General features: G+C 47.1%; 1 long non-coding RNA gene and 1 pseudogene across 1 annotated transcript; both read left to right on the top strand.

Moving 5' to 3' along the window:
* The first annotated feature begins 27,921 nt into the window (after positions 1-27,921).
* On the top strand, positions 27,922-52,242 carry LOC144167298 (uncharacterized). Its single transcript, XR_013321931.1, has 4 exons — positions 27,922-28,047; positions 37,856-37,917; positions 46,873-46,965; positions 51,858-52,242. It is a non-coding gene; the product is annotated as an uncharacterized LOC144167298 (long non-coding RNA).
* On the top strand, positions 42,229-42,827 carry LOC144170915 (uncharacterized; annotated as a pseudogene).
* Positions 52,243-72,089: the final 19,847 nt, after the last annotated feature.

The following is a 72,089-nucleotide window of genomic DNA, read 5'->3' as shown; positions in this document are numbered from 1 at the left end:
TCTTCATCGAATGATTTTCCACCCTGCTTTTTCAGGCATAGATGTACGGCCCGGGTCCAAATGTGCGGCTTTTGGCCATACACGGCCGTACTCCCATGGCTATCCAACGCCAATGGACGGGCTTACCTTCATACGGCCAAATTACCGCCGTAGGGCTCCAGTTATTTGAAAGCCACAGGTGCGCGGCCGAAGTACGGCCACCTGAGATCAGCCGAGATGCCGTCGTAGGACTCCAGCAGGAGTAAAGCTGCCGGAAGTTCGGCCATGCTACGGGCATTGGAGTTCAGCCACAGTGCGTTAACGGTACTGAGGCCCGTGGACGACCGCTGCATGCAGCGCAAGCGCATGACTCAGTCACAGTGTGCAGCAGCACAAACACGCCATTTTGGGTCCAGTGCACCCACATCAAATCGAGCCCGCCTGCGACCACGAGGCCGTGCAGCCTTCAGCGCAGCCTTGCTTATTGGTCAGCGTCAGTCGACAGCAAAATCTATTAATTAAACACCGCTCCCAACATGTCATTGCTATAATTGCTGTGCCTCTTTTACTGTCAGATGCAAAACTATTCGTTTCTTTCCTATAGCTGGTATAGTTCTATCATACAGGTCCTGATACCTGCTGTGGGGTGGCCCAGCTGTAATAAACAATTGAGGGGGTGGATGGTGCACACTTTATTTGCTTGAATTTCACAAAGATGAAAGTGCCACTCTAAACCAATTTCTTGTAGCGGAATTTTCCGGAACACTCCGATGCTCTGACTAAATGTATTATTTTTATAACGGTTTGTTAACGAGTTTAGTTGTATATATACCAGCACGAGCGCCTTCACGAAGCATATCTATACTCCACTACACACTAGGGAACATTCCATATAATTTTTTCTCATAGAAAGTATGTCCAGTTTTTGACCATTTTTCTTAAAAAGTTTATACTAGATCAACTTTCCTGATGAGCTTTCCCAGGGCTGAAAATAGGAGAATTCGAACGAGTACCTTCATTTTCAATCTATTTTTAATGTTGTTTTCACGAGGTACGTGCATACTAATACTACCAAATATTTCAAAAGAACTCAATTTTTTTTAGCATCTTACTTCGTTAAAAAATTGCCCCCACCTCCCCGAAGGGAATCGTGAGGAAGTGCGAATGCATTTCTTTGCCCCGAGAGCACACGGCGTAGTAATTCTGCCATCGCCTTGAGAGGCGCAGTACCGGCGAGGGGGAGCTGTCAGGCGAGGGGAGAGGCGCGCGCCGAGGGTGAGTGCAAACCTAACGGGGGGGAGAGGTGCGCCAGCTGCAGAGCATGTGACGTCACGGCGCGAGGAGAGGGGGAGCAGACGCAAAGGCGCCAGCGCGCGGTCACGTGGGAGTGTGACGTCACGGCGCGAGGAGCGGTGCGGGAGCCGGCGCGGGCGCGCGCAGCCACGGCGGGGGAGGCGGAGCGCGCGCGGGTCACGTGGGGTGTGACGTCGCTGCGCCGTTGCTACAGACGCTCCTCTCCGCTCCTCGCGCCGTTGCTAGGGGAGAGAAGGAGGAGCAATGCGGACGGCGGATTCAGGGTCGCTTATAAAGTGCATCGCACTTAAAAAATGGTACAACTGCTGCGATTGGCGCCCTGCTTCGCATGGCGGCGGATCTATCCAACTTCGATTTCACGCACGGACAGACGTAAAACTAGAGCTTTATAATTGGTTTGAAGCCAATAACATAGCAATGGTAGTACGCCTACAGCAAACCTTGAACACTGCAACAAATACAACCTAAATATTTCATTGGTCAAGTTAGAATCGGTAAGTCTCGGCGGCGAACTTGTGTCTCGGCCCTATGTACACACACCTCCCTCAAGCCATGGAGTCTGACATGGTATTTCTCGCACACCACTCGAAAATAGCGTCCGCCGTGCCATGCGCTCTAGCCGTTCCAATGGTCACGTTTTCGCACTTTCAGCAGTGTCTGGTACTGGTACTGGTACTATTACTGATGAGATTCGTACTGAGGGAAAACAATTTTGTACCCTCCTATTCCCATTTATTAGAAGACGCCCACAAATAGGAACTTTTCACTGGGTCTCTATAGATTTATTTAATTGATACCTGCTTCGCCTTTGCATGCATTACAGGAGGGGGATACACAAAAGTGAGCATAAAATTTGAGAACAAATACCAAAATGATTCTACAAAGCGCGGTAAAACTCGTCATTATAAACAATAGATAAAATCACAGGTGGAAGATAATTTCCTTCTGGAATTGATCTAAAAAAAAAGAATTGCGCAAGGCATCACCTTTTAAGGAAACATGACAATTTACTTTACGATTGAAGTTTCACTTTAGGACATGTAAAATAGCGCTTGAGTATAGTTCTCCTCGTCGATTCCACTTTTCGAATGATGGATATTATGAAAAAAAGGCCGCGTATCTGCTCCATTCGTTGCAAATGTCGACGAAAGATGATCTTCTTTGTGAATGCCTCCTTTTGCTTTCCCCCTCCCCTCTCCAGCTTCTCCTCTTCCGTCGCGCTAATCCCAAGGTAAATAACGTAAACATTGCTCAAGTCAATTTAAATCTACCGCGTTCCACTGCTACCGGCCAGGTTCCTGGATGCCAGCTCTGCAGTACGGCGGAGACGCAGTGAATCGAGTCGCCCCACTTCAACGTTTATTTTATCGCTTTGCCCCAGTCCGGGTGCCTTCCAAACAGAACGGGGAACCTATCTAGTGGAATGTTTCGTAACTGTTGCCGCTTAATTTTTTAAAAGCATCCAGATGCTACACTGGCACGGGCGAGAGCAGGCGACAGTGTGAATTTTTTTTCTGCAGTGGATGTTGATGTTCATCTCGGAAAAATCAAGCAACTATGAATTCGCTTCATTAAGGAACAGTTTAAATATCCCTTGTGTATTTCTTTGTGTGCTTTATTTGCGTAATGTCTTGTTCTTGTTCAACAATCTTGACAAGCATAAACATATAAACCGGACTCAGACGGTTAGTGTTCGCTGTATGTACGGCTATTGAGCAGACTTCGTTTCACTTGGCCGGGCGGCTGAATGGAGTCACAGACAGACCGACTGACAAACACACATACAGACAGACAAAAATTTTTGGGTTTGAGTAGCCCCAGAGAGACTATCGTCTTTAAAAACACGGGCCATCTCATCTAACCTGAAACCAGTTGAGGGGCGAATCAGGCAGCGTTTAAGTGTATTCTTGGCGCCTTGACGTTTTTAGCCAACGGAGGTTAAAGACCATTGGGGGTTGCAGGTATACAGCTTTGCTGTAAACTTCTCTAGACTTTGAAGCACGAAGCTCCCTAGCGCGAGGCGTAAATAAGTGTCTCGGTGTTTTCCTAGTACTGGTTATGAAGCGCTTTAGCGCGAGCTGTAAACGAGTGTCCCGGTGTGTTTTAAAACGCGTTACGTTCTAGCGCGAGGCGTAAACAAGTTTCCCTGTGTTTTAGTGCCGTGAATACATGAGACGAACGACGATTACGAGTATGTCGACAGGAGACGCCAAAAGCCCTAGCGTAAAGGGACGTGGCCCCAGCAATTGCATACTGAGCTTTCGTCTGCGATCTTTCATGCCTGACCATTTAGGCTTACTTCTACTTTGCTTTATGCTATGTTGATAATCCAGTTACCTAAAACGAATCGCAAGGCATCAACAGAGAACTTTCAAAAATAGAGGAAATAGTACAAAGACATAGGTCGGTAGAGGTATTAATACGTGGAGACTTTAACACGCGAAATTAAATCTGGGGCAGGCAGACAACTGATGAAAGAGGGGAAAGAGTTTTTGAGCTTATCGTCACTAATGCTTTAACATTATAAATAAGAAAGATTCGCCCCCCACATTTAGGACATGTAGGGCAAGAGGGTGGATAGATCTATCAATAGCTAACGCAGTTTTAGCGAGAGATATTAAGAAGTGGAAGGTATTAAAGACTTTCAATAATAGTGAACACAGATATATAAGAACTATAATAAAAATGTCAAAGTAGCAGAAGTCTATGGGTTAACGTTAAAAGGTGCAGCTAGAATGATAGCTGAAATAGCAAACCACGTATGGTTCGAAGAAGTACAAAATAGGATTGGAGTGGCAGATGAAATAGAAAATGTAAATAATACATTTTATAACAAGCTTGAGATACTGCGAGCGAAGTACAGTAAAAAAAACACCCAAAGAAAAACCCAACCCGTGGTGGAACACGGAGTTAGAGGTTGAACGTAAAAGAGTAAGTGCATATCGGAGAAGATACCAAAAAGCTAGAGGAGACATGAGAGAGAAGTATAAGAAGGAATACTACAAAGAGCACAAATGCTATAACAACATAATACAGCTAGCAAAAAAGAGTAGTTGGAAAGCACTAACGTCAAAATTAACAAAATATCCTTTTAACTTGGCACACAAAATCGCACGAAATCAGTTAAAGACTAAAGTAACCTTTAAGAGCAGAGTAAAAGAAGATGGAGAGATAACAAAAACTCTCCAAGATACAATAGAATACTTACTAGGGAAACTGTACCCAGAACAAACACCACAAGTCCAGGAGCACCAGACGGTGTAACGAACAGGGGATAAGAGTACTAGTAGTAGTCAAATGGAATATCCAGGGGACGGAGATCATCCTGGAAGTAGCGACACCCCATTTACCGAATTAGAAGTAACATTAGCTGTGGATAACCTCAGGAAAGATATAACACCAGGACCGGACAAGCTTAAAACCACTGTTATCCAAGCAATCTTAAGAAAACACAAACAGTTCTTTTTGAATTTCTTTACAGCTTGCTTTATGAACGGTTATTTTCCAGAAAGATGGAAGAAATCAAAGGTAATACTTATCCCCAAAAAAAGACCAGACGAGACATGTGAGGAAAGTAAATTTCGCCCAATAGCTATTAATTCATCTTAGGTAAAGTTCTGGAGAAGTTAGTTATGGAGAGGCTATATCACCAGCTTTATCAAGATAACCTTTTTAATAAATATCAGTAGGGCTTTACTCATAATACATCATCAATAGAGGCTTTACAAGAAATAAAAAAGAGGGCTATAAGAGCGAAACTACACAAAACCAACGCCCTAATCGTGCCTTTGGACATTAAGAACGCATTCAACTCTGATACCCAGTTATAGTAACAAAAAAACTAGAATACAAATGTTACAGTAATTTAATTAAACTAACACATAGTCTACTTACAGAGAGGAAGATTGTCTACGAATGTGACAATATTAAGGTTATTAAGCCATTAGACGTGGGCTTGCCATAAGGCTCACCACTTAGCCCACTTTACTGGAATATCAGCATAGCTGACTTACTAGGTAGAGAACTCTCATATGAAACCTACATCAAAGCTTTCGCAGATGATATAGTAATCATCGTTCAGTTTAAATCAAGAAAAGATGCAGAAGAAAAAACAGAGTAATAAAAATAACTAATGACTTGGCTGTAAGCGAAGGAATAATAATAAATAATGACAAATCACAAGCAATTGTAATAGTAAAACAGTATGGAACCCATCCACCTGTACTCCAAATTGGTTTAAGCAGAATAAGAACAGTCAACGAAATGAAGTTACTCGGTGTAATTATAGATAAGTTAACATTTTTACCTCATCTAAAACATCTAAAAGAAAAAATAGCTAAGATAACATACAACCTGAACAGGACGCTAAACGACGACAAGGGTTCAAAAAGAGAATTAGTGCGAGTTATGTATAAAAGAGGCAATGAAAAAATCGTTACCTACGCAGCACCGGTGTTGTACACTCGGAAGTTAACTATTTTAATGAAACTACAGGGGATTCAAAGGTTACCGGTACTAATGATAACGAAACCTTTTAAAACAACATCAAACCTGTCCTTAAACATTATGGCAAAAATCCCGCCAACGTATCTAACAATTGAAAAAGAAATTGAACAATATGAAGTACTAAAAAAAGGGCAAAACATTTTTATGTGACGACAAGCTATACACAAGTAATTAAATCATTAAAAATTAGATCTCTGGACAGATCACCCAGCAAATAAAAGCGGCATTGTAATCACTCACACAGAAGAAATAGTAGACTACCCTATGTACAGGGATGGTTCAAAGACAGAAAACAAAGTAGGAGCAGCGTTTGTAATATTTAACAATAACAACCAAATAGTAGGAACGGAAAAATTTATGCTTCCAGAATACAGTTCCAACTACGACGCTGAACTAATAGCCATTAAAAGGCAATAGATTTATAATAACAAAGCAAACAATAGCCATCACTATTTACCGATAGTTGATCGGTACTCCAAGCACTAAAAACCCACTTAACACAAATCCAATAATTAACGAAATAAAACTAGTCCTTAGAGAGAATGCAGCAGTAAGTATAAAACTCAATTAGGTAAAAGCACACAGCTCCCCAATAGGCAGAAACTTTGCAGATGAATTGGCGAAAGAAGCCGCAAGAAACGGAGAACCAACTTTTGTTCCAATAACAAAATCATTCATTTCGAAACATTTATATACCAAGTTAAACCAGGAGTGGAATAAGGTGTGCAATAAAGATGGCGAAACAACATATTCCGGACCACTTTCGTACATCTTATTCCGAACCACTTTCCTACAAACTTCTACTCTTCCCAAGCCCTGACAATGGTAGATTCCCGTTTTATTTTTCAAGAGTCAGAATAAGACAGGTATCTACATGCAAGTGTAGCCAAAATATAGAGAACTTTGATCATTATCTAGCAGAATGCCCACTCTTAATAAATGAAAGGAAAAGAATCGTTAAAAAACTAGGGGAGCACTTAGAGAACAGAAAACTGGAAATAATTAAGAAAGAGGAAACAATATTATTTTAGAAGAGATGGTTTTAAAAATTAACGAATTCATTCTAGAAGCATAAGCATAAGAATAGACCAAACATAACAAAACACCAACACGATCAATCACGACAATATAAAAGATGGGATATGATACGGGGATGGAGCCGAAACGCCATGTTGGTGAGGCTTCCTCCGCCCACATCTGCAGTCATTCCCTTCTTACACCATAAGAACAGTAGGAAACCAAGCAGAACACCAACAACACATAATCACAAACCATCAGGCGTAACAGATCTATATACCCGGTCAAGTCAGGTCACGAATAAATCATGAAAAACAAGATCAACAAACTATGATCGAAGAATCAAGAATCAAGTAAAGTTTAAGAGCAAGAACAAACAACACAAGACGTCTACCAAGGATCCAAGTCGACAGTGAAGATCAATTTTTAGAATGAAGTGTTCTTTAGGTTTAGTGTTTGTTATTTTTCTTTTAATACTTGTAGAGTTTTCTGATTTTTCGTTTCAAACAAGGAAATGTTCTTTTCATGTTAGAAAAACAGCCCGCTGATAGTTTTCCCGTTCCCGGGCGGTGGTCGCTGATCTATCTTCTCTTCCTCATTACCCCTTCCTTTTCCTGCCCCATCTACCTTTGTACCACTATCTCAACCCATATTTCTACCCCCTTCCCTTCCCTTTCTCTCCCTGCGAAACATATGTGGTGCAGGCTGGGAACCTTTTTCCCTCTCATAGTCACCTCACCTCACCCTATTGTGTATGTTTTCGAGTGTATCGACCAGCTTGGGGTAGGGATCCCAGCAACCAAATGCGCACTCTAATATCGAGCGCACATGAGTGAAATACGGTTGTTTTAGGTTAAATGGAGGTTCGCTGAAATTTCGTCTCAGAAATCCCAACACACATGCAGCCCTAACTTATATGTTATGAACGTACCTAGTTCAGCTCTAACGACTCGTTTAGCTCCTAGTTATTTATTTGCCCTCGCCGTTCCTAATTAAAGAAGCGTCATTTACGCTATACGTGTTCAGTTGGTATGAACGTTTCTTTGTAAAGGTGACGTAACGCACTTTTTAACATTCAATGACATTTCAGAATTGGCACACCAGGATGCTATCAGATTCAAATAACGCTGGAGGTATTCGGAATCACGTGCATTCTCTATAGTACTGTAAACTACGCAGTCATTTGCGAACAATTTGAACGAAGATTTGAGGCCAACAGTAATTCCTTATGTAACTACAACAAAAGAGGGCCCACAACTGAGCCCTGGGGAATTCCTGAGGTCACGGTAACATATACGGAAAAAAACCGTTGAGAAAAGCCTGATGAAATCCGTGTTGGGTAGCAAGCTGAACATTATGCTTAAAAAATGTGTCATGTCCTAAGCGAAGCTGAGTTCAGCTTCAAAGAGCGCCACTACTTTAGAAACCACGCTTTGTCATTGACAAGGCTGTGTTGTAATCGCGAATATACGATAACACTTCTTTTTAAATGGGGCGCCACAAAATCAGTTGGACAAATAGTGCAAGGCACGAAGTTCAGCCTACAAATGCACGTGCTTAGCCCCGGCTAGACTTATTACGAACAACATAATACAACATTGTTTTTGCAACATTATTGAAACAAGAATTTCCGGAAACTTGCGCTTTTGCGTGCCTTTGCCTTTCTTTGGTTGGGAGTCCTCTACAAGGCAGCCATTGAGTTGCTGCGTGGTGACCGCTTGCTCGACGCCTTTGTAGGCCGGTTATTTGGTGAATAAGGGCCATCTCGGGTCGGCAATCTCTACCGGGTCGATGCCTCTAATGCTCCTCATTTCTCGAGGCGGTGAATAGCCTCGAGCTGATGCGTCGACAGGGCCGGCGGGGAGCCACGGTAGCGCTATGACTGGCGAGGCTTGTGGCACAGTATCTTGTGGCAATAAATGGCATTCCGATAGCATAAAAGATTAACTGGTAATGTCCAGTGGGTCTTTGTACCTTCCGTAGAATGGACATTAGGGCTAGTGCCGTGTCGTGCCGTCTCTTTCTTTTCTATTTGCGTCCCAGGGGTTTGAGCGCTTCCACCTTGAATATGTATTTGGACCTTCCCGGTTCACCTATTACCTCTCATTACTACTTGACAAAGAAAGTTCGTTGATTCAAAGCGTATAAACACCGAGTGGATGAAAAACGAGTCTGCCTCATTTTGATCCCTATGTTTCCTCGGCGACAAAAAACCCGGCGTGCGATGGCCGGTCTGCTTCTAAACAGCAGTTGTGTATGGGTTCTCGGTGCCCAGAGGAGTGCCGTTGTTCGGGTGTACACCGCTTACCGAAAATGGACTCATAACCTGATACCTTACGTCGGTTGGTCTCCTCCAGGACACCGGTTGCCAAATATTCTGCGGCCGCTCGATCGCTTTAATTCGGCTAAAGACAACTAATCGAAAGGAAAACGTACATTCTGGGGCCGTACATCGTCCAGTCAGATGACACCGGTTGCCCGAAGAAAACGAATATTCTGCCGCCGGACGCACTGTTCACCATAGAAAGAGCAAATTCACGGCAGCCGCACTCCGGCCGGTCTTCTTCTAAACACCAACTGCCACAATAATACTTATATTCTGTGGCCGGTCGCTTGCCGTCCTTCGGCTGAACACCATTTCCGGAAAGAAATAACACATGCCCTAAGCCCGTACGCCGGCCATTCTTTTTCTGAACATCGGCCGCCGAAAGTAAACTGTATATCGGGCAGCCGGGGACCTAACGTTGTGTGTCTGAAAATGGGCGGTCGGAGAAATACCGAATGGCTGGTGGCCGAATGCTGGCTGTTCAACGTACGATTAGTGGATTCCAGAAACCGAATGCTGGCCGGACATGCCAGAAAGCCGCCATAGGTGGGCTGGCCATGGGAAACACTTTCCGTGCTGCCTGGGCTGCTGCTGCGATGAGCCGAGGTGTACACAGGGGCTGGCTTCTTGGGGATTGATGATGCGAAGCAGGAGGAGTCGTGAGCATAGGGTTGATGACACCCAGCACCTTGTGCAGCGAGGTACAAACTTCTGAAGACGGTGTTGGCGGTAAAATGACCAACAGATTTATTAAAAGGCGAACTTGTGCTTCACAAAAAACGGGCGCCCTCGCGCTGTTGCCACATAGTTCTGTCTCTCTCGCCGCTTCTCTCCCTTCTTCTTCAGCACGTGGCGTGGTTGGGTGGGCGCTGAGTTGGTTGCTTGGTTGCTCCGTGAGGCATCCTTTCATCCTTTTCTTCTTTGTGGCCGGGCGCGTGCAACAGCCTATTCCGTGAGAATATATTTTGGTCTCGAGCACGCCCTTGCGCAACCACTTTCAATTTATCCCAATCTACGCCTACCCATGATATTATCAGGATGACAAGCAGGGCGCATTTCTTTATTTCATGCTATTCCTTCATCTAGGCCTTTTATTGTATACCCTAAGCGCAATACTGACATCCGTTTTAAGTTTATCCCAATCCTTTACTCAGCGTGACTATCTTATAACTAAAACCAGGAAGCATTTTCGTGTTTGTCCGCGTGATTTCCTTCAATGAGACAGTTGATTTGATACACCACAGACCCTAGAAGCATCATTTGGCATTTGAACCTAATCTATGACTCACCATGACTCTCTTATGCTACAACCAGGACGAAATCTGTATATGTCCCATGTGATTACCGTGACTGAAACCTACAATTTGGTACCCCACACGCTTGGGTGGCTTCACCTTGAATTTTGTTCCAGTCTATGACACACCATGATTCTCTCGTGAGTAGTACTACGACGCATTCTTTATATGTCCCTCGTGATTAGCGTAATCGAAACCTCCAATTTGATATCCCACGTTCTTCGGCATCATCTTGCATTTTAACCCTATGATTCATCATGACTATCTCATGATTATAACCTCTCAGCATATCTTTTATGTATCGCACGCCTTTCCCCTTATCAAGCCCTTAAATATTATAACCCATTCGACCTTTAGGCGGCATTTTATATTTTAACCTAATTTATGATTCGCCATGACACTGTCCTGACCTTGTCCTGGAAGAATTTTTTACTTGTCCTACGTTATTTTTCTCATCGAGACCTCTAATTTGACACCCACCCGCCCCAGAGAAATTATTTTAAGTTTTACCCCAATCCATAATTCTCCCTTTATATCTCATGACTACTACCAGTGCGCACTTTTGTATTTCTCCTAGGTGGTTCCTCTAATCGATACCTTCAATTTGATACCCCGCAATTCCTAGCGCTAACAGTTTGAATGTTAACTCAATCAATGACTATCCATGACTGGCTGATGATAAAACCATGACGCATTTTTGTACCGCGGTATTTCCGCAAACCCCCAGTGGCGTATTTTTGCATTTTAACCCAATCTGTGACACACCATGACCATGCCAACGTAATAATCAGGCACCATGTTTGCTATACTTCGGCGTGATTCCCCTGATGGAGAGCATTAATTTGAAACGCCATGCGCCCTGGCCGAATCGATTTGAATGTTAGCCCTATCTACGATTGGCAATGATTATCCCATAATATAACCAAAACAAATAGGGTCCCACGTGATTTCAATCGTGCACTCTTTCAATTTGATCCCGCACATGTCCCGCACATATCACTTCGAATAGTAACAAAATCGATAACTCCTTATGATATCTGACTACTGTACCGAGAAAGCATTGTTTCGTTTATCCAACGTAATTTCCTTCATCGCGATCATTCATTTGATACCTTAAACATCCTAGCCCCTTGAATTTGAATCTTCCCCCAATTTGTTAGCATGACTTTGTTTTCAAGTTACTTGGTCTTCAAGTTACCGCATATAATGATGCGATAAATATTTGGTATAAACGGGCACCGCCCGGACGTTCCAGTTGACTCCTCATTTGAACAGAGCAAGAAAAGACCACCGCGATTTTTCCCCTCGGTGCTTAATCATAACCATCATCATCATCACCAGCCTATCTACGCCCACTGCAGAGCAAAGGACTCTTCCATTATTCTCCAATTTTCCCGGTGCTGTTCTAACTGTGACCAATTTATCCCCGCAAACTTCTTGATCTCATCTGTCAATCTAACGTTCTTCCGACCCCCGCCACGCTTGCCTTTTCAAGGGATCCACTCTGTTACCCTCATAGACCAACGGTTATCTTGCCTTCGCATTACATGTCCTCCCCACGTCCATTTCTTCTTGATTTCTAATAATATGTTCTTAGCGCGCTTTCGGTCCGTGACCCACTCCGCTCTAGTCTTGTCCCTTAATGCTACACCTATTATCTTCCGTTCCATTGCTCCCTGAGTCGTTCTCAATTTAATTTCAATCCACTTAGTGAGCTTCCACGTCTCTGCCCCGTAGGTGAATACCGGTAAGACGCAGCTTTGATACACATTTTTTATATGCGAAGCATCTCTTGCTCGGGGGGATGCCCCGCATCCGTGCCCCGTCCGCAGCGCCTCTGTTAATTGTTGGAGAATGCCTCTAGGAATTGGCCAACCAAAGACTCCATCACGAGATAGCTTTGCGTTCAACCACCATCGTCGTCTTCTCGTAGGGGAACCGCTGAAGAAGAAGGAGAAGACAAAGCTGCGAAGAGGAGGGCGTGTACGTTGCTCTGAGCGGGTGCACCAACGTCAGCAACCTTTACCTCAACAACGCTGACGGAGACTACCGATTCTACCACAGAGACGACGACATCGACAAGAACATAAGGGACGACTTTCGGCGCCTCGAGAACCACCACCTACTCACCGTAACACAACAGTACTTGCGTGCCTTTGCTACCGGTGTAGACCCGGACGCGGAATTCCCTAAACACCAGATCACTCTACATAACGGCAACACAATGCAACCACACGGAACCCCCATGATGCTTCGCATCCTCATCAGGGTTCCCTAGGGAAGATGGTGTAATTTTTTTCTGGGACAATGGTAGGCTGCCATTCATTATCTACGAATGTCTGGCGAATGAACTATACCCCATTCTTCTTCTAATTATGCCCGCCTCATAGGTGGGAACCGGGGTCACAACTTAGCCTAAGTAGATATATTCGCTTACCAATTCACTGCCTCACCACCTATCTCAAATCGCTTGGCTGTCCCGAGGTTATTGATCATAACTTTAGTTTTCTGCATAATGATTTTCAGGCCCGCGGTTCTACTGTGTTTGCCCAGTCCGGTAAGCATGTTTTGCGCTTACCGCTCGGCACTTAACTCTTGATTTATTGACTCCCAGCATATCATAAACCGTTAGCAGAAGGAGGGTGAAATCCATGAATCCTACTCCGCCCGGTGCTTTCCCAACACCCTCTTTCACCTTATGACAAGCTCCATCAGGAGGAACAGGCAAGTTACGCATCCCTCTATGACCTCTCTAGTCGATAATCACAGGACCATCCGCTTAAAATCGGTAGAGGGCAAATGAAGATCGTCATGAAGACTCCTCTAAAATTTTGAAGACCAGGCGCCACCTCATAAGAAGATGCGCAGCGCGAATTCTTCCGCATCGGCATATAACCGGAGCGCCCAGCCCAAAGGGCTAAGGAAAATAAACGGCCAACTTTAATAGCTGCCTCATGGCTGGCGCAAACACTGTTCCGTTGCAAAATCACGCAAGTTACGCCACGGATGTCACTAACGAGAAAGGAACACGCATGTTTGATATGTGCGGCTGCAGCCCTAGCAGAACGCTATAGGAATAGAAACTCTAAATAGACTGCTAAAAATATCCCATCCCCCTACAGCAAGACATATTATCAACTGTATAACAATTACAATCACGAAAACATCCTCTCTTTTGCTTAGTTTTGTTTGGATGGTGGTGCGATCACACGTGTTGGTGAACCTAAGTGCCCTGAATGTGTAAACAGCTACAGATGGCAGGGGTATGCCTAGTTTATCATAAAATGAGTGTGTACTGTGAGCTGCTGGGGAATTAGAAAGATTTCATTGAAGCGGAAATTTTTTTGAAACGGAGCTGGTTGTAGCAGTGTTCGACTGTATAAAGCTTGAACGGTACGAGTAGCATTGAGATGGGGCAGGGTGTTTGGAAAGACAACGACTACCACGCACGTGTTGTTTGTCAGCGAGGAAGACGTCTTGATCTAAACAAATGTTCACTAAGGTACCGATAGTACCAAAATCGAGATTCGTCTTCTGTTGCCTGTGAGCCAGGGACACTCGACACGCGCCTTTCTCTGTGCAGACCCCCCCCCCCCCCCCCCACTGCGGGAGTGCTGTTGTTTGAGCTCAGTCTGATACTGCGCATGCCGGAATAGTTGAGCCATGGCTGGTACCTGCCGTGGGTGTTTGAGAACATGAGCGCCATGACTCGCATATGTGGGCTAATTATCTCCCAATTCCTTCAGGTGGGACGTCTCTGCATTCCTAGCAGAAGGTCTTATACATAAAATAATAGCAGTAGATCGCCACTACTAGACCTATAAATCTGAAATGGGTCGTTATTCTAAGCTAGTCTAACACAGCTATTATTTTGTACTAGCCTAAGTGGTATATCAGTTCCCATTGGTACGTCTTAGTGGTAGTAGGCTACCCCCGTGCCCATTAGGTCTGCGAAAACCAGTGGCAGGTGCTGAGAAAAGCAATAAAACATGGTAACACATTTTACTCTTATTGGGGCACAGATGCAGATTTCTGTGGCTGGCACAGATCTAGATGAGTAATGTAGCGATTCATAAGTTTCTAACCTGATGAAGGAAAATGAATAAATGAATTCAAATACGTATTCACAAAAAAGTTGCAAAAAAGAAACTCAATTAAAACTTGTATCACACAGCCATTGGTACACATCGAACGCGTAAATGGCCGATGGGACAATATTCCCATTGTGATTTAACCTAAATATGGCATTCACGCCTCTGCAACACGCACTAAAGGTCAGTCTATTCGTTGTCAGGCGTTAATTTTTAAGCATTGAGGGGGTATCTGTAATAAATGGGCCAAGGATTGGCGGGAAAGTCACGAGTCAGTGGTCAGTGCGAGCGCGAGTAAACGTTGCTTTATGCATGACACGAAAGAAGCAGAAGTTAGGGCCCGAAAGCAAGTACGCGAGACGAAAGATATCAGCGTTAAAAAGTAAAGAGGCTAACGGAAATGTCCGCAATAAAGAAAGCAAACGTCCTGCGGGGTTTTGTCGCAGCCCCTCGAGGTGTTGAAGTCCCGATGTGTGCGGAGTCGACGAGGACGTCACGGCGAGGCTGGCTCGATGACCGGTTCTAGACCCCGTCGTAACCAGGCGCGGGACGTCGGGAAGGCATCGTCGACCTTTCCGATGAGTCACCGCTCGAGGCCGTAGCAGCGGGTGTGAGCGGAGGGTTCCACCTCAAGGTGAATCCGGACCCGCGTTCTCTCGCCCAGCGCGTCACCAGCTCCAGGAACGGCCAGCCCACGGGTTGTCGAGATCAGCGGCGGACGGCTCTCGGGAACAGCAGCGGGAGCGCTCCGGGTCTTCCCCGAAACGATCACAGGGCCGCGCTCTCAAGCCCAGCGCGTCACAGGCGTCCCCCGATCACCGGCCTGGTTCGATTTTTCTGCACGCACTCGTTGCAGCTAGGCTCTCGGTCTCCTCTTCCTCGTCATCCACGGGCACTTCATCACAGTATCGTTGAGGAGCTTGAAGGCCCCGTATACGCAGGGTTGTTCAGAAATAGCAGCCGCGGATCGGGGCTGCAGCTGCTCACAAAGCGAGAATCAGGCAGGGAAGATGCAGTGGAACTGCGAGCTGGGCGTGTTGGTACATATTCATGGTGGGAAAAGCGCTACAGTAACAAGGACAAGTGAGTACACGGGACAAAGCGCTACAAAGATGCAGTGCTACCATCAGTGGAAGAAATGAGGCTCTGCAGATATGGCCACGGCGCGGTGTTGCCAGTTGCAAAATGGTTTCTGCACGGCCTATACCAACGGTCGCACCGTACCTGGGTCCTCGCCGTACTGACGGCTGGCTTTACGAACCCTTGGTCTCGCTTCGAACATCCAGCCGGCCCGGCAGCCCGTATATTCCCTGCTGTGCCCCTTCTGCGAAGCCGCTCGGGATTCTCTTTCATATGGTGATGGGCTGCCCCCACACCACGCTACCGTGACGCAATCCCTCGCGTTCTTCTTACGCGATTTAAGAGAGAGCTGACAAGCTCCGATTTCAATAATTAGAGCGTCCCGGGTTGAGGTCTGTTGAGGCTCCAAAAGCTCAAGGAGTCTTCGACTGCCTGCTCTTCCCGTTTTCTTTTTGTAATGAGCACCTTTAATTTATCTAGCTTGCTTGTCACATCCGACTTCTTGCTCCTACTCATCTTCCTCCCTCCCCTTTCGGCAACTGGGGCGGAAGGAGGGGGGGTGTCGTTTCATTGACTGCCTCGTATGGGCTCCGCCAATTTTCAGTCCCCGAAATTAAACATTCAGTCCCATCCGCTTCACTTCAGCATCACGAGACGTCCGAAGGCCCCAGGACTACCTCATAATTTATTTTTGAGGGTTCAATACAGCCCGGGTGCCAAAATTACCAATCGACCGAAGACCACGTCAGGGTTACGCTTAATGCTCAGGCTCTCTCCGACCTTGCCTCGCTGAGCCTCAGCGCAGTACTACCAACATGGAGGCAATCACCGTCGATGGTGAGCCCATAAACTCTGAAGGATTCACGAATATTGCAAGTCTGTTCGCAGCAGACAACGAAGTCTTCAATAACCTGCAAAGAATTCAACTGCAGGAAATCTCATCTTTCAAAAACCGCCATGCCGTGACCCTCCGGCCGCTCTGCTTCCACCGGACGACATGAAGTCCCTGTTCGAGACAACGTGGAGTACTCATTATTCGCAAAGTTAGGCCGGCAGCACCTTCAAATACGGTGCTTCAACCAGCACAACTACCCAAAATCGTGAAGGTCAGCTACTCGTTCCACCTACACCCAACTATATCATCGTCAGCACTCACTCATAATAGCCAGCTCAACGCTACGTCAACATCACGTTCATTTAGGTTGTAAAATATTCACATTAAAGATGAAGAAGACGACGAAAAAGAAAGACCTGCTCATGCAGCGTGAGCTCACTATCAGCGTTACTTTTTCCCGCCAATAAACATGCGTGTTCTGACAACATCTCTTTTTTTTCGTCTGAACAGAAAGGCGCGATGGTTCCATGACAAGGATTAATTTTGAGCCGTGTCGACAAGCACCGTGCCTGCCTAGGAGCAGCAGAGACGACTACGGCGGTGAGCCGCTAAACACCCTGGACGGAAAAGGGACGGCGATGAAGCCTGCTGGAAATGATGAAGGCGCACTGGGACTAACGTTTAAACCCTTAGCCCATAACGCCGTCAGCATGAGTAAGGAAACGCTACAGGAAATCCCTCAGAACCCAGATTACGCAGCTAAATAACCTGGCGGAAAAAAACATTACACCATCTTCCCGAGGGGAACCCTTATGAGGATGCGAAGCATCATGGGGGTTCCGTGTGGTTCCATTGTGTTGCCGTTATGTTGAGTGATCTGGTCTTTAGTAGCGCCAGAGGGAATTCCGCGTCCGGGTCCACTCCGGTAGCAAAGGCATGCAAGTACTGTTGTGTTACGGTGAGTAGGCGGTGGTTCTCTAGGCGCTGAAACTCGTCAGTCATGTTCCTGTCGATGCTGTCGTCTCTGTGGTAGAATCGGTAGTTTCCGTCAGCGTTGGTAAGGTAAAGGTTGTTGACATTGGTGCACCGGCTGAGAGCAACGTACACGCCCTCCTCTTTGCAGCTTTGTCTTCTTCTCCTTCTTCTTCAACGGTTCCCTTACGGGAAGATGACGACGGTGGTTGAAGGCGAAGCTATCTCGTGATGGATTCTTTGGTTAGCCAATCTCTAGGGGCATCCAACCACAATCATGATCAGAGGCGCTGCGGGCGGGGCACGGACGCTTGAGATCCCCCCAAGCAAGAGATGCGTCGCATGTAAACTTCTCTTTCGCCGGTTTCCCTACGGAAGATGACGGCGGTGGTTGAACGCAAAGCTATCCCGTGATAGATTCTTTGGTTGGTCAATCCTTAGGGGCATCCTGCCACAAACATCATCAGAGGCGCTGCGGACGCGGCACGAACGCGGGACATCCCCCGAGCAAGAGATCCTTCGCATCTAAAAAATTGCTAACCACGCGATCCTTGAACGTACTTCAAGCGGAGATCAAAGAAATAGCAGGCAATCTAGAGGGAACGAATGAACAAATGGAGCAGAGCATCACAGATGACTCTGGAGATAGCAAGGCTGAAACAGATATTGAGTACGATATGAGGGTGTTCGCTATTCTGTCGCAACTGGAGGCCAGCATAGCAAAGCTAACGCATGCCAATGGGCGAGCCATGCCAACAATGGCAAAGAACGCAAACCCGACAGACGTGACGGAGCCAGTCAAGTTACCTAAGCTTGACGAAAAGAAGTATGACGGAAATGTGTTTGTATGGAAGCGATTGTTGTCGCATTATTAACCGGCAGTACACCTAAGGCCAAAAATTAGCATCGAGCACAAGTTCAATTACTTGATATCATCGGTGACGGGAAAGGCATCCGCCGGTGTGAAAGGCTACAGTACTGCGAAAGCAATTATATTTAACCAGAGGCAATGTTGAAAAGACATTTAGTAATCAGGAGCAATCAGTTGACCTGAACATGAAACGATTACTAAAGTTTTAAAAATTTAAATCTCCAAAGAAAGCCGGCGCCCTTCGCCAACTGGTTCAAACAGAACAAGTGCACACACTACACCTCGAGTCATTGAGTGTATCTACAGTGTTATGCCGCGATGCTCATTCCCGTGATTAAGGGAAAGTGGTGCCTCTGGAGATAGCTGTTGAGGTTAGGATGAAAGTCGCGACGACGAGCCCGGAAAGTAGCGACACTCAAGGACAGAGAAGTGACTCCACCGGAAAGAAGAACTCTGAAACACTAAAAAGGTTGCTAGCTTCTCTCCACGAAAAAGTAAAATTCAGAGAGGAAACAGAAAAAGAGAAAGAACGGGCGTGCGCGACGGAACGGGCAAAGTACTGGAAAACAGCAGCCAATTTTCATGGCTCAGTTGACAAAGTATGCTTGTTCTATAACCAGCAATATCATATGACAGAGGATTGCTGTAGAAGCATTACGATAAAAGAAAAGAAAGCGGCGTTGGTCACGAGTAGAATATGCTTTAGCTGCACACGACCTAACCACAGCACTTGTGTCTTTTGATCCAGCGTTAAATGCAAAATGTTCGAAGGGCGGCACGCAACGCCGATTTGCAGGACTAAGCTCAAACAAAAGAGGACGTAACGCTTCGACCGAACCTCAAAAGGAGGCAACCAACACGGCTTGTGCAATGCACGCAGCAGATCAAGAAGATCAAAATAAAAACACTGGTGTACTCATGGAGAAGAGAGTGGCTGCGTTAGGCGGAGAAACAGGAGGTGACTATGCAAGACTTTTGCTTCATAGCGGAAGTTTGAGATAGTTCATAGAAGCCAGGCTGGTAGAAAAGATGGTAGCAAAGGTTCTGAGAAAGGTAACGCTTTTAATAATCTCCTTTGGTAGAGTTGAAGACGTAAAGGTTATGGAAATAATGCAAGTGGTGCTTGCCCAGGAGAGAGAAACCGACGCAAATGTCATCGAAGCATTGAAGGTTCAGGTGATATTTGGAAGACTACCTAGCGCAAGAAAAGAGATATGCCAAAAAGTGCAGGTGATGTGAATGAAAATCGCAGATGATTCCAGAAAATCACATAAACCCGGAATTTCAATCGGTTGACAAGGTAATTGTTTCGCATTATTGCGGGTGCTTCTTTACAGGGACACCAAATGCAGTTGGAGATCATCCTATGGCCTTTGAAACAAAGTTTGGTTGGGTAATACAAGGCCCTCTCTAATACAGCACAGTGACGCTAACGCAAGCGCAGGCGGTGGTGGCACGCAATGTGGAAACTGCCGGGAACAACCCTTCACGAAGAATATTCGCTATGAAGCCTCGAATCCATCGCCATCAAAAACAAGGCGCACAACTGAAGGATCAATTACCGCTTGTAGAGGGTTTCGAGAATAGAATAGTTGAGCTGGAAGACCGATATTCAGTAAGTTTGCCGTAGAAAGAAAACGTCACGCTAGATACTAACACAGATCGCGAAAAGGAGGCTGAGGCACCTACCTCGAAGATTAAGTAAAAAAACGGTACACGCACATTAGGTACAAGAAAATAGCGGAATTTGTTTCTCTGAATGTCGCAGATGGGGTGCCAGGTGTAACAGGCAAGCTGACAACGCTTTCTACTACACGTCAAACCAAGCCTTTATTCGAGAAGTCCGAGAAAGAACCAACGTCCGAGTCGTGCTCGACGCCTCATCTAGCTCAACAAAAGGAAGGTCTCTGAACGACACCTTGGAAAAAGGGGCGAAGTTCAACGACTACATACTATCACTCTGGTAAATTCCGGAAACGACAAAGTCGTGATCATAGCATACGTCGAGAAGGTATTCTTCCAAATTGCAAATCATGGGGACCACCGAGAGGCACTTAGTTTCTTGTGGGGGTACCACGACGAAGGTAACATAACATGAAACGGAGAAGTGGCGAATTCCCAGAGTAACCTTCGGGTCCATACCCAGGACGTTCATGGTAGCCGCCACTATCAAGAACCACAAGAAGGAAAGGAAATGCCGGTGTCACACCGTTCAATATTGTTGGATCAGGTGGGACCTGCAGTACTTGAGGGAGATTTGAGCAACTGTTTGTACCAAGTCAGCAAGAAACACGGGCGCGTCAGCAGGGGACATTGGTGTCTTAGAAGGGCGTGGATCAAGAACATTCTGGGAGATGTGTCGGAACCACAGGGTGTATGCTGGACGTGACCACGTAATTACGGTGTGCCAACTCTGCAATATCAAAAACTAGATACTACTTCGATCTTCGAAGCTTATATACCTGCATGAATATTGCCTAAAATAGACGCACCGATTCGAAGATAATTTGGGGCGGGCAGGAACCTATATAAAATTCACATCAAGGATCAAGAAGACGACGAAGAAGAAAGGCCTCCGCATGCAGCGTGAGCGCGCCATCTGTATTATTTTCTTTCGCCATTGAACCTGCGTATTCCGGTAGGCGCTCTGTTTGCTGTCTCAACAAAGGTATGCGATATTGCCTACATGATTGCTGCGCACGTTGCGGCTTCCTCTAACGATACGGCAACGATAATTTTAATTACCTCCAAAACAAGTACCCACAGGCAATCAAAACAACATTTTCAGGTACTACGGAGAACTCCCCATTTTGACCTGAAAAGGCACGGAAGATGGAATATGCCGCGAATTCTGTTCAATAGAAATTGAGTCCCTCATTGGGTTAGATACGAATGGGCATCCTATTGCTGCAAGCTGTTTACGTAAAACACAATCCTAGCTCCCATTCTAGCAAAAGGTCGCATACAGGACGTCTGTAGAAATCGGGAACACAAAAGCCGATACAATATCTGCGGAACACCGAATCCCTCCAAAGACCATACGTGCGCCTCAAACTGCTTTCTTTCGAAAGTTAACCACCTGACCGGGACGAGAGACTGCCTGCAACGTTTTCGACCACGCCGACACATAACATACGCTCAAGTGCTAAAGACAGTTTGCTTGTTTCCACTGTTCAGCCCTCAAATCACACCTCACCACCCCGCCATCACCGCCACCAACTGCGAATTCTTCTGAGTTCTCTAAGAACGTCACGCTAAGCGCCAGGACATCCAGCAGCTCCATGAGGAAAATCAAACAATAAAAACTAAAATTACGACCCTTACAGCTACACACAAACAATGAGACGCCCATATTGGCACAGATGTTCTGCCTACAGCACAAACATTCAACCCGGGGGATCCACTCCCTAATTACCCCGATTCATTGCTCGAAAAAGGAATTAAGATTTTTCAAAAGAGCTTAATCAACATCAGTAGATTACCTCAGAAGCAGCATTCAACGATCACTCAAAACAATCGAACCCCTCATGGGGTTGTATAAAATACCATTCCATCCTCTTTCTGGCATACAAAAAAAACGTATAATGCTATCACAATGGAACCGCCGAAAATACTCCGAGAAACATCAAAGTCCTGGAGTTACACATCCAAGCTCGGGCACCCCCTTCTAAAATTATAACGCTCCAAGAAACAGCCAAAATGGTCTCGCCCCTTGGGTAAAGAGCATACCAAAGCAGGAACATGAATAGTAGAACACGGCAACATACCAGCAGCTAGGCAACAGCTCCAAAACAAAGACGTGGAACGCTACTTTGTAACCTTGCATCCCTTCCAAAAAGATGACACTCTTCACACACTGAACGTAAACATTCCCCCAAAAGTGCTCCACAAACATTTTAAGAACCTGTTCACACTAACCAAAAATGCAACAGGATCACAACCCCTAGTTCTAACAAAAGAGTACAATGCACCAAATCAAGCCTGGCGTTATCCTACAGATACACAAAAAAAACTATCGGAACGCGTATAACAACATCTGCCACTCGAAAATGACCTCCAAATACCTACCAGAGCAGGAAATAGCCTACAGAGGGACACTACAAGCTATCTCACCTTCACTCACTGCATGACGCAACCAACATGGCAAGTTACCCAACATCCAACAAGAGCCCTTCACAAATTACGCACACAAGCCACAGCAGGACCAGATCAAATTACTCACAAAATTACAAGAAACCTAGAAGGCACTTCAATCACAACCCTCACAGCCCTTTCTAACCGATACTGGGCCATGGAAACACTACTCAAAGTACAGAAACATGCAAATGTCACATATCAACCTAACCTGTAAAATCCATCAAAAAGCTAAGGCCAATATCGCTGACGTCACGCCTAGGCGAGCTACTAAAGCACATATTACATGCCAGATTGACCCTTCACTTAAACAGACTCCAAATCATACATACAACCATGATAGGCTTTCAAGCGGGTCCGACCACACAAGATATAATACTGCAACATAAACAAGGAATAATCAGTCAAGAAAACCACTTTGATTCAGCATCCATCTTGTCATAGATATCCAAAAAGCATTCGAACATTACAATAAATAAACCTAGGACAAAAACTCTCAGATACATCCAAAACTGTCTCCCAAACAGAACAGCAACAACATCAGTAGGAGAAATCAAATCAGACATCATAACTTTATTTATTTCCCGTCTTTTTTCCCTTTGCTGATCTGGGCTTATGCAGATAATATCCTGCTCCTCTACTACCTTTCTCAGGATGCTAACAACTGGAAAAAGATTATCTTCAGAGCACCGCGCCCACTCACTCCTCCGCGCAGTACGAATCTCTCTGGTGAGTTGTCCCGTTTAGATGAGGCCCGCGACGTCGGCGTGGACGAGGACCTCCCCACCTCAGTTGCATGCCCCTTTCAAGTCTATGGGCGCATTGTGCCCCTCTCGTGCTGTGCATGCTACAGCAGAGCATTTGGGGTGCAGTTGCCCTACCCAGCAAAAACTGCGCTTCATGCTCGTCACCTCAAGCGGCCTGCAGCCCGGCCCTCAACCGGACTTCACGTCGTGGAAACTGGGTCCACATCACGGCCCACTTCTCCAGTTTCTTCGTTTCCGAGTTCGTATTTATATAGAGATTTGCTACGCTGGTTAAGAAACTTACCCTCAAAAAGAACAATATCGGCGGGGTTTCGGAAACTACAGGTTTGTTCTACACCCCTAAGACCTCGTTCGAAGAACGCATAAGGGTAATGGCACCTCTACACACCCGTGCGCACCGCATCACACTTCATCATAAACTTCAGGGAACTAGCGCCAGGACCCCGTACGTGATGTGGCATTATGTGGTGTGTAAAGCGGCGAATCGTTCGGCACATATTGCATATTAGTATTTGAGGGGCCATCCGATTGAGGGGAAGTATGCGTACCTGTAGAGGATGCATCTTTAGGACGCATTTCATTATATGGCTTCGAAGTGTTATTATTTCTTCATGCATCATCTCATGTTTCGCGTTTATCATCTTAGCTGTTTAATGCTGGCAAACACGTAGACAGAAATAATGTCAGGTGGCAAGGATTTGTGAGTAGTAGGCCGAGAATATTCCAGCAATAAAACAAACGTGCTAAAACCATCGCGACACCTGCGGTGATGTGGAACAACAAGCGTAGTTTATAACGTAGAAAAAATGACTTTTTAAGTGCGAATGCACTTCTTACGCTACCCTGAGTCACGCTTCTGCCACCGTCCGTCTTCAGCCGCAGGTGTTATCGCGCGCGCGCCTCCTCGCCCTTAGCAACGGCGCGGAGCGGAGGGGAGAGCGTGCGTAGCAACGGCGCCATGACGTAGTACGCCACGTGACGTCGCGCGCTCTCGCCTCATCTCCCCTTCCGCTCGCCGTGACGTCACGCGCTCTCGCCTCCTCTCCCCTTCGCTCGCCTGCCGTTTGCGCGCTCTCGCCTCCTCTCCCCTTTCACTCGCCTGTCATTGCGCGCTCTCGCCTTCTCTCCCGCTTCGTTCGCCTGCCGTCGCGCTGCGCGAGGGTTTAAAGGCACATTCCCACTGGCGATTTGTCTCGTCGCGCGACGGCGCGCGTCGCGCGATAAGGCCTTGAGGTGGTGTTCGCACTTGCGATGAGCGATGATGCGACTGCGTTCAGCGCAGCTGCTTCCCGACTTGTACGACCTCGTTGGTGCGTCAAGCATTCGCAGTCAAAGAAAATGATGTTACGCGACAAAAGCAGGTGGAAATCAAACTAAAACACATGCTACTAACCTGGAGCAATGCCGAAAACATTTGCGGGTTGCGGGAGGAGCAGAAAATAACTAACTCAAGAAGGCTCTTTTCAACATATTATTGCACGAAGAAATGCACACGCTTGCTTTCACGCCACAACACCCGCATCACGGCCCACAAATGTCTCTTCTTTTCACAGGCGCAAAGTTCTGACGCCGCCGAACTCTACGCGTGTTTACCAGTCGCCGATAGAACGATGAGGCTGCAAGTCAACCTACCGTCTCGCTGTCTACCTAGCTCTATACGATGATTATTTGCTTTTACAATCCATACACGCTTCTCCACACTGATGAGTTCCACGCTATTCCTTGATTAGTGCACGCGTACGCTGAAGCCACTGACCAAAGAACCGATGCACACGGGAAGTTGCTTGCCGGCCCGACCCGGCGGGTACAGCGATAGCGGGCCACGCGCCTGGCCGCCTGGCCGAGCGAGCCAGCGGCGGTGGCGGCGGCGCCGCCCGCAGCGTTTGCATACCGGATGTAAAGAAACGTTTCGTTTCCGGCTACGTCAGCCTACTCCGCGGCCATGATTGGCTTACCGGTTTTGCGGGGCCGTCGCGCGACGAGGGAATTCGGACCGAGAGCGATCGGCTCCGCCGTCTCAAAACGCCGAAAAGCGACGGCCGGCTCGTCGCTTTGCGACGTCGCTTTTCGTCGCGCGACGAGGCGCATCGCCAGTGGTAATGTGCCTTAAAGGCGAGGCTGTCGCGGCCCGAACGTGATCACGCGGGGGTGTTAATGTAACTAACGGGCAAATGCCACCAAATTTCAACAAACTCCCCCTCATAGCATCACCCGTGCATTCGCACTTCCTCATGCTCCCCTTCGGGAAAATGTGGGGAATTTTTAAGTGCGAATGCACTTTATAAGCGACCCCAAACCATCCACCGCCGGCGGCGGCGGCGGCGGCGGCGTCGGCGTCCGCAGTGCTCCTATATATTTAAAAAAGAAACAGCATCCGGCGCCAGGTTTCGATCCGAGGACTTTGCGGCCGCAGCGCGACGCTCTACCGACTAAGCCACGGACGCCACGCTGATACCAGTGTGAGTAACGCGCCTTATATCTTTAACGCATTCAAACTACGTCGTCAGCGGCGTGCGTTGGCGACTCAGCGGCGTTATAGCGGCTTGATAACTGCGTGGTGTACACGTGATACTACAAACCCGATGGAAGAGATGGAAGAGAAGGCGGCGAGGCGGTGGGCTGCGGGGGCCGAGCGCAAGCGCCGCAAGCGGGCCGACAACCGTGCATTCGCACTTTCACATTCTCCCCCTAGGGGAAATGCGGGGGAATTTTTTTTACCCCAGCAAGCCACATCGAACACCAACCAACTCACAGGACCGCGCTCTCTTACGACCCTCGGAGCGGCCTACCTGAAAAGTCCAGTCTCTGCGCCCCAGCGCAACTTTTGTTGTCGGGTTGGACTGCTGGCAAAAGCGGAACATGGCAGATACAGATCGCCCCTACCGGGCAGGTTCCTTGACAACATCAGTAAAGCTTCTTCAATTAGGCTTTATTTTTCGTATTTGTTGATCATCAAGTTGTATCGTATATAGGCTCGCCTTAAGGTATGCAAATTTCAAATGAAGGCAAGTGTTCGTCGGCTACAGAACCCACACATCCATCTGTCTGTCAGTTTGTATGTCACTATGTCACTAGCGAAAAATACAATCCGCTCCTTAGGCGTACAGTGATCAATGCAGGGTATAAATTACCCCAACAGGGTTTAAATAAATATTCATTTTAATTAAATGACCCCAACAAACGTCCCTGGGAGATACGCCCTTTGTCATCAAAGCAGATAACCCGCCGCGGTGGCTTAGTGGCTAAGGCGTTGAGCGGCTGAGCACGAGGTTGCGGGTTTGATTACCGGCAGCGGCAGCCGCTTTTCTGATGGTTGCGAAAAGCAAAAATGCCCGTGTATACGAGATTTTGGCGCACGTTAACGATCCCCAGATGGTCAAAATTATTCCGGAGTCCTCCACTACGGCGCGCCTCATCGCCTGCGCTCCGTCGGCGCGTTAAACCCTACAATCAATTATCAAAGCAAGTGAAATTAGCGTATATAACCTTTCGTCACCGGTTCTTATTTAATTAGGCCAATGCTACCGAATTGTTTTTACTTACATGAGTTATTATTTTAGGTTGGTAGCTTTTTCTACTTTTGTTTTACTGGGAATGCGGGGTTCAAGCACCTGAGTTGATCTAATAAATGCAAGTTATCACAATACGGATGCTTCTTTAACGAGCAATCAAGATAAAATAATCTAACTACTCCAAGCGAAACATAACGATAAATTCGTTTACTGTTTCGGCAAGGTGGGTTTCTATTTGATCTGAAGCGATATAAAAATTCTTGATCCTTTCAATCTCCAATTCTCACCACCGTATACGCCTTGTGTGCGGACACGTTGGGTACTGAAGGGAGAGAGAGATTATAAACATTTATTGAAAGCAAAAGCTTATCTTGTGCTGCCCTTTCTGTGAGGGCCTCCTAGTCAAGCTAGCATTGCGCCATACTGGCCGTCACGATCTTCACCACCAGCCGACGTGAGAATGCAAGGCTGGACCTTGGCAGCTGGCCCGCTTACTGCTCCGAGCTCTGGTGGAGATTAGGTGATACGGATAGCTAGGATACCACTAAAAACTGCGTTTATTTACTTGCCAAACCGCTACCCAGAATATAAAAATTACAATCAGTTCTCTTTTTTTCGCGAAGAATTTCTTCCTAAGTTTATTTATTCACAATAACCCTAAAGGCCCCCGTGAGGGGGTATTACATAGTTGGCCCAATCTTCGAGATAGCACACGTCACCACTGAAAGAAACCAAAAGGAGGAACGAAACGGCACTACTGCTGAAAAATATCATCCACGGCAAGACAGTTTCGTTTTCATCGAACAGATGTAGGGGAAATCTCCAAGGTGGAAAAAGGTGGACTGGATGTCAAACTTTCGTTTGCACAAGTTTTCTTTCGTGCGTATTTCCCCAACTTTGTACGAGGCTCTATTTTTGTACGAGGTTCTATAGCCACTGTGTTGTTTTCATTGCTAAAAGTGCGCAAATAATTTTTTTTGGTATAGCGAAAAATACTGAAATATAAACGCTAAATGCCACGAACTTTAGCGTATATACGCAAAATATCTCGAACGCTTTTTTTGGCAAACATTTAAAGCATCACCAACGTGTTTGAAATGTCGAAAACTACGGTTGTTTTTAAAGAAAGCAATAGACAAAGTAAACAATAAAAAGACAATTATCTTCTGCGAAAACAATGTTGACCGATGAATTTAGGGGTCAGTCCTAGAGTCACTCCGTGGGTAAATGGGACCTAAATATCTTCTGACGGCACAATAAAACCACTGAATATTTCTGAAACACTGCAACGTGGACAATCAATAAGCCATGCTCACATCAGCGTTAGCTTTTGTGTTTCTTCTACTGGGTAAGCATTACTGATTTTGTGTGACAATGTTGGTTTCTGTTCTAATGCCGGCGTTCGAATGAGGAGTTCAATGGCTGCCGCTCACAATTGGTTGTAACCGACCAAGACGTTTGAATTAAAAAAACATTTCGGAAGAATATATGAATTCTAGGCAGACGGACAGTAACGCTTTGCTACAACGTTGAGCGGATTAGGATATATAATGAACTTGGTAATGCGTAACAAAGCTAAAAAAATCCCCGCATTTCCCCGAGGGGAAGAATGTGAAAGTGCGAATGCACGAGTTGAATGTGCGCGGTTCGGTAATGTTCGCGAAAGAGAGCTCACACACACACACACAACTACAAAGAAAGAAAGATGCATTTATTCACAGACACCTATTTGTGTTGTCGTTGTACTTGATTGCTAGAGCGGATCTCAGCTTTGAAATTTCGTGTCAGTACTCCTTTAAGCAGGTGCATTAGCCCTTCTCACGCCCGATTCTTGGCCAATCCCCCACGTGGGTATGTGCCATGTCAGCGGCCAGGCAGCGCGCGCCCATCTCCCCCCGTTGCCAAGGAAGACGAGGAGATTCCTGGCCAATCCCCCACGTGGGTATGTGCCATGTCAGCGGCCAGGCTGCGCGTGCCCATCTCCACGTGCGCGGACATCGTCGGTGGACGCAGGTTCAGGGTCGCTTAAGAAGTGCATTGCACTTAAAACTGCTCGCTTCTTGGTCTGTTTTATATTTTACACGTAGAAGTACCAAAGGCGTTCCACCCAGGGTGTTCTCTATTTTTTCGGCGGACAAAAAGCCATTGAAAAAATGTTTACTCGTTTGGTCCACAAAATTACATTTCTAAATAGAACAACAAGAAACAAGCTACCATTTTACATTTCGGCAAAACGTCCACGAAGCGTAACCGCCACTAAAATGCCTATATGTAATCGCGAACGCTTCAGTGTCTTTAGATTCTTGTATCTTTGTGATCATAAAGCGCTGCTAAACTCGGTCTGCCTTCCGAGTAGTTAGAGTAATGGCTAATTTACTCTAGGCGTTTTTTTAGCTATTGCAATATAAAAGGTAACCGTTGGTTCACTGTTATCAAAGACAGCATAACATTCACTTACCAGTAAATTCTACCTCTGATACTGAGCTTGCCACTGCCATGCAACTGGCAGCATTTCCTCTGACAGTCCCATTGTTCAATTCCCCAAGAAAGTATTTTACAATAATAATGTATATTGTGACTCCCTTTATTGAATCAAGTAATCATTTAGGGGGATGAATTCGCCTGATGTCCAAAGAAATACCAGCCTGTCCAGGAGGGTGTAAATAACTTCTACTTTTTAATGCAATGCAAAATATTTTACTGCTTGCACAAATTCAACAAAGCAAAGCTCTAAGAACGGTGAAAGCGGTTTGAAGTAGAAGAAATTGTATTACTTCTGAGTTAACGTTGTCAAGTACGAGCCAATACACAGATGTCGCAACATGGAATAGTCATATAATTTGTTTGTGAGTTGTAATGATAGCAGCGCCCTGTTGCTTCGTCTTCCCGCGTGGTCTTCTGCGGGAGGCATCTAAAATTGCAGTGCACGCTCACCTAGTTAAAAAGTTTCAGTCAACGCTAGAAATGTACCAGCGGTTCAAAGCTTGTTTAGTTTGTCTAGCAGCGTGGAGGTTTTCTTGATATGTCCTTTACTGGAATCGCATGGAGCTAACAGCCACGTTATGAGAACACCTACCGCTGTTCTGTGCCAACAATCGCACTGTGTGTTTCACGAACTAATGTATGTTCACAAACTCTTGTAGTCTTTTTAATCTTCTCGGCTAAGATGCCCCTCTTAAGTTCAGCTACACGGTCGCGCAGCTGACGGTATGAACGCTAAAAGATAATGACACTTCCGCATTGACTTTAACTTGGTTTGGCTCTTTTTGGCTGCTGATTTTGGCGCAATAATTGGTTGCCACCTAAAGGCTTGCTTTTGAGGCTGCATTCGAAGATTAGGTCATCTGGGAACTGTTACTTCCACCCTTTAAATATTCGGTTTTGACCGACTGTTTGCCACCTCAGCGCCTGCCTTATAACACCGAAAATACGTGGCGCACAAATACGAAGGAGCACATTTCTAAGCAATTTTTGCATGCCGTCCTAGAACAAAACACCATACTGCCCTTTACCCCACTGAGGTGTAATTGCGAACCCGGAAGATTCGTGCATAATACTGTATGTGGCCTTTTGGTAGGCACCGAACCCCAAGTGGCTAAAACCCGACATGTACGGTTGTAGTCCACAACAAGCCATTCCCTTCTTGATGGCAATCTAGTAAACATAATTTTTTTTTCGGAGGCTCTGCATAAACAGAATATAATTGCGGCCTGTACCGTGTTATGAGACTACGTATGTCAGTTTCTGATGCAAGGCAATGGTTGTTTCGCACATTATAATATTGCAAGTAAGGGCTCAAATGTCTTTCCATTTTCTTATTCACGTTTGTGCTAGCGGTTAAACCAATCATCATTTGGGCTACGTATGGTAATACCGAAGCGTGGCTTTCACCTTCGAATTTCTTCGCCCGTTCGGAAGAGCTCGGTTTGAATATTTGTGAAAACCAATAATAAGATACGACATCAAAATAAAAAACCCCGTAATTGAGTTTTTTTAGAAGATGAAAAGGGATCGATAGAGTTGTCCAAACTCGATGAATAACAATAAATTGGCACATCAAAACCTGATTTGTGTTGTACAAACTATTGTGGCTAAGCAGCTGAGCGATTGGGAATGGAGCACCTGGTGATTTTGCCAATTTCAAACGCGGACGCATCTTTCTGTACAGTATCAAAAAAGTAACATGTTTGCACTGAAACATGTGCGGCGGTCATAGATGATAGAGTGATATCCACTTATCCATCGCCACCAGCTACGGTGAACCGCGTAGCTGGTGTGTTGCCCCTACATCTGAAAACAAAAGAAACTTTCTGCGTTGCAAATCGAAATTTTCGCACAAAAGTATAGACGGCTGAACGGGGCATACTTCCCGGTGGTGCGGCATCTGCAAAAACATTTTAATACTAGATAATTCTTTTCAAACTGCAATACTTAGGTGATATACCCTGGTGACAAGCATCCTACTCCACCCCTTGAATTGTTCGTAGAACTGACTTACTTTGGCGACAATATTTTAATAAAAATATCAGTGAAGGAAGGAATGTTTCACATGCTCAGAGCTGGTCGGCGGCGCGGTCTTGGGAGATATTTCTGGTTGTTTTACAAAAAATGGGAGAAGAGGAGAGTATACGTTTTTTGAGATCATATGGTTGGGATCCTGACATCTATAGTTTATGTTGTCTTCAGAAATAGGGAGATCTTGAGCCTCCATCGCGTGCATTACCTGAAGGACCGGGTCGGGAATGTGGGTAGCCCTTTTTATCCTTGTCGGGTTAGGAGGTTTACTGCTTTCTTTGTGTGTGTACTGCAGAACTTCGAGACTTAATGTGCTGGATTCCAAAGCAACTGGCTAGCATCGGGATAGGCTGGGCAACAACTGAAATGTGGCGTATCGGTACTTCAAATTTTATTCATACCCTATCTGGCCCCCTGCGATACATATGTGGTGCAGGCTAGGAACATGTTTCCCTCTCACAGTCACCTCACCCTATATGGCCGTGATAGCCAGTTATTTGTGCGTGATAATGTAGCGTGCATTGTAGGCTAGTTTGGGTGTGTTGCGGGATAGAAATCTCGCTTTTATTTAGTCTTCAGAGTAAACTATTTTAGAAATATGGTAGACATTTGCAGACGGCAAGCTTGTTGTCGGGCTAGTTGTATACCATCGTGGCGCGTTTGCACTGTTGCGTATTACAAATACAGACAACACAAAAAGCGTGCACTGCGACGCAAAGACGGCGTCTTCAAATCAAGCTATACGTCTTTGCGTTTTCTGTCTCCGTGATACGTCACAGTGCAAACACCTAACAAATCTTTGCATATAAAAACAACGGTGCTCGGATTCGGGTTTCGCGGCGACCGATCCTGCCTTTTCATTACCGATAATAACGGCAGGCCCAGGGTCCTTCGTACGGATGTTTCGTGTGATCAATAAATAGAGTAGCTGTTTTATATCTGGACGAGTTCTGTGTGACTGACCGACATGTTTTCTGTTAGTACACTAACATATTCATTCGCACTTTTTGGGGGTTTGATTATTTTGTACAGTTCTCGTTCTTGTGCCTGACGTCCCGGGCGATAGACTGCATCGGCACTTCGGTTACCGTGTAGAAGGTTTTGGTACTGACAATGGCTAGAGCTTCCATTTAGAGACACGAATTGAGGACTGCGACACTGCTGTACCTCTTGTAGGCTACACTCGCATATATATGGTTTACTGACTGTCTAGGGCCCGCTCCCTCATCTAACAGCTAATAAAGGATTGCGTAGACGAGAAGGGGATGTTTGCAGAACGGGCTTTCTACGCGCAGCCTGTTGTGAAGAATGTCCACTGGTGTTTCGCTGCTACTACGAGCAGGCTTATAGCCTTGACGGCGGCGTTTTCACCACTAGTTCGCGTGCAGCTTCGTGGCTCGGGTTCGAGGTCGCCGTTGACAGTGCGTGTACGAAAGGTGAAGGTGCTGGGCAAGACGGCGCTGATAGTACGTGGGAGTGCACTAGGAGCGCCCGCGATGCAGCTTGTTTTGGCGACAGCTGCGTAGGGCGATGTCGGTGCCGCTGCGCAGAAGCACGCTTAACCTGTGGTGACATCGACACGGTACGCCCCTGGGCGCGTGCTCCCGAAGCGTCGGGCTTTGTGAGCGCTTGCTGGTTGTGGACGCGAGAAAGCTCTTGCACCGCTTGCAGCAGCGCTTTAGTCATAGATGCTTTGTCAACGTGCTCTTCAGGGCGGATTTGGGTGTGTTGTTCCGAGGGTTGGAAGGCTGGAATGTAGACGGTCTGCTGACAGGCTTCACTTCCTCGATATTCCAGCAGAGGCGTTGTCGGCAGCACAATGGGAGACGTGAATTCGTCGGGGTTAGCTTTGTATGCCACGACGTGGGTATCGTGCCAGTTATGTTGCGACTGCACTGGTGCAGGGCAGACTGTCAGTGCCGCGCTGCACATGATGCACGATGGTGGGCTAGTGATCAACCGCGTTAGATAAGATGGAACGGTGATGCAACACTCACTGGAGCCCTTGCTTGGGGTGGTAGAAGGGAAGAGGCGGACTGTGGCCGGTTGGCGTCTGTGACGACCTCGGCTGTGAATATTGTGTGTGTAGGTGTGGCTGCCGCGCTAGTGGTGAAGTCTACAATGGCGACACTCATGAAAGGAAACGACACCAATAGTGAAGAAGGTACTATGTGCGGCGGCAAAGCGTGCGCTGACCGTGCCTGTACCTCCGGCCCTGTAGGCCGAAAGCAGTCGTCCCAGAAGCCATAGGGTGCGAGCACCCCACCATGAAGGTCGTTATAGGGCGTTTCTCTTGGTTGTGGGAAGGCGAGGACGCAGCGGAGCTCGAAAGGACGAGTCTAGACAGGATGGAGTGCTTGAGCGGCCTAATGGTGACGTACTTCAGTGATAAGGTGGCAGCAAGCTTGAAACACAAACCTCAGGTGGCGTGCGTCGAACACCGGCATCGGCGGGTCTCCCCACGTCACCATGTCGCTGTGCTGCTGGCAGGGTATCACGTCCGGGTCACCACTTGTAGGAAGGGAGCCATGGAATCGGTTATGCGCTGTTGCTCTCCTACATTTTTGTAGGTGCGTAAGGCCCGGCCGGGGCTTAGAGAGCGGCCTAGACATGCGACTGCACCTGCACCGCTGTCCTGTTAGAACTCTGTGTCGCGTACAACTGCTGACCTCGCTAGGCACCGTTGATGATGATTGTGGTCGGATGCGGATGATGCTGATAGTGGCGCTAAATGCAGATGGTGTTGCCACCACTACACTCTAAGCAACAATTGCGCCCACCTCCCCGCGAGGGGAACCCTGTGTAGATGCGACGCATCGTGGGGTTCACTTGGTGTTTCCGTTAAATTGATTCTGAAATCGCGTGAAACGTGTCGGGAACGCGTATAATTATTATGTTTAAGATTATGATTATGTTTCATTGGTCAATCTTGGTCAATCTCTCTAAGTGGTATGCTTGGGGCTTCGCTGTCGCAATGACCTTTACTCCATCATTGTTGTTGTAAGTGCGAGCTTCTTTTCTTTTATTACCAGTGTTAACCATTACCCCATCATGCGTTGTATCAGTAGAATCTTGACGTAGTTTGAATGAGTCAAGGATGTAAGGCGCGTTCGTAGCATTTGATTCTGTCTCGGTTTTGTGGCGCAGTGGGAAGAGCACCATGTACCTCGCGTTTCGCCCACAGGGTCGTGGGATCGAAACAGGGCGCCGGTAACTGTTATTTTTTTGTAGTGTAGGTGGAGGGGTGTGGACAGACAACGCCGTAAAGAGGGACAAGGCGAGTGAATGAGATGCAGTGGCATCTTAAACTAAAACGTCCAGTCCGGAAACAACATAACAAAATCCCCACTTTCAAACAATGACGCCTTCGCCTTCTTTTAAAACTGACCAACACGCCGCAGACGCTACCTCTCAGGCCCACAACTTAACCCAAAGAAGGGTTGGAAGGGTCTGTTGTATTTTGAGGTTCAACGCACCGTCGCAAGGCAGGCGATCAGGGGCGCCGTAGTGAAGGCCTGCGGAATAAGTTTGACCATCCGGGGATCTTTAACGTGCTCCGAAATCTCACGCACACAGCCGTTTTAGATGCGACTGCATCTCATTCATTCGCCTTGTCCCTCCATACGGCGTTCTCCGTCCAGGCCCCTCCCCCTACACTATAAAAAAAATAATAGTTAGCGGCGCCCAGTTTCGATCCCACCACCCTGTGGGCGGAACGCGAGGTACATGGTGCTCTTCCACTGCGCCACAAAACCGAGACAGAATCAACTGCTACGAACACGCCTTATATCCTTGACTCATTCAAACTACGTCAAGATGCTAGTGATACAACGCATGATGGGGCAATGATTAACACTTCCAATAAAAGAAAAGAAGCTCCCACTTACAGCAACAATGATGGAGTAAAGGTCGTTGCGACAGCGAAGCCCCATACCACTTATAGAAATTGACCAAGATTGGCCAATAAAACATAATAATAATCATAAAACAATAATCATACGCGTTCCCGACACGTTTCACGCGATTTCAGAATCAATCCAACGGAAACACCAAGTGAACCTCACGATGCGTCGCATATACAGAGGGTTCCCCTCGCGGGGAGGTGGGCGCAATTTTTGCTTTTCGCCTCCATCAGAAAAGCAACCGCCACAGCCGTGAATCGAACCCGCGACTGTGTCTCTGTAGCACGACGATTAAAAATTGTTGAGGGTAGTCTTGATTCCTTCACGGATCTTCAGTGATTCGAAAGCATATTGCATAAATGCAGCAACATTGTTTAAAAACGATCCCTCGGCATCGATGTCACGATATTGTGGTGTACATTTTAAAACCTACGCACAGATTTTATCTGCAACTTTTTGGTTTAATCGTTTCTTCTGACATAAAAATTTTCCACTTTTTCAGTTGTCTCACGCTCTGTTTGTGTCGTCTACTGTATCCTATGGCCCTACCATTTGGGAACTTTCATTCTCGATTGAGCAGGCCCGTATGGAACTTAATCCGTATCGGGTGCTGCTGCGTGCCCGCATTGAATCGAGATCGATCCCGGTCCCGCTCCACCTTAATCGTGGTTCCTGAAGCGCGATTGCGGTTCCCCAGCGCCATCAGACGGAAGCAGTGGTACTCTCGTCCCCACTGGATAATGCTATACAAGGTGACAATTTCAAGTAACGCCACAAAGTTGTATCAAATAACTTCACTGAAATAAACGTTCGAAAACATTTATACAGTCCCGTATACCTGCCACCGTGAAAGGTTACCAGACGCCTTTACATACATACATTTCTGCACAATCTGCACAATGTCAGTACATCCTTTGGTAAAGACTGGGAGTATTTCCTTAAACAATTTGTACACTTATAGACCACCACATGGGCTCAAAGGCCACTACGTGCACAGTAAATTTGGAACTATTCATACCGAAAAGAAATAGAAAGAGTGGCCAATAATAGCACACGTGGGTTTTCGTGCACCTGTTCTGAAATGCTCCTATGGAATAAGGCAATGCGAGGAAGGCGAAAATACTTTACTCTTTTCCAAGCAATATGTATTTCGTTATTTTTAAGGTGAGTGCGCGTTTCACGGTCTGTCACATTTACTGTATATACAAAAGCTAGGGAATCTTCCGGATGAATTATGGGGAATTAGAGTGTATGTTGCGCAACCACTATTGGCATATGCATCGCCTGTTTAATGTGTCGCAGCACTTATTCTATACCTGGCGCAATTTAGCACGGGCCCTAGTCGGTGAAAACTCTTTTTAGAACCGATTTGTCTGAAGAACTGTACCTGCGGCAAAGAGTTATTTCGAGTGCTTATGCACAGTTATTTTTGTTTATTTCCTTGTTCGAACAGAAAAAGTCTGGGTAGTTCAAGCACTTTTTGGGGCACACGCACCGTTATCTGGGGCCATATTTTGTGTGTCGCACATATCAAGGGTAAAGACGTTTCTACAGCTAAGGACTTCGAAGCCATCGCAGACGAGTTGTTCAACTTTATGGCCTCCACTAACGGTGGTTCCAAGATTTTCGCTCTTTTCACCAATTGCCCGCTTTCACCATTGCGCCTTGATTTGTGCGGGAGGAATTCAAAGGATGAAGTGTTCAGAAAAAGATTTCGTCAGCCCACGACCCCATTTCTACTGCTGAGTGCCGCACATAGCAGGTGTTCAGGCTCAATATCCTGACCTTTTGCACCACCAAACTTTCTCCGACATTGTTGACTCGCAACACCAGTAGCGTATCCCTTCGTCTGTTCGTGATAAGTGACTGATCACCTTGAGACTGATCAGAGCGACGAAATTAAAAAGGCAAAAATTAGTCTGGAAAATAATTGACGTTTAGGAGTTACGTGAGACATACAAACGAGTTGCGGGACGCGCAATACTTGGTTCTCAGCGTTGTACATGCTTCGGTATGCTTATCGATGCCTGTTAGCCAACCAATACCTTCTCTGCAATTTACAAGGGTAATTCGTTAGCGATGTCCTCTAGATAGTTCATTTCGCCTACTTGGACCTCTTTCGCCTAAATTACTTTTTCTCTACATATGCAAATGAATCAGTCCAGCAGGGAAATCATTTCCCGAGTTCTTGAGCACTTTAATTTAAACAAAAAACTGGTTAGTAAGACATCGCGTGGTTAACATCACAAGGAAAGCTCTGTCGCCACAGATCACACACTCCCTGCCAAGCACAATATTTTTGCACGTTAACTTAATTTTGTAGTCGATCGAATCACGCAGAACATGGCGTCTAGAAATCTGACTATATTTTATCCTGCCTCTCAGACTGTCTATTTTAAAATTTAACTTCGGCCGTACCGGCTCATGCGTGTGGTAATGGATCAATATGAAGGTAATCTATCTCCGAGAAATAACATTCTTCGTAGATATGAAGCCGCTTGCCTTGCTTTAGTTTCCAGGGAACAGTGCTTCCACCTGCCCCATCAAATACAGGTGTGAGACACGGGGACTCTACAAGCCAAACACTATCGATTTCTTTTCAATAGTTCTATAAAAATATTTTCGCAAACAAAATCCATCGGAAATAATGCATTGAGCCCCCCATGTCCGCAAGGTCATCTCTAAGCAGTACTTATGAATGCTTTGCCTTGTGTAATAAAAATCCCATGTTGTTTTCAGAAACACACGCTTACTACCAGATAGGAAAGTATCTATGCGATGAAGACCCAGACGAAGCACAGGTGAGCACAATATTTCAGCGTATAGGACGCAAATACTCTGTAATACATTTGAGCTACCCGAAGAAAAATGTATTGCCAACAAGTACTTTTACGTTTATATTGAATTCATTGTAAATACAAGCAATCCAGATGCTTCCACAGTGCTACAGAACTTTATCATGGTCCGAGAGACGCATTTTTAGGTACAATTGTATTTAACTTCCTTTAACAGCATTTATACAAATTTACCACAAATTTTGGTACCACTCCATATCCATTTCTTTCTGTTTCTGGCTTTAATTGCATCATATTCCATTGTAAAATATAATACTCGAGAGCTCCTCAAAGCTTAGATTTAATGAATTGAAAAACCGTTATTGATCATAAAGTTTACCAGAGGGCCAGAGCTGTATGAATTTGGAGTGAATGAGTGGGTACCTAAGGAAGGGAGGATTGTGGTGGGTATTGGCCTAAAAACGCTTTCGTTTGTCCGGTTGTATTGTCAAGTAAGCTGAGTAATGAAACATTTATTCCCGTTCAAGCGGTGCAAAAGGAATGACCACTAATGAGTGGTGTGGGAAGTTCGGCTGTATTGTTGAATAATATTGGTATGTAAAGGAGCAACTGGCCGACGAAAACGGCTGCTTCCTGGGAACATTGTCAATGGATGTAGAATCACGTGTTTGGTTTTTACTTCCGTGCCACCGCGACTGATTTTTAATAAAGCGAAGTACGCCCTGTAAGGAAGCCAACTTTTTCTGGCAATGATCATGAATAATCATTTGCGAAGTGAAAAAAAAAAAATATCCTTCCAGTGGCCGGAATCGAAACTTGGACTCTTGGGTTATGAAGCTGGCGTCAATCCGACCACTCTATTTCCACATTTTTTTCCTTTACTGCATGGAAAACTGCCCTTAAAACAGCCTACAAAAGTTATGAGTAATCCAAGAAGATGCACATCACTGAAGCTACAATAAGCCGTCCGTTGCAACTTTTGCAAGCAGACGCACGCGTCCAACAGATGCAGCCATTCTGGTGGGTCACATTTCGCAGCATAAATGCTCCGCACCGACGCAGCTTGCTCCCGAAAAATGGACTTCGTTGGGCGAGGGGGTTCCGCGTGCCTGTCCGTCATGCGGCACTTCTACAAGCTATACAATCTGATCACAACAAATATATCATAGGGCACTCCAGTAACATTTCGGCATGGTCGAAGCGGAGACCAAACAGCAGGTACCGATTTGTGCCGTACACCCAAAATCGAAATGTTAGGTCCAAGGAAAGAACTCCCGAGAACCGCCATGGGTATTCTAGAAAACGGGTGCGTACCTCAAAAGTAGCACATACTCTTAACGTGGCTTTCGCCAGTCGACAAGACGGCTTTCGACAAGACAGCTTCGACAAGAAAGCTTCACAGTCAACCATAACCATCGTTAGAGCGAGGGCTGCATGATTTTTTATTTTACGGCAGTAACGTCCGTGTCCCGCCTGCCCTCGAGAAGGTCGGAGTCAGTTTCGCTATGAAAGTTTATCTCACTAATCCCACGCAGCGAGCTGTTAACAGTGCGATGTGGCGCTAACATTATTCGCAGACCAAGTATGACGGTCTGGCTCAAAAAGCTGTCAGATAGTTTCAGTTTCTAAATCAACGAGAACGTACAATCATTGGCCGGAACTTCGGCAGAGCTCTGACGGCCGCCGTTTGCAGCTGCTGTCCCTACGCTTTTCGACACACTCTCATGGTTGGTCACAGTGTGAGCTTCGTGTCACGGGATCAGCGGTGGTGGCAATACCGCCATCTTGTATACGCAAGGTTCCCTTGCGGGGCTCGGCTGGGCGCAATCCCGCCCTGTGTGTCTATCAGAAAATTTCCCCAGCTTCCCTTAGGGGAACCCTGAGTAGTATGCGAAGCATGAGGTCGGCGTCTTCGTGTTCAGGGTGGGCGATTACGTCAGGAGGATGCTGCTCGTTGTTCTTGTTCTTGTGCACGTTGGTGTTATTAGATCAGTTCCGCGACGATCTCCTCGTCGTTGGCCGGGTTGTACTCCTTGCGTTAGTCAGCGATGAGGTCCTTGTTGTCTGCGTACCGCTTTCTATAGCGGTTGTTCTCGACCACGTCCCCGGCCTCGATTCGGAACGGCACGTAGGCCAGGACCTGCTCTCGCATGTAGTCATCCAGCCGGTTGTTCATGGTGTAGTGACGGCAGCGAATGACAAAGGGCCGGTCGCGGAGGACGTAGTTACCCGGCGCGCGCACATACCGCCGGTACTTGCTTGCAAAGTCCGGAAGGCACACGTCGTCCATTCTTTGCGACGTTGACGTGCCGCTTCAGCTACCAGAGCCCGAAGTTCAGAATCTGCTTGCCGGCATTGACGTTTCCTTACGGCTTCGCGAGCTCGAAGTTCGAGATCGGCCTGTCACCGCAGCCGTTTTGTGGCAGCAGCTCGAGCCCTCTTCTCCGCGGCGCTGCCCGCGGCTCTGACACTGGCGTTGACGCTGGCGTTGAAGGTGGCGTTACCACGGGCAGCCCGTGGCACTCATCACAGCGTTGCGAGAGGAGGTTCCCCTACTGGAAGATGAGGACGGTGGTTGAACGCGAAGCTATCTCGTGATGGATTCTTTGGTTGGCAAATCTCTAGTGTAATGCTGCCACAATCTTCATAAGCTGTGCCTGGCCAGGCTGCGCAGTGGGGGTGTGGATGCCGCACAACGGCGCCCACACAATGGCAGAGGGAACAAGCGCGACCATACTCTGCTTGGCATCTAAAAATGGCTTTTCGCCAGTACCGGTCTTTACGGCGCCCAGCTCCAGGTTGTCGACATCACATATGAGAATACTCCCGCCGTACGTTTACATTCACCGAAAACATATCCCTTTATTATTGTGCATTTTTCCGCCTCTTGCCACAATGAGCGCCATCGCCAACTTCACCTTTGCGCCTAGATTACGCTTTTCCTACGGGAACTTGTGTTTTTTGTGTACTTAAGTTCCCCAGGATCAGGACAGTTGGCCTGAGGTAGACTTGCGCGAACATAGTGATCATTGACTGTTCCTCCTGTTATTGTCATTCCCGGTCTTTAGCACCGCCCTTTTCGTTTTGGGCGAAGCCTAATCGCAGATAGCCCCTCTTTACAGAGTGTCATCACCTTCGAAATAGTGTAATACTGACCTGCACGCCTATGTAGTTTGGTGCAAACACAGTGCATGCTTTAAATTATGCCTGAAAATGTCGATATCGCGTTCTGAAAGGAATATCCGGAGCTTATGTATCTTCCATCTTGTCGGTAGCCTGTATCGCTGACGCAGTAGTAACTAGTACGAAGACTAGTTTTCAGGCTGATGAATTGGCCGTTCCAGGGCAAGAATAGCGCCACTAGCGTTGATTCCGACGAGCAGAACTGGTGCTATTTAGGACCCGGTTGCTGGTGGTTCTGTCGTACTGTATGGCTAATCACGGACAACGACTGTGATTATAGCCTTCGAGGCTCCGTGCGCCTGCATATCGCGCTTTCCGTTTGAACTTCATGCGCAAAAGTCGCGCCTTGCGCGCGCTACCGACAATTTTAGAAAAATTTCTAATGTTAATTACAGGTCGTTTGAAAACAGGCCGTCCAAATATGAACCAGAATCTCCCTATAGTTGGTCCCTGGGGGCGAATTAAACTGCACAAGTCATCATCAGATAACACCGGGCCCCCAAAAGTAATGGCAGTACCGTCAAGCGTATGCTCAGATAAATTAATGTGAAAAGGTCTCTTGGGCCATCTAAATATTTCACACGACAAAAGACCGACTGCTAAAATGTCGCTGGTCGCAATTTGGATTTAGAGAAAAAATTTCAGATTTAATAAAAAAAACCAAATAGAAATAAACATAAACTCCACATTTTGCGCTATCTATTTTTCTATCCAGCGAATGTAGATTCGCGTGATACTTAACAAAGAAAAAAGCGCAAATACGTGCAACAAAAACTTTGTGGTCTGTCGTATTTTAGAAGCGGGCGGTTGTGCACAGGAGGACGTCGAGGTTGATTAAATGCTATTGTAGTGTGTTACAAACGAATGAAGATAGTATTCATTACTGTAGTGTCCATGAACAGCCAATGTGGAAATGTAGGTTGGCAACCGGGATCGGGGAAGCCGCACCCAACAAGGCATTGTAGTTTGGAATAAACGGTGGTGTTCTCCTCAGCTGATTCAAGGTCGTATTGCGCACCTCCCAAGACGTTACAATGGCGACGAGGAGGCGTCTGAACAACGCAACAACTGCCAAGTGAAGATTATAACATGAACGAAGCCGCCTCCACTCGTACAATGACCGAATTTTGCGGTATGGCGCAAAGCTCGCTTCCCGCCTTTCCCTTCTTCGACGCGCGTGCCACTGACGCCAATAACGTCGGCACCGAATGGTTGCGATGGGTGAAACGCTTCGAAAACTTCATCGTGGCCTGCGGCATCACCAACGACGCCCGGAAGACGGCCATGCTAGTACACTACGTTGGGAGGAAGTCTACGATATCTACTGTACGTTACCCGACACCCCTGCCGCCGCAGCTACTTCTACCGTTTCAAGCACCGGTACCCCCGGCGCCGCAACTTCCCTCTACTCTGCAGCCCGCCAGAAGCTCGACAACTACTTCACGCCACGGGTGAACACTACATTCGAGATCTACCGCTTCCGTCAAGCTAAGCAACTGGAAAGCGAATCGCTAGACACATTCTACGCCAGACTGCACCAGCTCGCGAAGCACTGTGCCTTTGCTGATGCTGACACCGAGATCAAAAAACAAATTCTACTTTCTACGACGTCAACACGCCTCCTCCGATACGCCATACAGCACGACCTGGACTTGGCAGGCATCCTCAGGCAAGGCAGATTGTTCGAGGAAGTTGAACACAACCTCTCTGTGATGGAACACGACCATCAGTAGAGCAAGGACAACGTAGCGCCCGTAATTGCTTTAAACACCAAGCAAACCTCACGACCTCATCATCAGCTGAAGCACCGAGGAAAAGCTTCTCGTGAGCCCCCACGCCGACAACAAGCAGATGCAACGTGCTACAACTGTGGAAAATCGTGTCCTCACAGGGAAGGACGCTCCTGCTGCCCCGCCCGCGGCAAGCAGTGCAATGCGTGCCACAAAATCGGACATTTTGCTCACGTGTGCCGTTCTGCACGCAAAACCATACACGCAGTCTTGAGGGACAGTGGCACTGACAGTGAGTAACACGTGTTTATGACTTCAGCCATCTCTCAAGCAGCGACCACCTCTCCACAGGTGGACATCAACGTCGACGGTGAACCCATTTGTTTTACGATTGACACTGGTGCTATCGTGTCCGTGGTCAGTTCGAACGACGTGAAAAGTCGTTTGAGCAAAGAAACGTTGTCCAAAACGTCAACGAAGTGTTCGCTTATGGTGCAAGTTCTTCGTTACCGTTACTCGGAAAGCTGGACGTTGTCATGACATACAGGGAGCGCAGCATCCACGAAGCGCTCTACGTCGTGTCTGGAGATTGTGCACCGCTCCTCAGCTTTTCTGCAGCATCTCGTCCGGGACTACTCCAGATCACATACAGTTTAGAAGAGGTAGCAACCAGGCTGCACCCAAGAGTGGCATACCCAGAGCTCTTCCAAGGTGTTGGCTGTCTCAAGGACTTTCAGGTACACCTTCATGTTGACCCCGCTGTTCAACCAGTACCACAACCACACAGACGCATCCTCTTCACCATGCAGCAGCCACTGGAAGAAGAACTTGAGCGCCTGCAGTTCTCGACACAATTGAAAGGGCTGAAGGACCAACCCCCTGGGTATCTCCAATTGTAGCAGTCCCAAAGCCACATGACCCCCAGCAGATTCGAGTGTGTGTTGACATGCGATGTGCCAATGAGGCCGTCCAGCGTGAGAGACATGTCACACCAACAGTGGATGACATCGTTGTTGCTTTGAATGGCTCCACTGTATTCTCCAAACTCGATCTGAAAGATGGATACCACCATCTAGAACTTCACGCACCATCCCGTGTGATCACCACTTTCTCTACGCATGTGGGACTCTTCCGATACAAGCGACTCAAATTTGGCATCAACGCAGCAGCCGAGGTCTTCCAGGACACCATATGTCAGGTATTAGCCAACATCCCTATCGTGCTCAACGTGAGTGATGACATCCTGGTGTATGGAAAAACTGAGAAGGAGCATGACGAAGCATTACAGGCGACACTGGAATGCTTACTGGCGAGTTGTCTCACATTGAATGACAAGAAGTGCAGGTTCTACAAAAGGAGGTTACCTTTTTCGGGCATCTGTTCTCAAGCAAAAGCATACAGCCAGACCCCACAACGGTATCTGCAATACTGGATGCATCACCACCCTCTAGCGCCAATGAAGTGAAGTCTCTCCTTGGTGTTGTCCCCTACTGCGGTCGGTTCATACCGAACATGGCCCACCTCACACAATCACTCAGAAAACTCACAGCCAAAGGTGAAGACCGGTGTTGGACAGACGAACAGCAGAACGCCCTGGATGAACTGAAGGGAAAGCTGTCTGAAGCCACGGCGCTTGCCTACTTTGACCCAAGGAAAGACATCACGCTCATTGTTCATGCTGCTCCCCATGGCCTTGGCGCCATCCTCACGCAGACATCCGGAGGTGAAACCAGAGCAGTAGCATATGGAAGTCGGGCCCTCTGTCCAGTTGAGGCACGTTACTCGCAAATCGAGAGAGAAATGTTAGCCGCGGTGTGGGGAATTGAGCATTTCCACATCTACCTGTACAGATCAGCATTCTGCGTACTGACAGACCACAAGCCATTGGTCAGCATTCTGAGCAACCCTCGCTCTTTGCCGTCAGCACGTCTAGAGAGTTTGGCACTCCGAATTCAACACCCCAGTGGTCCAAGCAACCCTTCTGACTACCTGTCTCGTCACCCAGTAAACGCCACAGCACCGTTCCGACGCATGGAGTGAATTGCTGAAGAGTATGTAAATTTTGTCGTGTCCCACAGCATGCCTCGTGCTATGACCATGAAATAAGTGACCAAAGCAACGATAGCTGACCCTGGGCTCAGCTCACTCAAGCAGGCCTTAAATCGGCCTCAGCATGATAAATGCTGGAAGAGCACAAGATTATGGCCCTTCTCTCATGTAGCGACAGAACTGTCAGTTTGTCAAGAAGGCCTGGTGTTGCGAGGCACGCGGATTGTACTCCCAGCACAGCTCCACGCAAGGGCAGTGCACCTTGCACATCGAGATCACCAAGGCATTGTCAAGACAAAACAGCTTTTACGTGAGAAGGTGTGGTTGCCAGGGATAGACTCTCTTGTGGACCGGACGGTGACGAGCTGCCTGGCATGTCAAGTCAACACACCTGCACACCAGCGTGATCGTTTGCCAATCCAGGAACTGCCTCGAGGTGCATTAACTGAGCTATCAGTGGACTTTGCTGGCCCTTTTCCTGATGGCAAGTATGGCATGGTGGTTGTGGATGACTTTTCAAAGTACCCAGTTGTCAGCATCATACACACTCTTGCAGCACCTACAGTCATCAAGCATCTGCGCACTATCTTTTCTCAGTTTGGCTGCCCAGAAATCGTTAGGTCTGACAATGGCTCACCCTTTCAGAGTGATAGTTTTGCAACGTTCACTGATGAGCTTGGGTTCAAGCATCATCGCATCACTCCACAGTGACCAGAGGCTAATGGAGATGCCGAACGATTTATGTGCACCCTCAAGAAGTCTATACTCTCAAATCGAGTCAGCCATTTGGATTGGACCAGTGAGCTTCCGTCATTTTTGCTTGCCTATCGATCAACACCCCATGGTTCCACAGGAAAATCTCCATTTGAACTCGTGTTCGGGAGACCCATGAGGAATCTTCTTCCAACGCTTGCGCTTGGTGCTCACAACGCAGCCTACTCCGAAGCTTAAAATCAGACGTTCTATCATGCCTTGAAGTGAACCAGAGAACGGTAGGACGTTTGGCCTTAGGCGCGCACGGAAAAACAACCGACGAAGCAGTACAGGGAGATATGGGCTGGGCTTCGTTTGAAGTTACAGCAGCACAGTGTAAAATATGTTTTAAGACGAGGTTGAGAGCAATGCTTCAACGAAGGTGGGCAGCTAAGGTTTGTAGGTACCTATATTTGAAAAGCGTGGACACGCAGTGGTAAAGGAAGACTAGAAGGCTAACGATGAAATACGGAAAGAACAGTGGAGAATCCAAAACAGCCAAGGTAACCAAAAAATAGGCAAGGCAAATTGAAACGAACAAATGGAGAGAAAAAATGGAAGATAATGAAATGAAATGAAATAAATGAAATAAATGAAATAAAACGTCGTTACAGATGTACAGCGCTGAGAAATTGAACATCAGAAAGACAAAATTTTATGTTAATTTCCAGGGCAGTGCTTTGCTTTTTGAGGCTAGAGCAGGTTGCCTGCGAACTAAGAGCTTTGTGGGGAAGTATTCACAAAATTATAGGGTATGCGGGGTCTGCGCAAAAGAAACAGAAACTATGCGGCACATTGTATTAGATCGTGAGGGTATCCATCCAAATCTACCTGAGGGAAATTGTCGGCTTTCATAAGCCCTAATATTTAAGGGTAGCACGGGAGAAGTTAACTTCAAGGCTGTCGAGGGGACGAAAAGAAGATTAGAATGCTGGTGGACGAAAAGCACAGAGGAGAGTATTGCCTAAGACAGTTACCACCTGTTACAGAAAAAAAGTATTTTGTGCCTAATAAGCTTTTTGTGACTGCCCTAAGCAGCGCTAGTATTAAACCAAGACAATAATAGGTATATTATTCCTTTTGGGTAAGATGACATGTCATCACCCCGCTACAAAGGTGACACCAATAGCAATTATCATCATCGCAATCGCTAAGGAGCAATACACAAAACTTCTAAAAGGGTTAAATATACAATCAAAAAGCTACCAATCTCACTTACCACTCCCCCATCATTTTCTCATTTTAGAAAACACTACAACAAGACTGCATCTACTACTGCAAGGAGGGTGACTATGGAAGTTGGAAAACATGGAGTCACAAGAATGGTACCCCTTGTGACGTAAGTGAATATATAATTTAAAACAGGTTTTAGTTGGATGTAAATGAATGTCGTGTGCGTATCATTGCTGTTTTTTCAACATTTAGCCAACTAAGATAAATTTACGCGCTTGATAACAGCAAAACTGTTACAGATACAAAAGAATTGTGTTACATTTGAAAACATACACAAAAGCTTTAACTTTTGAACAAGACACTCAGTTCTTGGGCCCACCGGCTGTTGTAAAAAATATGAGGCATAACACATCAAATTGTCTGCTTAAAAAGGGGACAAAAAGTTGTCACTGTAAAAGCGCCGTGCCTAAAACAGTTCGATATTATGCCGCCGTCAGCAGAGAAAGACTAGGGCCGGAAGGGTGCGCTTGGCTACCATTTTCCTAGTTCCAGCAAAAGAAGAAACAAAGTGGAATTCACACTCTGCCACAAGTAAACATGCACAGATCCCACAAATAAAGCGACAGCTCAGAGATGCAGTTGCACCAGATGTGAAATATATCGCTGATTGTCAAATCGCCCCCTCATAAGTACATGTCGCCATTTCGGGGCTCGAATATATTCAGTGCATGACAAAAAAAAGGTTTGATGGATTTTGAGGTTGCGCAGATGGACACAAAGCACCGCAAAATACTCGCTTTTTCGTTCTTGCAGTACACTTGATTGTGGTACTACCTTGATTTATTCCTACTCCATAGGGGGCATGACCTGTACAACTATAACATGAAAAACGGGAGTCATAGTTGTGTCCCATAGAAAACGTCAACAGCCCGGAGGAGGATGTTGTGGAAGTAAAGAAGGTATAAGCAGAGCGTGCATGTCGTCATCTTTAGTGCATGAAGGAGGAGGAAGCGCGTTCCCAGTTCTGCCCTACCGTGGCATCTTGGTTCCTTGCGGTTCACAACAGCAGCATTTGACAGTGTTGCCCCAGAAGCAATTCGAAGGAAGGTGGCGTTCGTAGACTGTGAGGATGAATGCAACCTTTTCTTAGTAATTACCTAAATGATATGTATATCTACGTGACTTTGACGGCACGACATGCCATCAAGCAAGGTGGTGTTCTGAGCCCCACATTGTTCAGTATATGCCTTATCCGCATCGCAAAGGTGTTACTTTAGGGAGTTCCCATCCCGCCGTATGATCATGGCATCGGCACCCGAGATTCTGGCAGGAACACCAGAAACGTACCAGAAAAAGTCCACAAGGCTCTGTTCACCATTGAAAAATACCTCAGCAGCTCGGGCTGGCTCTGCCTTCTGAGAAGTGCATTCCCGTGGCATTCACCAAATGTGATGTACCTCGATACCGATTGGAGATAAATGGCGCGATGTACCAAGTGTTCCCAATCAGAAATTTGTAGGCCTTGCAATTTATCGTTGGCTGTCCTGGGCTCCCGTATAAGGCCGCTAAACCAGAGACTCCATTCGTTCGTTCACGTTTGGAGGATGATGACGGGAAGCAACAGGGCTTGCTCAGTGTCAGCACTTTTGCTACTCTACAAAGCGCTCTTCTTAGGCCTCTTGCGATGCTACCTACCGGCTTTACATGCTGTGTCTAGCACAGACTTGAAGCTTCTCGATAGCTGTCAAGCTCGAGCACTGCGAACATGTCTGGGCCTTCCAAATGCACCTACACGAGAAAAACCTTTTGTGAGGCAAGGTGCTTTTCTCCGACCACTCCCATTGGCACAAATGGCTTCGTACTGCTGTGTGATTAACCCAGACCGAAGCTGCCGTGCTTGTAGGCGGCATGAGTTGTGTGCACTATTGTACCTGGAATAGGCAAAAGCCGTGTATGCTCGCATCGGCCGTTGCATAATTTGTCCTGGAACATATTCACACCCCCAACCTAGACAGCGTCCAAGTGTACACGGATGGACCTGTGACTTCGGCCTCTTAAGCAATCGCCGTATGGATTCCGCCAGAGGGATGGTTGATTAAAGAAAAGCTCAGACAGAATGCCCTCCACCGCCGCTGAGCTAGCAGCTGTCAGAGCACCACTCTTTTACATAAGCGGAAGTACTGCTCGGTGGTGGACAATTCATTCCGATTCCCGGTAAGCCTTGCAACTAATACATAAACCGCCCGATTGTCGCAGCTAACTTCTCTGGGCTATGAACGAAATATATACAAGAACTGTGCGCGAAGGACGTAAAAATGGCCTTCAGTGTCTACCCGGTTATTCTGGTATGACGGGCAGCAACGTCTCCGATGCGGTTGCCACAAAAGCCCACCACCTCAACTACACCGTTAGAATCACGTTTTTCAACGATCATAGCATAGCAGGGGCTTTTTACCTACAATAGCAACTGCAGCTGCCGGCTTGGCAGGATCCTCTGAGAAGGCACGCGCCCCTCCATGTGATAGACCCAAAGTGCGATTTCAGACATCTGCGGGTTCTGCTTAAGCGCACTCCAGGTCTGCTACATCGCCGGGGGCCTTTCTCGTGTGTCCTTCTGGCAGAATACCAAACTTTACCCGTAAACCATGAACTCAGCGGCTGCCGCGGCTTGGACTGGCTTCACGGCTTCCAGATGGCGTACGGAGCCTGCGAATCCAAGAATATAAAAGCGCCATCGTTTACTGCACGGTAAGGAAGCACTCAGGTACGGACGGCCCCACAGGCACCCCTGTCGATCCTCCGCCACACGATATAGACGAAGGTGCATCGTTTGTCGGCATAGCAACGGAAAGCGACCTAGCACACAAGCAGCGTGCCCAGACCGATTGGCGGGGCTCGAGCGACTACTGCACATGACGCGACGTAGCCACGCCAAGCTTATAAAAGTGCAACTATGGTGGATTCTGCCTCAAAATATTCGCTGCTCATGAAGTCCTTCGAGCCCACAACAAGAATGAAGTACCTCCTTGTGATCCCCACTAGTCTCACCGAAGAATTCTCGGAAGCGTGCCACTGCGAACCATCGTCAGAGGACGTAGGCACGGCACGTACACTGGCGAAGATAAGGGCGAAGTAATTTACATGCCTACCCTACAGCGACGTATCCCAGTCAATCTGGAGCTTCCCTACTGCCAAGGACGAAACAAGCGGCCTAGGACACCTGCCGATCCTCTGCAGCCGGTCCACGTCCCATCTGTGCCCTTCCAACAGTTAGGAAATGGTATTCTGGGCCCATTCCCTCTGTCAGAAGCCGAGAACAGTTGGATTGAAGTAGCGACAGACTGCGTGACGCGCTACGCCGAGACCACCGCTCCTCCGAAGGAGACCACACAAGAAGACCCAAAGTTATTAATTCGCCAAGTTGTGCTCCGACATGGAGCCCCTGAAATCCTAATCACTTACACCGGAATGGCCTTCACTGCGGAGGTGATGCAAGGAGTCTTATGCTACGGGATTAGCCCGATCGAAAACGACGGCGTGCTACCCCAAACGAACGGACGAACGGAACACTTCGACAAGACGACCTCAGATACGCTGCTTCTTTACATAGACGTTAAACATAAGATGTGGGTTAAATTCCTCCCTCATGCCACGTTTGTGTACCACATACCTATGCAAGAGACTATGGTAATGACAGCGTTCGAGATTGTCTACCGAAGACGGCAGAATAGGTTGGTTGAGGCCACCCTCCCGCATGTGGAAAACGAAGACCTCAACGCCCACGTTCAAGGATACATGCAGCGTGCACATGATGCCCGACAGCTTGCTCCAGTTTGTACAACGGAGCAGAAGCTCGTAGATGCCGAACGCTACAGCTTCCAACGCCGAGCAGTCGACTATCACGCAGGTAATCTTTTGTGTTTTTCGAAGTCAGTCCGACGAAGGGGCCTCGTCGAGATACTCCAGCAATGGTATCATCGGCCCTAGCGAATTCAGCCATGCGTTGGCCAGCTCATCTACGAGGTTGTTCGTTACACTGGCTCAAGCAGGTCCCGATGACCCACGCTGCCCCATTTCGTGCACGAGGTTTGCTAAAAGCTTTACTACGCCAGATTATCAACTTTGTATTGTTTGGACTGACTTTTTTTATTTTCACCATCGGGTCCCTGCAGTCTTAGAGGGGGTAATGGTGCGAATAGTTCTTTTTTTACTGAAGTGTTTTGTTTCAAACGTTTGGCCGTGCCGAACTCCTTATATGTTTTGGAAGCGACGTGCATTTGTCCTTTATTCTACTTTGTGTGCCACACGGGCTATCTTATTTGATAGAGTGCGCGGATTATTTATCACCGTGCGAGCGACCGAATGACGAGTGAGTGGTGCCCACGTGGCCAGAATGTTCTCGAGGCCGCTCGGGCAGTTTGAAGGAAGCACGCTTTAAAAATACTACTCTTTAATAATAAGTCGCTGTACGCGTGAGCTTGTGATAGCGACTCAACTGCGGCCGTAACGAATGTCCGCCAATCAGACTCCAAACCCACCAAGTCTAACCCGATCCCCTCCAATTGTTCATAGGCCACGTTGTTATTCTTTTGCCTCCTGCTGCTTCGGTCCAGCAGTGTATCTCATGTTACACTAACGCCGCATATGAAAGTCATGATATGCATTGTCATACCGAAACCGTCTAGCATTCACACTCCGCTATAGCACCCTATCACCTGTTCTTATAAGGTTTCTAACAATTTACACGGAAAATACAATTTCGCACCGTCATGTCATGTACAATTAATTACTGAAATAATAGAGTAGCCTATTTCGCACTACTAGTTTCGTCACTAACTAGTAAAATGCTTCCCGCACGTAAACATGCAGAAATTGACAATACGGTGTAACTGCAATACTTAGACAGCAGATATATGTGTTTGAAATTATTGCTTCTTTTTGTTTAGATCAAACAACATGAGTAACGAACACTTTTGAAAATGGATGCTTTCATCTCGCAATATTTAGTTAAAATGGTTTCACATCAATATCTTACACTTGGTGTATTTTCTTTTTTAGATTAACGGAAAAACTGGAATTTGTTTAAGCTCAACAGACAGCTCCAACTGCTATAGGAACGATAGCAGCGAAGGGAAGAAGTTCCTGGAAAAGACGCACACAGAGCCGGAAGACGTCCCCACACGCACAGAGGAGCCATCACAGCGGGAGACACAAAAAACTTCTACAAAGCCCGAAAAACCAACTCAACAAGATCACGGCAATAGTCAAAAGAAGTGCAAAAACCACAAAAGCAAAAAAAGGAGCTTGGATTAGTCTGGTTGGTAGGCACCCCGAATGTAATAAATCATAGCAGACACTACGAAAAAAGTTGTTCTGCCTGGCCCATGTTATTGAGCAAATAAAAATGCTATTACACTTTCGCACAGCGAGAGTACATTAAGACATTATTTGAGAACGCCAGAAAGTGTGCGCTTCATTGGGGGGGATTGGAGTGTTTTTTTTCAGTTGAGAAACAATAGGTATTACCTAGCTGCTTTATTAGAAACTTCAAGCTCTCTTCCTTTCTGCCCTTCCTACATTTCTAGGAGACATGAACTCCTGAGTGTAGTCTGAGGACACAAATTTGACAAATAAAGAAGGATAGGCGCAAGAAAATTATTGGCGCCTCTCGGGCACAGGAGCCATTTGGTGTAAAACAACGCCGTAGTGATGCTGTGCCACAAAGCTGTGTCACAGAATACGAACCATTCAAATGTCTTTATTACCGCACCAAATAGGTGGTAATTCGTATAACCAATTCTTGACATCGGACCCAATGAGTGGGCAGGGCCATCACTAAGAAGACGCATGTTTACCACATTTTACACTAAAAGCTGTAAACCACATTTCACCAATTTTTTCACAGTCTGCATTAAAATAGAATGTTATCATTTTATAATAGCTCCTGTCCTAACCAGCGATTACAGCCCCTGGGCGCGCTAAACCACAAGCATACAGAATGAGCCGATTTGTTTTGCGCTGCTGCCGAACGGTGGCTGAACTGACGTCCACGTCCTCAAACGTGTCTCGCACAACGCCCCCGTATTCTACAAAACATGCACAAATGAGTTCCCCATCTCGTTTCACTGCAATCAACTTGTTAAAAGTGCCGACTCCGGAATTCTTAACAGTCTTTTGAAACCCTATCAGCGCTCAATCTAACGACCACAAAGCGCAGACGCGAGCTTCTTCGGAAGGACCTACAGGAAACCCACGTAGAATCACCAGCACAGCCGCAAGTATAGCACAAGTGCGTGAACAGTCAGGATAACATGCAAAGAAAGTTCCCTGTGATAAATATCATGGTGATTGTCTGGATATACCACTAGGTGGCCCCTGCGCTACTTTGCATTGTCAATCCGACGTTACGACATGGCTTGGCTATTTATTACGGCGACCTGGTGGGTTTGTTCTCTTTGTCTTTCTTCCACAAGTAACGGACGGAAAACCTACCTATTGGCAGTACAACATCAACGAAACATCTGGCAGACTATATAAGAAAATGGAACTAGCTGTCACAATGGCAACACGGCAATTGACTACCTACTCAAGCTTGTGGCGACCACCTGGGAAACCGATGGCATCTTTACCTCCTCACAGCTAAGTGTTAAGGACTTCAGAAGTGAGTAATTGCAAACACCGGTGCAATATCCTGGGTATTCGTTTTTGCGTGGCTTTTAAGAACCGGGTTTTGGTGTCGTTCTCAACACTACTACTTATTGCGCAGCGGTCTCTTCTGCACTGCCGGTTCAATAAGGCCCAAATGCCCGAGAATACTTCCTAACATGTGCTTTTCGCTTAGCTAGCGTGCACTAACGCATCATGTTTGCGGTAACATACGATTTCCCCTCTAAACAAACACACATTTCACTAACACCCAGTACGCCGCCAGTAAGAGGAAGAGACGACTGTCCCTACTCTCACCTGTGCAAAGCATATATATATTTTCTAAAGATAGCGTTGCTCACCTTTACGTGAGTTCCCAGTGCTTGGAAAGAGTTCCCTCTTGTGCTACGGCCCCTTTTCGGTTTATTTAGGTGTAGGCACGACATTCTCGTGCAATCATCAATATACATGATGGATCGTCAATCAGTTTTTTTTATACTGCTTGCCTATGGCTACGAACCAATCGTAATTATAGGCGAGGCTTCAAACTCAATATAGAAACGGGCCAGATCCATGAAAGTAATGAACTATGTGCCGAATACTACTGCAACATAAAATTTCATGAACACAGAAGTGAATGTTCTTAATTAAAAATCCCTGCACCCCTCGTAGTAAAAATTGTAGGGAGGAAATAGAAGTCAATTCTTGAAATGTTATTCATAAGCTTGGACCCACTGGGACCTACGTTTGGAGCTTACGTGGGCGTGTTCGCTACAATTGGCACTGTCGGTGAATGTGCTCTACGATTAGAAAACGAGGCCTTTACTTTTTGTGAATAAAATTCCGAACTGAAAAAAATGTAAGTATATAACCCCGAGCTGGGCGTGTTGGTACATGTTCATAGTGGGAAAAGCGCTACTCCGACAAGGACAAGTGAGTACACAGGACAAACCGCTTTGTCCCGTGTACTCACTTGTCCTTGTCACTGTAGCGCGTTTCCCACAATGAACATGTAAGTATATAAGATCTAGAAAAATTGGCTCCAATTCACGCTGTGAAGGTGGTTGAACTGCGAAGCTGTAAACGACACTGCAACGATTACCAATCCGACGTTGCCTAAATTGCAACACGTGCTTTAGAAAGAGTAAAATCAGAGACTCGGGCACCAGTACCCGAGTTTCACAGGTACGCTATCCTTATGCAGCAGCGACGGCGGAAAGAAAACGGAGGGGAGCGCCTGGCGAACAGTCAGGAGGAGGAATGCATGCACGGCAATGACTCTGTCACTGCCTCCCCCTAACTCTTGGTTTATGCATCACCAGGCGCTGTTTCGTTTGCCACCAATCCAAACCACGTGAAAGCCGTTATCATTCATTATATGGTTTGTACTTCACACGAGGGCTTTGAATGAGCGCAAGTGGGGGACCCGCTGCCGTGCTTTTTGAGTACACCGTCTGCCTGCTGGTCTCCTACTTTGGGAATAGCTTCGTCTAACAAAAAAAAAGCCGTGGCTTAGTCGGTAAGACGACGAGCTCCCCCTCCTTTTCTGTAGTCGTGTACAGGTTCTATTCGTAGCGTTTCTAGTTATTGCATTTAGTTAGTCTTAGAGTTTTCTGCGGACGTGGACACGACAATTTCCCTCCCTGGTGCATGTATACTTGTTCTCGGTAAAATGCAAGTTATATATAGCACAAACTATACAAAATGAGAGTTATACAGTATAGGAGCTGCACAGGATGGGAATATGGGACAGCCGAAATATGGGACAGGAAGCATCAGAAGTTTTATACAACGGTCATACAAGAGACGACTGTGCGAGTGCAAACCAGGACTAATGCAACCCCTGACCCGAGGGCCTCGCGCCACTCATGGGGGATACTGCGAAAACGGATAGGACATGCGTTCTCTACAGCTACGTGTTATGGCATGTACATGAGGAACACGCATTCTCTGACAAACGTTTGTGTAGCTTCTCTGCCCAACGCCTCGCAACCTGTAATGATTTTACTCCCATAATAAGCACACCTTGACTTTCCTAGCGACTATTTAAACAGGCTATCCTCAGACCTATCAGATTTATTAAGCATATGACATTTCATGCGCCCGCATTAGCGAAAATACTCCGTAGCAAATGTCTCGAAAATTATTGAGGAAATCTAAGCTCATCAAGTTAACCTTATTTCCGATGTTCTATATGATACTTTGATGTGCTGGTTATACATTGTTTTCCAACCCCCTCTTATATTTTGCATTGGATGTTCTAAAAGACGCCAAATTCTTAGCGAATGAACTGCGGTGTTCCGTAGTTAGACTATATGTTTAAAATACCTAGATATAACAGCGAAGCTGTTGTTGATGGCCGTAATTTGTTCTGTTTGCGGCTTCATCATAATAGGTTTTAGTTACTCCTAACGTATATACCTCTCACGCTAGCATGCACCTCACAAGCAGCACCCGCCGTCGTCCAAGGTGGCAGTGGCACTCTCTAAACTACAGAGAAAACGGTTCGCGTGCGTCCGCCCCTCAAGGGGGAGCACCTGACAGCTTGCGCTACAGATGCCCAATTTGGGAACTGGTTGTCCTCGGTTCTAGGGCTTGCTGACGCATTCCAATTACAGAAAAATCGGAAAGCCTACAGATAAAAGGAACTGGGCCCGCCAGTCATACATCACAAAGAAGGCGATATAGATATGATGATGACGACTACTACCTTAGTGAAAAGCGATGACGGAACATGAAATAAACAATCTCAACTCTAATTCAATCCGGGGTGTTGTGTCCTTCAATTGTTACAAAGAAAGAAATCTTCCAGCTTCGCTGTGCTTCAAGCCTTGGTGTAATTACTGCAAAGTTCACCAATTTGTATTGCCGAGCATTTTTTGCCGAATTCCACGACAGCCTGAACAGCGTAGGGCCTTGCATTTCCAAGAAAATGCGGAAATCGCGGGCGTTCCTCCTCAATTCGTTATAATAGCGTAAACGGAGATAGCTGGTAGAACTAAATCTTGAAAAACTAAAAAATACCAAAAATATAAAGAAAAAACCGAAAATGGCGAAACTTGTAACACCTGCATTCCCGCAGTCATGCAGATTTCGGGAAAGTTCCACCTGTAGTCTTTACTTAAGTGTAAATGGACACGACTGGTAGAACGAAAGTTTGAAAAACTAACAAAATAAAAAAAATATCAAAAACATGACTGAATTTCGCGAACCGTGTAATGTTCTGCATTTTCACAATATTGTACATTTCGTGAAAGTTTTAAATGTAATCGTTATAATAGCGGAAAGGAGACGATTCGTCGAAGGCAAGAGTGGAGACAAGGGGTGGAGAGTGGGCAGTTATTTGCAAAGGATGCCGTACTGCTCGATGATGTCGTGGTATGTGAGAAGTGCCGAATCGGACGTCTTGGGAACGCCGTGTTTAGGTTTAAAAGAGGTGCCTGCGGGGGGGGGGGGTCAGAGCTCGGACTTTATGATGGGCAGCCTCATTGCCACCTATGCCAGCGCGTGTCGGGGTTTACAGCAGCGCTACTGGTTTGGAAGGGGGTGGAGGGCATAGACCTTGGAGGGATAGTGATGAAATGGTGCCCTTGAGGTATATTCGGGTGCCGTGTTTGATTGCGATTACATAAAGATAGAGGTGGCTGTTTGCGTACGGTGGCTGAAGCTTGCTGGTCGGTGTTAGATGCTCCAATGACAGGACACGTGCTGTGCGCGCCGGCACAGAACCACGCCAATATTTGTGGGTCCGCAAAAATTGCCGGCGGCGGCGTAAAATTGCCGGACCAAACTCACAGAAGCCACCAACGGGGTGTGTAAATTGGCAAGGACTTGCAGCAAGACCGGCAACTAGAAACGGACCGCCCCAGAACCAGGAAGCTCAAGATGTCACTAAAGCCACGCCGCACCGTGACCTAAGCCTAACCGGCACACCGAGCGAAGCCCCGTGTTCTCCGAGACCGGGCCAGTTCATGCATACTGTAGGTCACATGCTGCGCGCTCCGCCATTCGACCTAATGGACATTATAGTCCGCAAAACGCCTTCGTGAGGCCACTACCACTGGATCGAACAATAGAGTGGCTGACATCTCCTCGGCATAGATAACATATTGCCAGGCTACTACTCAGGACGCATTGAGCAGTCGTGCCTTGATGGCCAATGACGTCGCTGATACCAGGTTTTGGACCACATCCTCAAAAAATAATCCGAGCTGGCCTCCACTCCGAAAAATCGTCCTTAGGTGCCCTGAATCTCTCAGAAATGATGGCAACTCAAGTAGGTGTCGCCATCACATCAGTCGCAGGCCTCACAGCAGGAGAGAACTCCCAAGGTTAAATCAAAATCCGCCCAAAACAAAACGTACTTACAATAAAAAAGTTGTCCCACATCAGTCCGAAAGCTCCTATAAATCACGGAAGTTGGAAATTTGTCTCGGGGCAAGTAGACATGCCACACAGGCCTACCTTGCCGCCCGATCAGACGAAGAAAAATAAATTGTACATGGCGTCTCCGCCTCCTCGAGCCAAGAGCCTATTACATGTTTTCATGGAGGATACCGAAAAATAATTTCCGCCCGCAAGATATGAAAGCAGCAGCGAAGTCACCACGTTCGAAGGTAAAAATCGTTACCGACAAGGTAGTACAGTATGCCTCAAATGCTTGGAAATCGGCGGAAAGACTGAAGTGTTTCTTCAGAAATAGATGAACTGCTACTGCGACCTATGCAGAACCCCTTCGCTATCACCGTGAAGACGAAGAACCGAACAAATGTGTCCCCCATTGCATCAACTGTGATGGGGATGCGTGATTCCAAGCGCTTCGCTGCATAGAGCACCCACGTGACGTGTGATTTCACTGCGCGCGCTATTCTTTTGAGCGCCTGCTAAAACGAGACCTACGTTCGGGCTCTGTGTCCCTGATGTAGAGTATGGAGTACGGGCGCTGAAGGCTTGGGTTCGAGCCCCAGCAGGTCTAGATCTTTTTTTTCATTGCCCAACTTTTTTTCCTAGTTTTAATTTTTTTCTAAACTCAAATGCACGCGTTGTTTTTGTAACTAATAGTGATTTGGTATGTTTTAGGTTACTTTAGGTTTGGGACACAGCCAATGACGGCGTTTATTTACCGTTCTAGATCGCACGAACAGACAGGTCATTAGGGTGCCCTCTGCAGTGAGGCGTTTGGAAATACGCGACGGGGATCAGGTACCCACCGACCCCAATGGCGCGTCACGCCTACAAGCAGCTGAATACCTGACTGAAAACGTGCAGACACGTCAACACCGGCCGCCCGTCCTGGCCAGCCGCCAAACAGAGAACTACCGCCACCTTCATTGGACGACGCAAACTAGCCAGAGTTGCAAAACCATTTCAGCGCAGTCCGCAAATCCATCAACCAAGAACACTGGGAATCAGAACGCCGTCCTTGCAGAAGCGGTCACAGCAAGGTGCGTTAAACATCGCCTGAAACTCCAACATTGCCTGAATACTCAAAACAGGGAGTGAGAAAAATCTATGACTTGGCGTACACCAGACAGCAGGTGCCTCCTCGCTTCGAAGCTAGAACCGACACTTAAACCGTGATAACTGACCCACGCCTCCTAGCCCATTACACAACATTCCCACACGCCATCCGGCATGGAAATTATTAGGCACACTCAAACGAATCTAAGGACAATAGTAACAACTCAAACACACACGGAGTCGACTCATTTAGCAACAAACCACACACCAACCACTTTCGCACATGTGAATCTGCACAGCATATTTAGACGATAGGAAAAACAAATCGAAAATCCCCGGACTTACTGTCAGGCCAAATCGACCGTTTACAGTCTACCATCGTTCATTTAACGGCTCAGATGAACCGCATGGAACTACTCACCACCGTACACAACACATGCCAGTCCACAGACGAAATGCCATCAGCAACGAACGTGCTTCTCCGAACCTGAATCACACCGGAACCAGACGGCACTCACAATAAACCCTAATTCTCAACGAGCTTGGGACACACTAATCTGGCAACTGAACTGCCGAATGTAACAGCGCAAAAGGGCTGGCTTCAGGTGTCATGCACAGAATCGCACACAAAAGCCTGATATTATCCTCATCCCAAAAGCTCACGGATGTGATAGTATCCCGGGCTACAGCACCTTCAGCCGTCCCAGCAACACTTACACCAAACGTCGCACTGAAACAAAACATCTGCACTCACCCTAACTTTGGCCCAAAACAGCATCCGAGCCACCCAGATCTACACCTTTAAATGGCAAGAAACTGTGGCCATAGACTGCGAAGGAACAGTAGGGTGGCACCACTTAAAGTAACTACTTCATATTGCAAAACACCAGATTGTAGATTAGGACAAAAAGTGGCACACAACCACAAACACGGCCACCTGGTCATTGCTGGTGATTTAAGTACCCATGACGCAGCGGTGGGCTACGCGAAGTAAAGTAGACGAGGCCGTAAGCTACAAGAAGTCATCCCACAAGCAAATCTGACACTAATTAAGAAATCCTGGAAACCACCAGTATTGAAATAAGCGTGGAAAGAAATACGACGCCCGAACTTGCATGGCGCAATAAACTCAAATTCACACACTGTAAAAACACCCAAGACACCTTGCCAGCGGCCATTAAATAATTGCGATAGAAGTAGCGCGGTTAGGCCCAAACCAATGCTGCCAACGAATGCAATGCCAAATCGGCACCACCTTCGTTAAGGCTTCAGCAAGATCCAACACTGCTTCAGGAATCGGAGCCACCAATTACCTAAAGATACTGCAGCAAACAGATCTACCAAGCCGTACGCAATCACACCACAGAGTTCACCAGTCAACAAGAACAGCCGGCCTTTGACAATCATACCCTCGCATTCTTCGACGGGCCACCTAGCCTGAAAAAACTGCTAAGAAAGAAGCACAAGAAAAAACTGCGGCATGAACTTTACGAACTCTCTGAAGAAATTCAGAAATATTCGGAACAGATCATAAAAGGGTACTACTGTGCAACAGCATAAATGGCCGCCTCCATACAATCAAACTGTGGCGCACCCCGAACACCCTACTAGGCAACAAGAAAACATGTCACACAATTCAAAGGTTCAAGCTCCGCACAAAGATCAGTAACGATGACGTAGCGGGTACCCTACTGGATCATTTCTCCTTCCCCCCGCAAAAAATTAGCAACGATGACGTAGCGGGTCTCCGACTGAATCATATTCCCCCCCACCACTACTGTGTCTTACACCACTCCCAAAAAATCATTTCCATGAGCATAAACTATGGAGATTGATCAGGCATTCTCACTTCATGGGCGGAAAATGTCCTACAATGCATGTTAAAAATCATTGAGGAAGAACTTGTGGCTCCTGGTAATATCATCACCACTTACCAATCAGTCTGTCATCGCCATTAAAGAGGTTCGATCGGGTGTCTCACAGTTCCGTTCCCTGGCGGCTCAACCGCAACAAGGTGGTCACCCCGCGACGTGTGGTGCCGAAAGCCAATGGAAAAAGAGCGGCTCCGAATGACGTGGACAACGAGCGATGGCTACGACGAGTTTCTTTTGGAGACGGTCGCCAAAGCAATTTCGTCTTCCTACAAACCTCACCCAGGGAGACAACTCGTGGACTTGACTGCCTGTCGAGCGAGCAAGCCGGAAATTTTCACCCAACGCCGGACCCGCTGAAAGCAAATCGCGCTACCTGGGGAGCCCAAGCGACAACGATTTTGACCAAGGCGACAGCACTCATCGAGAGCGGCTGCTCGGAACGAAAAGCGCTCAGAATGGAGGTAGTCAAGATCGCGGCCACCCGTGACGAGCTTCGCAATACCAACGCAGGTCAAATATACGATTCCTGCCGAGGAGCTGGAAAGGGAGTACAATTCCGTAGCGTACTACAACGATCAGCCGCTGGAGACCTATGCTCGCCTTAATTGCCGGCTGGACGACCTCAGCGTCAGGAGCACGGTGCAGACCACCACCCCGGCAGCGATGACAACGCCACATGCCCCAACAATGGTTACATCCCTGACCTCTGGTACTATTCTATAAAGTTACCCATTAGGCATTTTATGGGGACCTATCTAAATAGACGTCATTTTAGGAGCACTACCACGGCGCAGTCCACACCAACCACACTCTATCCACTACCTAAAGTTTCACTTCCTCCAAACCTGGAAGGTGAAGTTGCAGCTGACATCTCTGGACTGTCAACAATGGAGGCCTGCTATGAGAGTACTGTCCAACTGCTAAAAGAGAGGTTCGGCGACACGAGCCGGATTATGCGGCGACATTTCCAAATGCTCCACGGGATTCAGCACGTGCCATCAGCATCTGACGCAAGAGAGCTGCAGAATCTACATGAATCCGTTCAGCTTAACATCCACTGCCTGAACGTGTTGAACGTCCTAACGAACAGCCTTTCTGCTATGTTCTACGACGTGTTGCAGGAGGCATTGCCGGAAGATACGATCGTGGCATTTTACCTGCACGTCCGCCTCCAGGGGAAGTCAATGGCCATGGCATCTTCTGGGGAAGAAAACGCAACGGCTTGCCAATAACTTCACCACATCTTGCGGTACACGCAGATTAAACTCAAGGCAAGCGAGCAATATGCTCCGCAGGGACTCCTACAGAAGCGAGTGACCCCCTTGAACGTAACGGCCATTTTACTTCGGTACTGCTCGCCTCGCATGCTTCGATGCCTGAATGTAACAAGTGCTTTTTTTACAAATCGGCAATGCAGATTAACAAGGCATGCGACGCTTTTCTGGGCGTCCCTGAAAAGAAGGAGCGACTAGCAAAACCTATGCGATGCCATAGATGCACGATGGTGGACCACGGATGAAAGGAGTGCTGGCGAAATATATGTGGCCGGAAGTGCAAGGGCAGACATGCGACGGCCCTTTGCGACGCACAATATGCACGCAGAGTGAAGAAAGGCAGGCTGCACGCTGGCCCAATTCCCCAATTTCCCGCTGCAGACGCAGCCCACCAAGTCGGCATTCAGCTGCCAGCTAGACGAAAAAGTCAACTTCCAGACCTTCCGGTAGTGGATCATCCGTACGAGCGCCGCACGCTTTATAGCCATTTCCGACTGCGGCAGCCAGCACACTTTCATCAAGGAAGACCTTGCTTTGAGTTTAAAACAAAGTCGTGGGAGAGAGAAGAGTCGACATCAATACATTTGCACCGGTCGTTCCTTATGAATCACGAAAGTGCAAAATAGTTGAGCTGAGACCTCATAGCTCGTTCGACGGTGCCCATCAAGTTATCAAGGCACCCACCATACCCCAGCTCTGAAGAAACATCGCGGATGCGGACATTGACGGCGCTCTCCCTGCGTGCCTAAGAAAGGTAACCATCGGCTGGCAGACGAAAGAACGGTTCAAGAGGTAGGTGCAGAACCAGGCATCAGCCTTCTTGTATGCTCCGACCAATGTGGAGATTAACGAGCGGGGACACTATTCGGGGCAACGACGTTAACAGTTTAGTTGCTCTAAACACTACGCTTGCGTGTCAGTGCAAGGCCCAGCCCAGAAACAGAGCAAGGGACCTAGCCCCCAGCAAGTGAAATGTGGCCTCCTTTAGAGGCAAATACTTCACAGAGCAGACAGTAATGCTGGCAGTCGTGACGCCTGCCTCACGACGAGCCTGAACCTGACCCATAACGAAACCCTGCGTGTACTTTTGGAACAGCAGTCAACGGCGCACGATCACCGAAAAGACACTCAAAAAGAAGTTCGAATGTCGACAACTATCAAAGGTACAGAAAAAAACGATTCTTGAAGATCAACATCTCCGTGAGGTCGTGTCGTCTCGGTGCCTTCGAAAGATATCAGACGGCAGTGTTTTGATCGAGAAGAACAACCACAGAATGCCACGGTTCTTGTCAAGGACATCAGTGAAGCTCCACAATCCGTTGGCAGATGAGGCTCGGTGTTCCACGACCAAAAAACGGAAACAATCAGCAAGATGTCCGAAAGAATATTCTAGTCTGAACCACCCTGTATATCATGTTTTTGCCTAGAACTGTGGTGTTATGTTTTCTCCAGGAGATATTTCCAAATATTGCTTTTCACATCTGTCCTTGTAGCCCGGATTATGTTGGAAATGAGAGAGGAGGAAGATGTGGCCCCTGGCTCTAGAGCACCACTATCCTCATCACTATATCATCAGTCTTTCATCGCCATTAACGGGGTTTGAACGGGGTCTGCCGCCTCCGTTCCCTGCGGCTCAACCACAAAGAGGTGGTCGCTCCGCGACAAAGCATTCGAAGAAATACAGTTTCCAGACAAAACAAAATTACGTAAAATTTGCTGCCGAACCTACCATACACCCATCCTACGTCACATAAACAAAGCCTGAGAAAGTGCCGAAATTTTTACGGAATACAAAACTGCACCCGCAATTGCTATTCCAGAACATGGTAAATCGCTTGATAACATCAATAATTTATGCCCTATTTTCCTTTCCTCCTGCATAGCCAAACTCATAAAAACAATGCTTCAGGCCAGAATTGAACCGACTCTAGAAGAAAATAAGGCCTTCTCTGAACAATAATTGCTTTTTTGACATGTCTCTGCACAAGACCCCATTCCCTACCTTTACAGGTAGTGGAAGCGAGGAACCCTCGCCAAACCCCTACCACAGTTTGCATCGATATGAAGAAAGCTTTTGACACAGTGGTTCACAAGCCAACACCCGAAAATCCAAAATCAATGAAGTAGCACCCAGAACTATCAATTATTCTTGGGTTTTCCTTAGTAACCGGTTCGTCCAAATCAAAGTAGAAGGCCACGGCAGTAATGCCATCAAACGTACAGAAAGAATGCTCCAAGGAACCACACTTTCTCCAACTATGTTTAACCTTGTGCTTTCGACCTTCCATCCTTCCTGAATCCTATCCCGGTAGTAACATAGGTCACATTGGCCAATGACATAACCCATTGGCGTCACACAAACCTTCTTGGCCTTCAAAAAGAGACACTGCAGCCATGCACCTACACAGTCACTCAATACATGACATATATTGACTGGTGTGCTCTCCTGGGAAGATACAGTACATGGTTGCCAACTCCCGCTAGGCTCACTCAAACAGAACCCGAGGACTAATCAGGCTACAATTGAGCGCTAAAAAAATTTTTCGAAAGCACTCTATACAGATCCTTGTCTTTAACGTAGATCAGAGGGGCCAGGGCGCAACCTGTCTAAAAAACACCACTACTTAATCGAACAAGATTCTCCACATTAGAAATAGGGTGTCCCAGAGCAAGTATGGTTTAAAGGAACATGAAGGTCTCACAGCGGTGACAGTATTCCTTATATGGAGGATTATGTACAGCCTTCTTACAATTATCTGACAAAATATCAGCATGCGAAACTAAAAGAACTCATCAGCCACACCACAGGTGTCATAACCCGCGCCCCAAGATTCACCTAGAATGACCTCATATAGCCACAGGTGCAGAGAATACATTCCGTGACAAAATTTATACGCGCCATCGCACTCAAACCCAAAGATTTCAAACATCACCTCAACGCCGTCTCATTAGCCTAAATAGAGGCTCTAACATCACGCATACCCGGCGTATTCCGCTAAAGACGCCACTATGGTCATGTGCAGCTAATACAACCTTGAAGCGCATACCAAAATATATGGCTCCAGGTCAAGCAAGTCACGACGATGACAGGAAAACCGGTACATCTGAAAAACCCTCTTCACAGGAACAGTGGTCATTTACACCGACGCTGCGTACAATCAAGACACCGAAATCGCAATGACAGCTTTTCACTGTGACGTCCACTCTGCAGTCGCCACGTACGCACCCGCACCATCGTCGACCACTCTAGAGACTCAGGCTATTCTCAAAGCCATAGAAACACACCAACGCAAAATGAAACTGGTCGTCATCACGTACATCATTATCATCATCACCACCTGCCTATCTACGCCCACTGCTGGGGAAAGGCCCCTCCCATTATTCTCCAATAATCCCGGTCCTGCGCTAACTCCGACCAATTTACCCCAAAACTTCTTCACCACACTGACAGGAAATCAACAATTCGCAACTACTAGAAACCCTTAGGTACCCCAAGATGCACTAACAAACCCCAACATGCACTAACAATCGCCAACAAACCCCGAGCTTCACACTACTGTGATCTGTGTGCTCGACATGCATTTGAAAAGGGGAGGAAGAAGGCCCACGCCTTAGCCCGAGCTTCTTTTTATGAAACGGACACCCCAGTTTCCTGGCCTCGTTCCTATGACCCGAAAGTACAGTGCCAAGAGAGATCAGACACCCACTCTCACACACCCCAGAAAACCTGCCCACGCTGAAGCTATTCCTAATCGATGAGCACAAACAGGCACGCTAGCAACACAAGACATGCAACACTACATAGGCGGGCTTCCAGGCAGAACAAAATATTCATATTGCGGCCAGTACCACAACAAGGAACCCCCTGTTTGGACATGGCGAAACCTACAAACCACCCAGAGATGTTCCCTCCAGCCGATTGCCTACAAAGAGCGCGCGTCTAGCTGGGAGGCATGGGCCAAACTACCCAAGGAGCTTGAAGAGCTCTATAGGCCTGTGATAGTGTACCACATTGAAAACACGCCAGTACCAGACTTGTCCCTGTAGCCTAACCTAGAAGCCAAGCAGTCCTTTGGACACAGGCTCCAAAATGAAGTTTCCCTCTCTCTCTCTTACGGCCGCAGTTGCAACGGCTGGCTTGCTCTGATACTCAGCCGCGCCAAAATACTCACCCGCGTCTACAAGAAGGGGTAGCGTCTGCGATGATCGCGGGCAAGTCCTAAGGTGACCAATGTGGAAGGTGGAATGCAAATGCACAGTGCGAGGAATGAGTTTGCTATGGATGTAAAAGCCGATAGAGAGAGGATGGTAGCCATAAGGGCGTGTAGAATGGGTGTGCTAAGGTGTGCTGGCGCAAGAATGCAGCGGCAATTGGAAGTTTTGGAGAGGAAAGGATTTATGTAGTGCCGTGTGCTCCGAGTAGCCTGGGCACTTTGTTGTGAAGCGATTGGCCTAGGAATTGTTTGGTAGGGGTGTGTGTAGGCAAGAGAAGCACTGGACGATAAGTACGCCTTAAAAGGGCGTCCAAGGGTTCCTGTTAAGGGAGGGTGAGTTTTAGGCGAAGGAGAGATACGGAAGCTTTGATACAGGCGATGGCGCTCTGATTCGACGAGGCAATTTTTCCTAGCCGTGGTGTGTTTAATGAGGCCAATGATCTTAGTGGTGTAAATATTGTGCTGGGCGATCGTGTGGGTGCTGCTTCGAGTTGAGTGTATGCTCTGTTCGCGGATACCGACTTGTGAAACATGGGTAATAACAGTGCTAGCGGGCGAGGCTTGGATGCACTCAACTGTACTGTGTAGGGAGGTGGACCGGGATCACCGGGGAGGTAATATCCTTCTGATTTGGGGAAAGAGCAGGAGGGCCCTGCATCTTGGGATTCCTGGTTTACCATAGAGGCTCCTTTATTGAGGTATCCATAGTGTGATGTCAGCATAAATGACAAATCGTCGGGTGGGGTGTGTTGAAGTGCGCAAGAAAGAGGTGCATTAGCCAGATTACAGAAAAGCGGAGAGAGGACGCTGCACTGAGGTGTCCCGTTAGAGTACGTAGTAGAAGATGTGAAAAGAAGTGAACCCAGGCGCAGTGTGGCGGCGCGGTTAAATAAGTTTTTTAATTGCGGTGTCTGCGACTGCCAAGATTGTGGCGGCTGACTGAGTCAAGAATGGCGTAGTGGGAAACACGATCTATAGCGTTATGTAGATCTACTGCGAGGATGGCGACGTTGTCGGATTTCGGTGGCTAGGCTAGGATGTCCGCGTGAATCACGATAGCGTCCTCGGGCGAAATAGCAGCATGAAAAGCCATCATATTGGGTGGTAGTTGCTGGTGCTCCTCGAGGTAGGCAGGTGTTGCTGACACGCTTTAAGAGTTTTCTTGGGCAGGCGGTGAGCGAAATAGGGTGAAAGGGTTGAGATACAAGAGTTTTTTGGCTTCAGAGTGCATCAGGTGTTTGGTTATTTCCACGAGCTGGGAAGAGTGCCCAGCTCCGAGTTGTAGGTAAACAAATTTGTGATAGAACCAACAGAAGTATCCTCAAGATTTTGTTCACGCATGGGGCAATTTGGAGCAGCAGGGAACGGATGGCCTGTTCGATTTTGTCGTTCAGAAATGTCAGCATCGAGGGTGGGGTTGGTAGCTTCGGAGTGGCGTATAATGGGTTGCTCGGTTTTATTAGATGTCGCCATGCAAAGGGCTTTAAGGCGGGATATTATATTTTGTTTGGTGCATCTAGGTTGTGGAGGAGCTGTGGGATGCATAGGATTGCTTGAATTTTAAGGCTCAATCAGGTGTCGTAAGAGAGCTTAAGTGCGACGGATGTTGAGGGCAGCCCGCATTTTCTCGCAGAGTTGGTGTCACTTTGCCGCCGCAAGGTATTCAGTGTGTCGCGTAATCTCAGTGCGGAAAAGCTCGAGTGGGCGGCGCATAGAAAGGCGGCGCTTCTGTTTCGCGAAAATCTCTCGGAGCTACTGCAACCATCCTCAAAAAATGGATCATTTTAGAGTCCACGTAGACGGAGAACATTTTTGGGTCTAAGAGTTTCTCGTGTTGTTTAATTCCAACAGGTTTACGACCAACTGCTCGTGGTCAGCGTCATTGTCATAGGGAGGGGCAGGGTTACGTTGACTTTGTAGGCCAAATGCATCACAGTCCTTTGTATATGTGTGCTATGGGTTATGGTGTGAAGTAGTAGTACTAAAGCTTTTATTTGGGGAAGGGAGTGCTAAAGCCACTTGGTGGGGAAAATAGGATATGAAGGAGAAGATTACAAGGATTGCTTCAGCTCTCCAAGCACTTTTTTGTCTATTCACTGACTGTCCGAAGGCTTCGCCAGGGTCGTCCTTCGTGAGACTATTTGCGACAGACCAATTTTGGTTGCAAATGTGCCTATTTTGTGTAATAAAGACTTATCTAATGCGGCATGAGCTTGGTGTATGGTGTTAGGTCAATGTGTCGAATGGTGTCTGAACGATGTGCATCGAAGAATGGGCATACACATTATAAGTGGTGAAGGTCTGCTTTGGTATTTATGTTACAGTAAGGACAATGTTGGGGTGAGGGTGTTTCGGGCCCCTTATCCACTTCTAAATAATTGGGGTGTAAGCTGCATTGGCGCAAAGCTTGTTGATGAATACGTTTTCGGCTCTCGCTAATGAGGGCAGATGACCAGGTGGCGTTAGTTTTTCGTACCGACATTTCTTGTGCTTCTTGAGTCGCTGGATGAGTAGGGCAGGTGAAGCAGCCGAAGTATTAACCAGCAGAGGTGTAACGTTAAGACTCTCCTAGACCGCTGCGTGAGCGCCCTGGTTTCCTGGGCTGGCCTCTTCATGACCCGGTGTGTAGTCGATTCGCGTGTTCACTTTGTGGCTCTTCAGTAGTTCTTTAGGCAGTAAGATGGAGTTAACAATTGGGCTGAGTGAAAGGGGTTTTCATAGTTCGCGGATTTTAGGGAATGAAGCTGTCAAGATGCGCACGTTGGGTGGTGGTTTAGAGTCAATTTCGTAGCAGATGTGATTAATCGCGCTGTTTAGGGCGTTCAGTTCTCCTTCTAATGCAGTTCCATCGCTTTTGGTTGAAAGATATTTGCCCGCTAAAAGATGGATTTTCGTGACATGTCAATGCTGCACTGATATGTGTGGCAGTCACGCTTGTATCGGTGAAGAAATCAATTTCATTTGGCAGTTTACACGCCATCAGGTAGTGAATACGTTGAGATCTGGTTGCTGGAATAGCCCATGAGGTTGGCTTGCTCAGGTGGCTTTCGATATTGTCTGACATCGACTAGGGTGCAAGGGGGATGGGTAGCTTAATATATTGTGCGGGTTTTTGTTCGTCCCCTGCCGTGAGGGGCAATCCCTGGTATGTGAGCCGTCGTTTGGGGTCTGCTTGTTCTTTTGTTTCTTTTATTACAGTAATGACGGCAGGTAGTGCCACTGCCTGCTCAAAAACTGCCTTTTTGGGTGAGTTGGGAGGCCCGTTATGGTACGCAAAGTGGCCGTGTGGAGTACCTCATTGTGTTTCTTGTTGGTTTTATTCAGCTCATAGGCAAGGGTGCCGTATGCTAGAGTGCCAATTGCGACCGCACGTGCCATCTTTAGGCAGGCTCTTTGACTCGCTCCTCCGTGTTTGTTGGAGAGGCGCTCTATTATTTTACCATTGGCTTCCATTTTCGTCTCAGCTCTGTGATCTATATGTTGGGGCTGTTGTAGCTGGCTAGCGGGAGGCCGAGTAGCCTTACGTGCCCTCGTTTCATTTGTATCTCTATGTCGCCTATATGCAGCAGTTCATCTCCTGTGGGCTGGGCTTTGTTCGTGCTTAAAACCATTAGCAGCTAAGTCTTTTCACCGGCGAGTTCAACACCTAGATGTGGTAGGCATGCCTCTATGGTGTTTTCTGCTGCCTGTAGCTTGGTGAGCAGGTCTGTTGTCGTTGAGTAGTCTCTGCCCTCGCACTATATTGTGACGCCATCGGCGTGTATAGCAAATCTGGCGGACGAGCCTTGTTCACGACTCATAGCCAATTTCGCCACGAATATGTTGAAGAGGACCGGTGCTAGGATGGATCCCTGTGGCACTCCCTTGTCGTTGTAATAGGTGTTAGGTGTCCATCCGGCGAGCTTGCGGTTGACTTGTAGGGGGCGGTTGTGAAAAAGGGTTCGGATCTATATTTCTGCTTTTTTACTGGGATAGGCTTGAGCTAGTTTATTCAGATTTACTCTGTCGAATGCCTTCCTAAGGTCAACAGTTAGGACACGGTTGGCAAGTCCGCGCTCGTAAGGGGATCTATTCATGACGCGGCGCAGCAGTCAAAGGCAGTTCTGAGTTCCCAAATTCGGCTGAAATCCAGTTTGGGAAGGGTGAAGCCAATGATTGACATATTCCAAGTGGTATTGTATTCGGTTGTTAATAAGGCGTTCGATTAACCTGCACAAAGTAGGTGTAAGTGATATGGGTCTTAGGTTGGAAACTACTGATGGGTCTTTTCCAGGATTGGGGATTAGGTTGACCAGGGATAGCTTCACGTCTTCGGAAATCTCGCCTGTGTTCCACGAGTAGTTGTTCCAAGTGAGCTTCATCGAGGTTTCGTATGTGCTGTCAAGTAACCCGTCGTGCACCGGGGCCTATCTCGCCTTACCCTGTCTAATTGCAGTGCGCAGCTCTGCCATCGTGAATGGGCAGTCCAGTGACGAATCTGCATTTTCGACGTCAATGATGGGGATGTAGCCACTAGGTTGTCTAGTAGTATTTGGGAAAAGCGTCGAGATAACCTGTCGTTGCACAATCTCGGGATCCTTGTGTAGTGTAAGCATTGAGAATAACGGGATGTGCTGCATTCTTTTTCCCGCTGTTCCTCTGTACATGTTCCACCACCGTTCGAGTTTCTGTTCGAGACAGAAACTCGAACATTTCTCTTGCCAGTGGTCGTTAGCAAGCTGTCACTGGTACTATTGAATTAGCTGGTATTGCCATTGTAACCTCATGAGGTCGCAACAGAGCTTTTCCATTTGTCCGAATTTGCGCATGAGGTGTTTGGCACACTGCCACAGATTGGGCAAATGGTTTTCCACCGTCGGTGTGTCATTCGAGCAGGTGACCTCTTCATTCGAGGCTCGCGAAGCATTTTGGATGCGCTCAACAAGAATATTAAAATCGGTGGTTGGGTAAGAGATTTGGTTTCGGCTGTTACGAAAGGTCATCCAGTTCGTTAATTTCAGATTTCTGGTCGTTCTTAGTCGTTTCTCACGAAGACAATATATTATGGGGAAGTAGTCGCTACCCCAAGTTGTGTAGGGAATTTTTCATGCGTTTACAAGTCCAAGAGAGGCAAACGTGAGATCTTATGTGGTATCTTGGGAGGCGTGTAGCCCTATTCTTTTCGTTACGCCGAGATCCTTCGAGAGTGCGAGGTTATTCATTTCCATCACGTCTTCCAGAAGTTCTCCTCTGAGGTCCGTCGTTGCGTGTCCCCACGTTGTGCATTTTGCATTGATATCGCCTCCAGTTATGGCTGGTATGTTTGAATATTGATGAATTATTTGGGTGATCCACAGGAACGATGAATTGCGAGCGGAGCCGGTTTTGGGTCTGTCATAAGCCGAAGCAACAATTATTTGCTTTCCCTCGGGGAGTCGGCTTCGAACCACTATTATCTCATGATGCTGGGATGGGAGTCCTGGAAGTTTGATTTGATGGCATCCAATTTCTTTTAACGAGGATTACTGACTACCCAGGTTTCCTGGTCGTGGAGGGCCAGGTATACTTGGTTTGCGCGTCATTGCAAGGTCGGAGTATGCTACACACCCACTAATCGAAGGTGGGATGCGTGGCTCTTGTAGGAAGATAAAAAGGGGCCTTAGCTGCTGAATCTCTGGTAGCAGTATGGGAGGATTTTGTAAATAGCTCCGGCAGTTTCACTGTAGTATAATGGTTTTTGGCATAATTAATTTCGGGAATTGCTGCGCGGTGGTACTTTGCGTGGTGGTTCTTGAATTGGCCCTGTTGAGGTAATTGGTATATGATTCGTTGCATCATGGCCGC

The sequence above is a fragment of the Haemaphysalis longicornis genome, unplaced genomic scaffold (assembly GCF_048455015.1).
Source record: "Haemaphysalis longicornis isolate Haplotype H1 unplaced genomic scaffold, Haemaphysalis longicornis Haplotype H1 scaffold_2, whole genome shotgun sequence".
NCBI lineage: Eukaryota > Metazoa > Arthropoda > Arachnida > Ixodida > Ixodidae > Haemaphysalis > Haemaphysalis longicornis.
The sequence above is the reverse complement of the archived record's forward strand: the minus strand, read 5'-3'. Positions and strand labels throughout refer to the sequence as shown.